Source organism: Lates calcarifer, linkage group LG2, assembly GCF_001640805.2.
Source record: "Lates calcarifer isolate ASB-BC8 linkage group LG2, TLL_Latcal_v3, whole genome shotgun sequence".
Classification (NCBI taxonomy): Eukaryota; Metazoa; Chordata; class Actinopteri; family Centropomidae; genus Lates; species Lates calcarifer.
Genome location: NC_066834.1, coordinates 8,480,982 through 8,539,103, shown reverse-complemented (window position 1 = coordinate 8,539,103; position 58,122 = coordinate 8,480,982). Strand labels below are relative to the sequence as shown.

General features: G+C 39.4%; 2 protein-coding genes across 7 annotated transcripts; one reads left to right on the top strand and one right to left on the bottom strand.

Annotated features, from left to right (window-relative positions):
* The first annotated feature begins 8,241 nt into the window (after window positions 1-8,241).
* On the top strand, window positions 8,242-50,038 carry coro2ba (coronin, actin binding protein, 2Ba). Of its 5 annotated transcripts, none has more exons than XM_018683495.2 (12): window positions 8,242-8,655; window positions 33,738-33,938; window positions 40,451-40,567; window positions 41,414-41,563; window positions 41,923-42,087; window positions 43,468-43,584; window positions 43,710-43,814; window positions 44,904-45,000; window positions 45,109-45,221; window positions 45,705-45,795; window positions 46,821-46,960; window positions 47,488-50,038. In XM_018683495.2, exons 1-12 carry the CDS (start codon window positions 8,641-8,643, stop codon window positions 47,620-47,622), a joined length of 1,446 nt encoding a protein of 481 aa, XP_018539011.1. In that variant the 5' UTR covers window positions 8,242-8,640; the 3' UTR covers window positions 47,623-50,038. The 5 variants fall into 5 exon arrangements, with proteins under 5 accessions (XP_018539011.1, XP_018539014.1, XP_050930963.1 ...); XM_018683498.2 differs by lacking the exon at window positions 8,242-8,655 and adding an exon at window positions 16,985-17,045; XM_051075006.1 differs by lacking the exon at window positions 8,242-8,655 and adding an exon at window positions 22,699-22,717.
* anp32a (acidic (leucine-rich) nuclear phosphoprotein 32 family, member A) lies at window positions 49,838-56,619 on the bottom strand. Of its 2 annotated transcripts, none has more exons than XM_051075016.1 (7): window positions 56,188-56,619; window positions 53,181-53,330; window positions 52,974-53,096; window positions 52,692-52,890; window positions 52,457-52,572; window positions 52,307-52,361; window positions 49,838-51,098 (listed from the first exon to the last, which is right to left on the bottom strand). In XM_051075016.1, the coding sequence occupies exons 1-7, from the start codon at window positions 56,239-56,241 to the stop codon at window positions 51,034-51,036; spliced, it is 762 nt and encodes a 253-aa protein (XP_050930973.1). In that variant the 5' UTR covers window positions 56,242-56,619; the 3' UTR covers window positions 49,838-51,033. The 2 variants fall into 2 exon arrangements, with proteins under 2 accessions (XP_050930973.1, XP_018539016.1); XM_018683500.2 differs by having other exon boundaries at window positions 49,838-51,101; window positions 56,188-56,615.
* Between the last annotated feature and the right edge of the window lie 1,503 nt (window positions 56,620-58,122).

Genomic DNA, 58,122 nt, shown 5'->3' with positions numbered 1-58,122 from the left:
AGGCCTTGTGGATATTGGACAACAAGAAGGCTCTCCGAACCAACTGCATTAATTTGTCAACCTAGAGCAAGCCTTACACCTTTCAACTACTGGAAATGTTTATTTTAGCCATCAGCTGACAGAATCTCAAATTCTTGAAAAAGCATGTCAAAATGAATGCATAACAAAAACGCACATAATAATGTATTTAAGGGGCACATTGCCTGGAGCAAGTTTTCGATTGTGTAATATCTTTGTGATATCCTTGAATCTTCCCTAGAGTTTTTAATATGATCCAATACCACTGTTGCACGGAAACTGCATCTAAATTGCTTTATGTCATAATGAATCAAGGCAAATGCCCAGATTGAACAACACTGTGTCACTTGTTCCATGTGGTAGACATATGCCACTGGTTACAGATGGCTGGCACTAATCAGACTTTGCGTGCATTCCAAGTTTGATTACCAGCTCAATCAAACACAATCAAGAGCAAAGTTGGAATGCAATCAATCCTTAGCAGTTAGGATTCAAGCTGTTTGTCAGATATAAACAATGCGACAATAGACCAGTCAAAGAGCACAGACAAATTTACAAAATCGGAACAAATCCCTCAGTTTTTAAAGATCACAGAGAGATTTTAATTCCTAAACCACCCAAAAGTAGTTTTTATGCTGTAAAACATTTTCAGACAATGTATTTCTCTGGACATTTTGGCCTGACTTTTTGACTCTCAAATGTGGGCAAACACAATTTAAGGGTCTTTGTTTTCACTTTTGGCAGTACAGTGGAAGGGATGCAGACCTCTGCACAAGGTTCAATAGCATTCCACTGCTTTTATGATAAGCTGTGGCCTGTTAGTGCAAAGCCTGGGAGTGAAAACTTCAGGCTGGCCAACAAGCTGTGTAAGCAATGACGGGAGCTGCTCTAATTGAAGAAAGACCGTTGGACTTAGTGCTGGAGCAGGAGCTAGCCTGTTTGTCCTTGCTGCTTTTGAGACAGGAAGACCACACAACCACATCCACACCACTTTTGTTTTTGTTATACTATCATCTCAAAGGAGGATCGACACAACTTACTCAGATGACCTTGGTTAGAAGAAAAAATCGGAATATTTGAATCTGTAAGGATGAAGATTTGCAATCGTTCAGGTCATGGTTATGGTCAGTTCTGAATGATTAGTGGGGAGATCCAGGAATTTAACCTCTGAGGGGTCATCATCAATAGCTCTGATAGATACCTCGGTCTCCTCACCAGTCAGAACTGAGGAGAACCTTCTCTTGAATAATTTGTGAGGGTATTATCTCTGAATAACCATACAAGGGACTGATTTACTTTGTCAGTCATTAACCATGGGAAATTATTAGAAACAATACTTTAGTTTTACAGTGTTATGTCTATGTTGTCTTTACTTACTAAGCTTTTGAATATTTGAATTATCTGTGACATACACCTGGCTCAGCAATCTAAGGCATAACAAAGCCAACAAAGAAATAAACAGAACTTTATCAATTGCCAGTTTGGTGCCCTTCAACTTCATCCCAAATGGAAACCAAATGAACATAAAAGGCACTTCATATTCTTTAGTGGGGACTGAGCTGACCAAAGGAATATTAAAATGTACAGTGCCTGCCAAACTGACTCACTCAATCAGTTCAGTGAATGATCCTCAGGGAATTATAAGTTTTGAATGTGTTTTCCTCTTGCTTATTGACTTTTACAAGAGCCAAATATATAGCCTTTGGCTATTGCAAAGAGAAAATTAGTGAACAAGAGTAGAGTAGCAGTATTATTTTCTGTCTAGACTAATGCCATATAATGGAAGAGCGCATATCAGACCTTGATGAAGCATATGGGGCAAAAGTTATCTCTTTCTCCTGTCGTGTCTATATTTGATGAGAAGTTGTGTGCTATGTTTCCAGTAATTTTTTCTTTATTTGAGGTCTATTGAATTGCAAAGGTCTGCTTAACTGCTACCACATGTTAAGTCTTTGTAATGCTGTCACTGCCTTAATGTGAGTGTGTTGTTTTCCAGACTCTGTGTGTGGTGAATGTGTATGAGAGAGCGGGGAAAAGAGAAAGATACGCAGTGACAAACAGAGAGAAATAAAAAAAGAATGCATATGTGTGTGTCTGGTTACTCAGTTTGGATCTTATTCCAAATGGTAGCAACACTAAAACCTAAATCACTGATATTTCTCCCTCCTTAAAACATCTTAATTTGATTATCTATTACCTTTATAAATCTAACTATATATAACTCAACAATGGTTTGATAAGGTCATTTTTTTAAAGCAGGAACAGAGGTTGTGCAATATTTCAAAAATGATAACAACATTATAACAGCATTAAGTTCAGGAGCATCTCTCCTTGACACTGACGTGAATCAGAGTCTGGTGAGGACTGAGAGGGATGGGGGTTTTTTCCATCAGAGGACTCCATAAATCTGCCCCAATGACCGGCAGGTGAAAAAATAGACCAAATGAGAGGCTCTGGGAAGGGAAATGAAGCCAGAGAAAAGACTTGGATGACTTAAAAATCAGTGGAAAATAACTTAAAGAGAAGGTGCGACTAGAATGATACTTTTGTGCACTGAGGGAATAAACTGAGGAACTGTCTACTCATGGCTGAGCTATGCATTACCTACAAAGAGAGGCACACGTGCATGAGGACTACAAAATACACAAGACTGACTGATTACACTCCCACTTGCAGCTGTACTTCCTATTTCTGTTGACCTCTATCAGCTGCGTTGCTTGCCTCCATACATTTCTTCATGGTCTCACTCGCCCCCTTCCTCCCCTCTTCTTCTTCTTCACTTTGCCCCAGATAAAGGAAGTGGTTTGTGTGCAGACTGTGGCTGGCTGGAACACTGTGCTGTGCACTGGAGAAGCCGAAATTTGAGCCCCTGTGCATTAAATGTTCCACTAGAGCAACAATTTCTGTGAGGGGAAATCATGCGGTGGGCCAGTGTTAGAGGATCCTAAGGGGGGGCTCAGTCAGGGTACAAAGGAGAGAGTAAGTGCGTAATGGGGTGAATTGCTCATTACTATAAATAAGAACCTGGCCATTCTGGAGGTCAAGTTGGTTTTGGTGTACACTATATACTGCAGATCTCAATTAAAATCTGGCCACATACCTTTACTGTATGTCAATATCTTCTTTCGCCTCCATCATTCTTATCTCTCTCTGCTGTCAGCTGGCCAGCAAAGCAGAAAAATGAAAATACAGAAATTAGTTAGAGAACATAGGAGTAATGTATGTGAAGTATGTGTGTGAATACCTCAAAACACAGAAACACAGCGCCACCTGTGGATAGGCTTCAATGCAGGACATATTTTATTGTGATTAACTTTAATTGTTTGCAAGTCTCAGTGTTTTAAAATAGCAGCTGAGGGCTTGCTGTGGAAGTTGAGTGCTGTGGATTTGTTACAATGCCCATTACTAGTTTACCAGTGGACAGATTTGTAGTCTGGGTTCAATAAAACTATAAAGACAGATCTAAGAACAGCTGAGGAGAGAATGCATTGACTCTGGATTAAAAGAATATACTGCAGCCTATGATGAATATCTCCTGACTGAAGGTTTAAGAACCTAATTTATCAAGTTATGGATATACCTGAGGCTACAGATAGTAACACTTATTTTTTGGCTTGGCTTATTGTATTTAAGGTAGGACATTTGTTGCCCTTGCAGTTAACCGAAAACATTAGCAATTGAATGTTGGCACAGTTCTGTTTCTGAGATACTGGATGGGAGGTTTCGACCCCATATGTCAGCTTCATTTCAAGTTTGAAATTGTTTGTACACTGCAGTTTTTAAGTTGCCTATGCAAGCAGCCTTTTTAGACTGCAAGATTAGTCATCCCATTGACTGTTATTATAATGTGGTTTCTGAATGGTGAGTCAGCTGGGGGGCCAAAGCACATGGGTCCCTAGGTGAACTTTCTATTTTTTCGAGTGGTTTGCACATACTTGCCAGTTTTCTATGAGAGGTGGTCAGCTTGAGTTGGCGGCACAGTGGCTGGTTACATCACATTCATCTGTTTTGTCTTTTGTAACAATCATCTACTAAGAGGATTCTTTAAATAATGCATCACAGGATAAGACAGTCTCACACTTTAGTTAGTGGGAGAATGAATCATGAGGGATTCCCCTGATCACCGCTACATCAACATAAAACATAAAACAATTAAGGGAATCCATGTATAAATATAGTAGAAAATGTGAAGCCTGCCAGCCCAGGTTTATAGAAATCTAACTGCACATCATATTGCTGCAAATTGTCTGTGCAGCAATTATGGTTTATCAGCTGTGGAGAGCTCACAAGCTGATCTATTACAAGTTACACAGTGGCTTAAGAAGTGGAAGAATAATTTCTCCAGTATTTAAAGAGAACAATAAATACGTTTTACAAGCTTGCAATAAGGAATGACGGCTGGTACAGCCCCTAGAGGAATCTATATTCTTCTCTGTGTACAAGCTATACATTCTGAAGGAGTGGATATGAACTGGCTTTCATCCAGAACAAAAAATGTGAAAACACAGTATGTCATTTTGACTTAATACATAAGTGATTTTCTTAAAAGTTACGCTTCTCTCTTCAGTGTTGACAAGTAAATGTAAGGAAGCTTCATATTACACAACATTCATGTTTAAAACCCATAACAGTTCTTGAGGATAAAGGCCTGACACCAATAAATCATCATGTAAACCGTGTCAGTAATGTTTTGACAGCCATTACACACAGACAATTATAGACTTTTATTTGTAGCCTTGTAAGCCATTATTTGTTTGGGAGGGTTTGCCAAGTCAGTCTGAGAGGTGAGTGATAATAAGAAATAATTTTCATAAATATATATGGATTGGCCAGATGATGGACAGACCACTAACTACTTCTGGTTACACCTGCACTGAACATAATTGAATTTACCTCATATCTTAAGGATTATTGAAATGAGAGATCAAATATCTGAAAGCCATTTCGGAAAAGGTCCCGGTGAGTTTGGTAGTCTAACCTCTAGACATTTGCACATTTAGGACACTTTTTTAAGTTCACGAAATATAAAGTAACAGTGCACAAAAATCTGAGGGCTCATTTTAACATTGTGACATTGGTTTTGTCATTTAATATGTAATATGTAGTTTACCAGTGCCCGTCCTAAGGTTATCAGTTTTACAGTTTAGTTGCCTTAAATAAACATGGTACTAGCTTGTGTGGGTTAGCCTGCTAGCTAGTAAGCTTAGTAAACGAAAAGAAGTTAAACACTGACAGTAAGGAAGGAAAAACATTATATTTTCCAGCTCAGCCTTGGAGTGAGCTTACCTCTGTTTTACAGACGTTTCAAGATTGTTTGAAGAGTTTTTTTTTTTTTAATCCGTCTGGAGAGAAAAAAATATCCGGGTAAGCACGATAATAAGTTTCACCCTTCACCTTCGAGCCCGTTTCCGGTCGCCATGTTGAAGAAGATCGTCGATCATCGTTTATCCATGCTTAGTTTGCAAATAAACGAAAGTTGTACAAGAGATGGTTTTCTGTAGCTGCCAAGAGGGCGGGAATCTCCTGGCATTAATAAAACAGCAGTGAATACTGTCAGACCACCTACGAGTTTTTCCAAAGGTAAATTTTTGCCTCCAGTGATTTTTTTTGGTAACATTCCTGTTGATCATTAACTACTAACATTTGACTAAAACTTTAAAATAATAGCTGCTGCACCACCACAGAGGAATTTCCTCAGAGCGGATTATATTTTTGCACTAAGTAAACTATTCTATACAAATAATGTGTGTATTGTAAATGACTTGACTCAAGCATGCTAATTAATCTTAAATGCTCACGATTCTTTAATTCATTGTCACACGTTCCTCAATATGCATTAATTGTTTCATGAAGCTTATTTTTCTTCAAAGTGTTCTGTATTGTTAGAGATTCATTACAGCAATTATAATTATAGTCTTTCATGTGATTGTTGTTCCACAATATTGGTTTTAATGAAACCAGACCATTTGAACCTGTTAGTTTACAAACCCTGTTAAAGAGAAATGATTAAGTCTTCCAAATGTTTTGCAAAACAGAAGGAAGGTTCAATTACATTGGAAATACACTGTATTATGACTTAAACAAGTTGGAGGTAATAATATGATTTCACCACAAGAGGGCAGCAAACTGCTATATATGGTGGCTTACCCCAAGTTACAAAGCTGTCAGAGGGTCAGCACAGTAAACAACAAGGAAATGAAATTCCTAATGCAAAACAGATCTTTCTATTATTCCCTGGATCAGAGAAGAATCATGGATGTAAAACATCCAGCTAAACCAGACGGCAACCACTGTTGTTTATTATTCCATTTATCAAAATGAATGTTGTTGACATCCATGTGCATTGGCTTTCACCATGAAAATTAAAAAAATGTTCTCTCCTACCACCTCCATTTTCTGTGAACAGGAGCATGTGGTGGAACATGTGCGATTTCCTCCAGGAGTTCCTCCAGGTCTGCAGGTCTCCTGTTTGCCACCCCCACCCAGTGGATGATGTCTGTTCCTCCCGCACCTTCTTATGGTGTAAACTGGAAAGATGACGTCCAACATTCGGACAACTTGCTACTTCAGTGAGTCAGTGTATGGCACAACAATTGTCATAGTAGATCATACTCATGCATGTTTTAGAAATGACTAATTTACTTAGGTTCTTTTCATTTAAATGGGATGAAATGTCAGACCTTTTGAGGATGCAATGAAAAGGCTCTCAAGAAAACGGCAATTCTAAGCCTGGTAATTCCTTTTATGTAGCATCAAAAACATTAATGGCTCATGATAATTGTTTCTTATAATGGAGTATAACCTGTGATAATACCATTAAAGATTTTATCAATTACAAAGCATGTTTAATAACGAACAGCTGGGTTCTCCAAATATACTCTCATATAGATTTTGAAGACCCTCTTCCTCCATCTACAATATGCCCACAGACACAGGAAATACTATTGTTCTAGACAGGAAATGCTGAAAGTGGGGCCTCTTAGGGACCGGGATTGAGGATTGAAGTGACCAGAGAATGACCATATGGACGAGTGCAATAAAACCACAGTAAGACAGAAAAGTAAGACATTTACAGCACACACTGACACACACACACACACACATACAGTGTCCAGTATGTACATGTAGATGCACAAAACAAAGCTAGTATTGTGGGTCGCAGCCAATAGAGAAGAATCTCACTTTGTGATGGGAAGTTAATTCATGGTAACTGAGCTGGAATCTTAGCCTGTCCCTAGCAATCCTCTGTATTGGACAATTAGTATGACAAAGATGTGTAATTCTGTGAGTGTGGGTGGTGGGTGGTGCCTTTGTGGTACTATACTTTCAAGGAAAGATAACATAAGAAAAGTACCCCAAAATGAAGATATCATACCACCTCTGATTTCTTTGAGAGATTCATTTAAGTTTAAAACTCAGAGTAGCATTTGAATTTAAGATCAGAAGTACACAACAACAGTTTTTACTAGCTGTTTAGGGTATATCTCAGGTTGAAATCACCCTTATTTTGTCATAGAAATATATATCACAGTATGGCAGATGTATGCAACAATAAATCAGGCTCATGTTCACCGCAATTAATTTTGACAAAACTTTAGTTTTAATAACAGGTTCTGTTAGTTTTTATCTCCAGTTTTATAGAAGCATTGATTTAAACAACATAACCTGGTAAAATAACAAGACAAAATGATCATATAATCACAGTTTGATTGAACTGAAGGTTGATAAACACTAATATTGGATTTTTGCTTGACTCTACTTTATGGATAGGTTAGAAGATGCATGTAGGAACTGAGTTGAATCCAAGGAGAGAAATATTGGCAGAGTGTCATGAGTACAGCTTTACAACTTGATGTGTATTCTTGTATATATATGTGCCTAGGTCTCTGTATTGTTTTGTACAAGTAAGTAGATTCAGTACTTTGACTTAACTTAGTTCAAACCTCAAAAATTTCCTTGTCTCCTCTCATTAATGCCTGTGTCACTCACACACACACAGACACACACACACACACACATTCACTTATACACACCAGATGACGTGCATTTAGCTCCGTGCCTGAGTAGCAGACTGCGACACGGCGTCCAACCCCCTCCCCTCCTCCCTCCCTCCTTCTCTCTGTTTCTGCAGTCCTCTCCCCTCCTGTCCCAGGCAGCACTGCTCCCGCCTCCTCCTGCAGCCCTGCCTGACTGCTCATCAATAAGCTGTATTAGCCCATCACTAATCATATTGCGAGAGACAGCGAGTGACAGCGAGGGAGAGAGAGTAGGGCAGCCAGACTTTGTGTGCATCATCAGTGTGTGTGTTTGCGTGTGTGCAGCTGGTGAGGGAGGGGAGGAGGGAGGGGTGTATCCTATCCTAGCGGGGAGCTTTTCCCTGTTGTAGTAACCAACCGCACGCCGACTGCCAGCCATTACTTCACTGCAGCAGCAATCACCCTCTCGGTACTTAGTGAGCCAGACACACTAACCTGTCTGTCCCCTCCTCTTTTCTCTCTCTCTCTCTCTGTGCATATATTCAGCAGAGCTGCCCTCCTCTCCTCCTCATCACTCTGCCACTCCTGCGGCATTGCTCTCTGCTTGAAGGGGGACACTGGCCTGCTCCTCATCCACTGATTCTGCATGACTGTCACAAAGGTAAGACCGCTTTGGATGGGGAACAACTTTCAGGGTGTCTTCAGTGAGGCTTGGAGTTGGACTGGAATGTGAAGGTTATTTGAGACATTATTCTCATTTGCCTGTTTTGTTTTATCCATGGAGGAGCGAGGATGAGTTTTTGAGTAGTGCTGGAGTTGCAGGCTTGAGCCAGGTTGTCAGGATGCTGTGGATTGCCTGAGGATGTGTGTCAGTGTGTGTGTTTGTGTGACTGTGCTCCCATTAGAAATGCAGTCTGGTTATGATAAAACCAATCAAATTCTGTGGTTACATTCTCTAATCTGCAGTGTTTTACAGGCATTCTGGGCATGAGGAAGTTATCATTTTATTTGTGTAGGAGCGATATAAACTTTATTCAGCCGAGACTTTTTGCTCAGAGAAGAAATTAAATGTCGAGCCTGGCATTTGAAGACTCAACTGCTTCTTTGTACTGTAATTATTTGTAAGACTCCTTTTCAAACTGTCATCAAATTGTATGTGCAGGATTGTTGAGAGATGCACTGCTAAGGTGTTTTGTTCATTTCTATCAATAATAATATGAGAGCAGACAGTCAGGTTCATACTGACTTGGTGTTTTGTTTGCTAGCAGCTGCAGAGAGTAAAGCATATCTCCCGAAGTCCCACTGTGACTGACAAATAGTGATTTATAATGCTAATTAACAGAAAGGTTGTCAATATGCAAATTCTGTCTTGACATGGATTAGTAGTTAACAAGAAAACATAACTTGACTATTTCGGATTTTTGATAATGCAGTGTGCTTCAGTTATATTGTGACATCTCCGTGATCTACTGTGGCTTAGATTATACCCCAGTGTATATTGTTTCGGTCACAGTCAGTAAATGTAAATGTTCAGAACCTGCTCTAACAGTCACACCCCTCCACTCCCCACTACAGGATGAAAAGTTCCCACAAGTCTAACTGCTAAACTTTAGGGTGAAGTCTCCTGGGAGTTGGCCAATGCGGTGCCATCTTAACAACAAGTGCGTTTATGTCCATCTGTGTTTGTGTGTGTATGTGTGAGTGTGTATTAGCAGTCTCAGCTGATCTCAGAGAAGTCAGTGAGTGTTTATGTACACCCAAGTGTGTATTGGTGGTTGCTGTCTGTGCTTAACACTGCAGCAGCCATTTGAATCCTCTTAATCAATTAACAGAGAGGGAGAGACAGACAGAGAAACAGGAAGAGACACAGAGAGAGAGGAAATTAGCACACTTACTCCCATGTAGAGAATTAACCTGGACCAAAAATAAATGACCTACTGAAGGCACAGGACAATGGCCTATTTACTCACACGTATGGGCGCACACCTGCACGGTCCACACAAAAGTTGTGTTCATACAGAATGGTGTAGTTGTATTTCTGGCCTGAAATCTCTAACACAAAACCACACACATTCACAGACGGTTGCTCTCAAAGTACAATTTCTCTGCCTGTGTGTGAGAGACACTGTGTGGGAGGTGTGTGCTGCCGTGTAGGCGGATGTTCTCCACTATGAGAACTGAAAGAGGAAAAGGTCAGGTGCTCATGTGCTGGCACTGAGCCAAAGCCTAAATCTGACTGTAGACAAGGCCAAAGGCATTGAAGAGAATTTTAATGAATATACCCATTTCCCCTGTTTTTTGTCTTTGATTGCATTTTTCACTCCTACCTGCAATTATGGAAATGAGGTGAGGAGGAAGGAGTGAAGGAAAAAAAAAGGGAAAGACAAAAAACGTGCTTTGACATCTTTGCAGAAAAAGGTATGAAAGCACATTACCCAGTGGTACCTAAAAGATGATGGGTGTGTGGGAGTAGCAGAGAGAGTGAGTGAGTCTAGGGAGCTGTTTTCATAGCTCTGCCTGCCAACAGCAGAGAAGTCACCTTGGGAGGGATGCAGGACAAGAGCCTCTATGCTGACGGGGCTAAACAGCCTTCTACCCCTCAGCACAGAGATACAGACTGACAATGTTCCAGAGAGACAGTCCCTGCAATGCCTACTTTGTATGAGACTAAGATTTGTATTGTCTGGTTTGACCTCTTAACATTACAGTACAGATTTACAAAAAATTGTAATGGGGACAAAGACATTCATGAATGTAGGATAAGCCAACTAACATGTCAACACTCATTAGTATACATACAAGCTGAGTATCAATCTGGCACTCAGTTGATCTCATCATCATCAGCACATTTGCATATTAAAAGTTTAATAGAAGATCTGTCAAATGAGACTCTAAATTAAGTTTCTGTGCTCTAAATTAGGAACTTATAAGTTACTTTTTTGCTTGCCAAACTAGTATCTGAATTATAAAACACAGTGTACAGTATATTGAATGTTGTTTGGGCTGCTGCATGCCTCACCCAGAGTTTACTTACTTAATTCACAAAGTCATGACTTTTGGAACTTTTTAAAGGTGTATCAGGACATGTAGAAAAAAAATTAAGAAAATGTGCAAATTATAAATAAAACACATCCCAATGATCAAGAAAACTTTTTAATGTTGCTGTTTCTCTCCCTCTCACCACAATAAACCTGTATTTACACATTTATCAAGATACTGTAGCTATACAAGTATTGACGTACACTGGTTGTTGTTCAACTCAAGTGAACAAGCATTATTTTCCCAAAGCATACTGATTTATATTAAAGCATTACTAGTCAGATTAATTATCACAGTGATTATGAATGTAAATCTGTGAGCATATACAGATGGTAGAAGTTGCCAGTGCTAGTTATCCTGGACAATGTAAGTCCTGAGACTTGCAGTAGCTAATGTTCTGTGAAATGCATTTGTCTCTCATTGTTGGTCATGATAGACAGACCAACAAACAGACGGAGAAACTACCACTCATCTCACAACATGCTGTCAGAGAAAATAGGTCATTGCATGTTTAAATCCATGGCCTTTGCTTTCAAACGTGGCACTACTGCGCTGAGTCCTCTGTGAGACAGGGCCATAAGCTCTTTAGCTTTTTAAGACCAACACTTTAGTCTTCTGGCAATCACTTCTTTGGGCCTGGAAGTTTATCCCATATATTGCCACCAAATATCACAGTACCTTAAATTGAAAATCATAATATGATTAGTAAAATATCTGAGGGCACTGCATCCCTACATTGGAGTTGCTAGGGAAATGGATGATGCACTGCTTCTCGTGAATCCAAATGTAAAGTACTGCATTTGTTTGCATCATAGGGAGGCAGACCAAAAACATTAAAAGACTCATGTTAGTCCACTAGCTCTCCACAACACCCCACAAATATTTATTCTGACTGAACTTATTCAGTATTTGTGTTCTGAAGGCCACATTGCAAAACCTACTGACAGTCAAGAGAAACCAGGTTTGACCTGTTCTTCCTCAAAGTTCAAACTGGTGTAATGCCATGTTTTACAACAGAAAATGACATATTGTTTACACACTGCCTTGTGTGATTTTGCTAAATTTTGAAAATATGCTTATTTAGACAATTAAATTATTTTCTCTAACTTCTAGGCTGCCATTCACTTCCATTTATTTTTGCTGAAAATCTTTTGGATACGGCACTTGAAGCTTGCTTGAGCTTCAGTAGTTAATCCATTACAAGGAGTTTTCTTGTTTTTCCATTGTGTGGAATTGCTGTTAAAAGGGCAGATGACCATTACTGTAGCTTACCTACACATTACTGATTACTGACTCTAAATCCTTCACCTGTGACATGGAAATGAGTAGAATATTGAAATGAAAATGAAAGAATCAGTTTTTCTAGAGTGAGATGCTCAGTGCTTCATACTGTACAGCATGCTGCTCTCAGTGGTGTTGAAGAAAACTGCCAACGCAGCCAGCACATCAGGGCACAGCATGAGATTATTATTACTATATCTGGACACTCTGTTCTCATCTGCTTTGCGATTGTGTGTTTGTCTGTGTGTACATGAGTGAGTATGTGGACATGGGTGGGAGGGCAGTGTGAGTTGGCAGACACATTATGTGTAGGTGGGTGGAAAACTTCCATTACTACTAAATTGGTATGGAGTACCATGAGATCTTCTGATACCAGCAAAAGGGCAATCCTGCTTATCTGCTGTCTTTTGACCTTAAACTGTGTGAATATGCGTACCTGAATCCTCAAGGTTGTTGGAACCGATCACAAAGTATCCAAGTGAAACCCTACCCTTACATAAGATAAAAGTGGGCGCAACAAACCCATACAGTACAACGACTCAGCTTTCAGTTTGTTCCATAAAAGACCACTTCAGTGTCCTCCAGCAACACAGGGGGCAACAGAGGCTCACTCTAGTATTGATTGTTGCCCTGAGTTACCTCCCTGTCACTTGTAGTTTGGCTCTCGGTCCACAGGGCTCGAGGGAGAGGCATAATGGCCACGGGGAGATTTCTCTCTGAAAGAAACTGACCTCTCCAGAAGACTGAGGTCACCTAGACCTCTGTCTGCCAAACAGCCTCCAAGCCAGACTTCAGGCAATAGAAGCACACAAGGACTAAATTCTGTTTCATATTCAAAGCAATTACTGAGCATTTATTAAACTATTCAGATGTGCCATAAAGCATAACAGCAAGTTGCTGGCATAGAAATAGTTGCACAGGACCATTTGGACCATTCTGTTGAATACCCCCTTGATTAGAAGGCTGTTATTTGCATGGCGACCCCTTAAATGGTTCAGTTGTTTTTGGTTGGATACCACAGAAAGAGCAGTGTGCCAGGTCTGGGAAGGAGGGGTGGGTGGGAAGAAGGACAGAGGGACACTGAGGGAGGAGGAGAAGAGTGACCAAGACAGGGAGGGGGAGATTGACCTTTGTAGTACCCCTTTTATTCCTTTTGACACCAGCAGAAATGCTCCCCAGCTAACACTAAAGGGAGTTCATGCGGCGATAAATGATTGTCTGTTCCCAGAGGACACACACAGTTATTTCTGTATTACTACACTTGGAAGGACCCTTTATGACTTTATTAATTTTCTGGCTTGTAACTCTAACCATAACCATCTGCACTGCAACCCTGACCTCGCCCAAATCCTATTTTAACTTTAACCCCCAAATTAAAATCTTAGCCCTCAAATAAGCTGCTGAAGATGGGAGAAGCACCCAAATGTGCTCCCACTGCAAAACTGTCATGACTGTCAATCTAAACCTCCATCATCACAAAGTACAAGAGCACACACACGAACACACACACGTACATGCATGTTTCTTCCTAGCAAAGACTTTAAGCTTCTGACGTGAATTCTGTATAATTCAAAGCAACATTCCAGCTGTGTTGAGTGTGTTTGCAATTACATATCTGCAAACACCCCAATTATGAAGGACGCCCGTGCTGCTCTGATGTCAGACACACATATGTGGTTGGAAAGACATCTGAAAGCCATTTTCGGTGTGTTTATGGTATTGCTTCTGCTGTTAACTGTAAGGCTGTTAAGGCTCTTGTAGGGTAAAATGATTCAAGATTTGTTTCAAGATATGAAGGCTTTGACAAATCTCAGCAGCTATCCCATTTCAATTTTATATTCTTTTTATAGTGATTTTATTTGTCCAGTAAAATAGAAAATAAACATTTGCTGTACAAGTGTTCTGCACACTCAAATCCAAGCACTTCCACACTCAAACTGTCTAAATTCTTTACTCGGGGCACCTCGCCCACCATAAATCTTAATTGAGTCTGATTTAGACCACTGGCCTTTTGTCAAGCTTAATGTTTACTCGCACGCTCTCTCACACACACACTGACACATTAAACCAAAAATCGCCAACTTAGCAACCCAAAACCTGCTATTTCTGGAGTAGGAAAAATACACAACAGCTTAGTGGGATTAAGAATACTAAATCCAGAATTAAGCTTTTTTGTTTCTTATATTCATTCTAAATGGAGCAGATAAAAGAATTAACACAGGGAGAGAAAGTTGTGTGTGTGTAAGACGAGGACGGGGCAGACAAAAAGTGTGAGAAAAAAGAGGAAAAAAAGAGGGAATAGTTGTAAGAAAGCCACAGAAAAGCATTCACCACAGGAAGACATTCAGATCTCATGAGCTCATTGCCTGTCAGAAAGCTTCCTTACCCTGATCACTGTGTGTGTGTGTCTGTAAAAACTGTACTTTTCAAATCTGTATGAAGAGCCTGAAGTCTGTTTCCAAGAGAGTTGGGAAACTCTTGTTTCCTCGTGTCACTGCATAAGGCATTCCTCCACTGCAAAAGTGGATTCACACGACCCAGACTCTCATATAGTGTGTGACTTTCTCACCAAAGTATTGAAGCACAACTCAAATTCATTGCGAAAAGTGTGCAGGGGAAAGCTTTGTTGTGGTTTTTGTTGGATAAAAGTGTTCATTTTTGGAGTCCCCTCTGGGAGGCTGCTGAAATAAGAGAGGAGACAGAATCATGTGAAATTATTTGTGAACATCCTCCAGTGGAAATAAAGACATGGGAGAGAGTGACCATTACCAGCATCTTCCTTTCCCCTCCAGCTGAGATTAGGTGCACATCCCATGGAATGTGTGTGTGTGTGTGCAGTCTGTAGAGTCAGGACATAGGATGTGCTTCCTGTTTATGGGCCTGGGGACAAGGCAATAAGTGCACTGAGACAGATGGAAGAAGTGTGTATGATTGTGTGTAGGAGATGGATGTGCATTTTGCATCCTGTAACATACTCATAGTCTGATATTCAACACTTTAGCTTTTATAAGCTTAGATAATCACTTAATTCCCAAGAAGCCTTAGTTTCTTTAAGAACTTTGTAGAAAATTGATTTGCATTTAAGCCAGTTTACTTCACACCATTTGCATTTTTTACATTTATCCATCGTGAATTCAAACACACCATCTACTCTCTTCTTTCCCTCTGAGCAATACTACTTTCTTGTCCTTTCATCCACTCCATTAATGTTATATCTCCAATTTGTTCTTGTCTCTTGTCTCCTCTTATGAATGTCTTTTTGGCTTTCATTCTGTCTTATACCTTAAAGCTGCAACTATCTGTTTTCTAGCTATCTAGCCATCTGTCTGCCTTTGTCTTTATCTGTGTCTTTCCCTCTCTGGTTTAGAGGGTCCTAAAATTCCTGTGGCCATGACTTATAGAGACATGAGGCTCTGTTGTCAGATAGTCCCTGGCTTTGGCACATTGAAAGTGACTGAATGGCTTGCAGCAGCTGTAAGGATGTTATTTATATCCAGCCCAGTAGAAATAAGTAATGGTTACTGAATATTCCTTTGTCATGTGGTAATTATCAAAAATTTGGGGGGAACAAGGGCCTTGTCAGACCAGTATTTACTGACAACAAAATTTATGACAGATATGTGTTAATTTTAGTGGAATTGTTTTGTGCTATACTGACTGATGTTCCTATTATTTTTCTGGCCCATTAATACCAGTGACAGAAGGCTAAATACCAGAAACACCTTTCACCCCTGCAATACAAGTCAGTGGCACCTCAAACTACATTTTTGAAAAAAAATTTTCCGTCATATAGCTGAATCACTCTCAAAAACAGGTTAAACTAAAACTGAACATTATTACTTTCATCAATGTAGGATTTATTGCTGGACAGTCGTAGTTTTAGCTAGGTGTAGCTAATGAACTTGCATCTGGGTGAATAATAATTTTGTATTCACCAAATTATTTCTGAATATGGGAACAGATTACTATCACAATTAAGATGTCAGGAGAAGCAATAAACATGACTGGTGAGTCAATCAGACCGGTTGTAAACATAAACACAGGTTAGTCAAAGTTATTTTGAAGAGAACATGAAGGGGAATGGAAAGATTATGACCTAAACTGTGTGTTGTAAACATCCACAACAGTTTACAGACAAACTTCCTCATTTTCCCAGCTGTAGTTACAGTAATTGTCCATGCACATATAGTATCAAATAAACTGGGAGCTTATCTGACAGAAATGACTTGTTCAACCACCTTTGTGATTATCTGTTTGCATTTCCTTTTCCATTGGCTTGGTGTGGTGATGTTGCCATGACCCCAGATATCAGAAATTCATAACTGATGGCTATAAGGCCAACATTATATTGAAATGGAATCATCCACAGAAAGCAATGTATTCTTCAGTAGTCACTAAGCAAGTGAAATGACTCAATAACAGGTGTTTAAAGGTGCTGTATGTAAGTTTTTGCTGCTGCTACTTAGCCACAGCCAGCATTTTTACTTACTAGTCTAGAAGAAATGTTGCGAGTTTAGCATCAAACCTTTACTTGCCAAGAGCTGGTTGCTAAGAGCTGGCTGCTAACCAGCTAGCTCCACCCTGTCCCATCTCGTAATACCACTTTGTGATAGTGTAGTGTCACTGTAGTGTCCAGTCTGTGCTCAGTCCGACATGAGAGGATGAAGAAGTAGCGCTGCTCAGAGGACATATTCTTACCTCTTGTCAACACATCAGTGGCTGTAGTTCTTGGTAAGTGAACAGCTGTTAAATGCTAACGCTGGCAATGTAGTAATTGCAAAAATGTAGAATTAGCGCCTTTAATACACTTGGCTCTTCTAGTTAAAATTGTCCTGTTTAGTGGCCAGCGTCACTGACAAAGGGATACATTCTTATTTTTCTTCTATCACTACACCTGCTCTTGTGAAGCTGCAGTGTTAAGGACATGTCACCCAAGGCAGGGTGTTGCAGTGGCACTGCAGTGAGAGTCAGGGTGGTACATTTTCTTGCTGAAACAGTAGCTGTCTGGTTGGGAGGCTTGATGAAGTGGCATGGAATCTACTTGGGAAATTTTATCCCACATCACACTCCCAAGCATGAGGCTGACAATAGCAGTGCTGCATAGTGTGTTGTGTGTTTTATTTCTGTGCTTATGCAATGTCAGCTCACATTTGAGGTATGATCTATCATCAGTCCTGACACCTAATGTTTTGTGATTTGTTTATTTTATCACACGTGGTATGGTGGTCAGATATGATGTACTGCAATGTCTTAAAGCACTGGTTCAGACATGATATACACCACATTTGAACATACAGATTATGAATTTATCCTTTACAGTGTAGGTAGAATTGTATTCTACACTGAATGAGACGGTGCTGAAGAGCTGAGTGAACATAAGTGAGCAGTGAGTGGGGAGTGGGGCAAATAGTGAGAGCACATCCATGGAGAATGATACTACCACCCACACACTCTCTGTCACACACACACATGCACATACACACACAAACACACAGACATCCGCATCAGAGTTCATTGGGGTCAAACTCAGCTCTGTATTTCGCCTATGGGCACTGATAGCAGTGTAAAAATAGGTATTAGTCTCTGTAGCACAAAATACTTCATTTTTTTTCATTTCCTTCCCTCATGTGCCTTCTCTCAAACCTCATGTCTCTGCTGTTCCCTCTCCTTCTTCATATCAAATACATTTTTAATAACTTAGCTATAGTCTGTGCTAGAGTGTGTTCAATGCTGTTAAAAATGAGATACACAAAAAATATTGAAATTAATTTTACAGGTAGTTAGTCATGGTGTTTTGTTATTCTGAGAAAACTGATGATCCCATGAGGAGATCACATGAACCATAAATACATAAGCCTCTTACAATGGCTGCCGTATAGAGTAAAGTGTCAGCTTTGAGCCACAGATAAACCCTGGTGTGTCAGCAGTTTGTTAGATGTTAGTGTGTGTGGCCAAAGCAGTCCGGTTTATAAGCGAGGCAGGTTTGAGTGCAGTTGACGTTTGGAGAGATCAGGTGCTAGGTGGCGCAGTGGAGAAGCAATTGATGAGGGAGAAAACTTGCTTCAGCGCAGAGGTCTTTCAGATTTGGGACTTGACCAATTCTGTCTAAAAGAATTATTGCTGGCAGATGTAAAGAAGCTCCTTCAGATCATAGGAGTCATTTGGCTGTCTACACCCTCCTCAGACCAACAGAAGAGTTACAAACGGTTCCAAAATGGGAGAAAATAAATGCCAAAAAAGATAAAAATGAATTTTAGAGAAAGAGTAGAGTAGTAGAGTCGTAATCTTAAAGCAGTCATTCTATATGTCACCATATTAAGTATATAATATTAAAAACTGCTTTATAATTGTCTTAAAAACCTTTGCGTAAGCAGCGACGTGACACAGCATCACTGACGTTGATTTATACTGGAATTTCACAGAACTATAATCGGATTCCTCCAGATATTTTTCATCAAAACGTCAGTACAGTAAATGTCAATTGGTCCTTATTTTTGGAGAATTTGTTATTAATTCCAGCTGTCTGGATTTCCATTGCTGTCACTATGGTAACACAGTGGGCATGCCTGGCTGTCTAAAAAGGAGCAGTCCAACAAAAGAGGCGAGAAACAAAGAGGCTTTAGAAATTATTGGACATTAGGATTCATACTACTCCAGTCTTGCCAAACATGAACTGTATGCTCTGCTATTTGTGGAATTGTTAACACCATTGTGATTTTTATTCACCATAACACTTTTAATACGTCTTTTATGGCATTAATAAAACATTTTGACAAATTGCCCATTCATGCAGAATTCTGTAAAAGATCAATTTGCACACTTGAGGCAATTTTCAGGGACTTTGGCTTGCACCTGTACATTCCTTCCTACTTTGATTAGAAAGTTACCTCAACCTGATTTAGTTTCAACTTAAAAAACAACAAGAACAAACTTTAAGCAGACAGTTTTATAATCTTGTGTTGGCTTTTCGATAGGAAAGTCTGTGCACTTTGGAATTGAGCACAAGAAAACCCATTGCTCAGGGAAATCCTGAGGACTCCGCATTGTCGTACGTAGACCTACTGTATGCATTTTTTTATTGTTTACTGGACGGAGTCACCAGCTGAGAGCCAGCTGTGTCTGCATTCCTGCCCCTTGCTTCTTCACTGTGGGTGCTGACTGCAGCTGAGGGGATTTACTCGGTCTGTGCTGACATGCCAGGTCATTTATTTATGTAGATGGCTCGTGGAGAGAGATGAAGTGGAAAGGAGGACAGTAACACATGTCAAAAACACTGAGGAAAATGGAGGGGGACGAGAAGGCACATACAGGCCTGGTCAAGGTTTATCTTGAATCGTAGTATTGGCAATAAAACATGGGTAATTAAAGTTGTCTGCAGTGTCTTCTCTTGTCTGTTGTATTGCTGTCCTCAAGACCAAAACTTGGTGAATGGCATTCACTTCAATTGTACAGCTGATCCCACTGAGAGCTGACACCCTTTTTCCTGGTGAAGAAAAGCCAAAGACTTATGATGCTCAAGAAACCCAGATATATTGTTTCTCATGAGCAGTCTGATGAAATCAGGGATGAAACACCATTGAATTCACATTTGACTGGTGCCGAGAAAGTGGACTAACTAAGGCTTGTCAGCAGTGTTCCCCCTAATTTTTCTGTAATTTTATGCGCTACATAGTTTTGCTGTGCGCGGAGAAAGCGGGAGCAGTGCACGATTGCACAGGCGTGCAGCTTAGAGGGAACATTGCTTGTCAGTGTTAATCTGTTTTTTCTGGATGTATAAGTGTACAGATGTTGATGATGTGATGATGTAACTCATCACCTGTGAAAACTTGATAAGCTTATATGGAATGTACATGTAAAGCTTGTTGCTGTTAATTTGGTTTTGCACTATGCTAACTTGTTGTAATCATGCCTCCTTTTTGTTTATAAATTGTATTTTGTCCATTTTGTGAACAGATTATATGTATAACCTTTTATGAATCTAAAGAAACCTTTAAAATCTTTGACACAAGCATGGCTAGATTTTTGAATAGATTATTGCCTACTAGGCACAAGCCCAGGGGGCCAAGGTGTCAGGGTGTTCCTGGAACAGAACCTTTATGTGAAATGACTGTTGCCATTTACCATCAATCAAACAACTTCAAAGAGATGCTAATTTGCCACAAAGGTGAACACAAAGAGACATGGATCAAGTAAAAAGAGATGAGAAACAACCACAAAAAGATGCAAAATTAGTATTAAAAAAGACGGGGAGGCTAAATTATCTTTATCGACACCTAAAACAGCTACTTGGAACATCTTCCACTCATTTCAGTCTGGTTTTCCTGCAATTACACTTTTCAGCTGTGTGTCCCATTAGTCAGCCATAACCATAGAGCTAAGGTCAGAGGTGTTATACAAACTGCTCTCTGTATTCATCCTGCCAGTCACATAAGATAAGGGCCGTAGCCTGGCAGTGCGGCTGACAGTGAGGAATAGGAGTTGTGAACTCCTGTGCTCAGGGTAGTAAAGGCTAAAAGACATTATTCCACCGTGTCAGGAGGGGAAAAAAAGCAGTTGTGGTTTTGAATGGAAAGGTGCTGAGGGTAGCAGCATGTGGAATTAAAGAAGTTCCTCGTGTCATGGAACGATTGGATTTGAAGCTTTAATGTAAATTTTTATTTGAAGTCTGCAAATATTTCTGACTGCACTCACACCTTATTTCTCTGCTACATTTGCTGGGTTAAGTTAGCATCCCTTGATTAGTAAATTTATACTACCGTAACACTTTGAATGATCCAGACTATAGATGAACTATAGACTACAGAGGAGTCAGTATTTGGAAATTTACCTACATTGCATAGCATACAGAAAACCACTGCAAACTGATTTTCTTGAATATCACAGGAAAACACACTCAGTTGCCAGTTCAGTAATTTATAGACAAAATAATATAAACACCTGTCAGTATAAGACAATATAATTCAACAGCACCACAGCCTGCAGCTTCCAAAATGACTGTGCAGATGAATCAATACCTCTCTAAAACACATTTTTAAAATAATTTATTGTAGGACTGTTGTACTAGATTCTGGAAACTGAGTATACTCTTGTATTAAAGGGCAACCAGACTAGTTGTTGGGGCATTAAAAATGAAGCATACAGATCAGGGTTGACTCGAAAAATGTATTATCATTGATTTGATCTGTTTGACAAGATTACAGTTTAATCCATCCAAAACACTGTAACACACAGAAAAAAAACTGGGATACACAGTAACAAGGACGATGTGGATAACACAGTAAGCCTAAGTATGACTCGTGAAGAGAGCCGATCAGGAGGGAGTAGATGGTGCCAATAAAGAATCCCTTATGGAATAATATCCAGAATTAAATGTGTCTCCATAGAGGGTGGTGAAATTAGGTCTGTGTTTTACAACTGGATTTTAAACTGGGACACACAGGCCTGCTGTACTGTAGAAATCCAATTGACAGGCTGGCAATAAACAGATCAATGCAACAGACCGGAAAGAGGTGCATGCGTTACCATATGATAGATATCCAACATACTGCTAGCTGGACAAACACTGTCCTGCCATATGAGTGGTATTTTCTTATATAAGCTTTAAAGCTTATAGCTTCTTCAGCAATGGAAATATTATAATAAACATAGAGGCACGTGTATGTAGACTGACAGCGGCATTAATATTGTAGTCCTTTTCCCTGGGTGAGCTCATCAACAGAGTGGCTTCTCTGAAATAGGTCAAATTCACAACACATTAACCTTCACCCACATATGGGAATACTGTCATTCCAAATGTGGCTTAACAAGCTCTCACATGGATGCAAAGATTATTACTGCTGCCTGTTTCTCTCTGTCTCTCTCCCTCTCTTTGCATTTTCAACAGAAAGAGGAGGAAGACAATAGTCTAGAGACCCTGCAGAAATAATCCCAGACATGCAGGAGTGCATATGAATCCTTAGAGAGTAGTTTTAACCATCACTGTACATGTCTGGGAGTGTGTGTCTGAAACCCTGGGCTAAAGACGTAAAGAGAACACTATCTCTCTCCTCATTTCACCTGTCTGATTTCAAATAATACAGTCGTTATCTCCACTCATTGCAAACCCCGTCTATATCATGACTGTGGAAACAACTTTAGGCCATTACTGCAGTTGTTGTTGTTCAACCTGCTTTTTTCAGTAGAAAAACCCATCAGGAGTCTTTCCTCGCAACCTCTGCCCTGAATAAACAGGAACATCTGGACTTTCCCTGCCCCCACTTTAAAGCTGGCAAAGGTGCCAGAATTGCTGCAATCTGTTTGTCTCTCACAGATTAAACCCTCTTTGTATGCTGCCTATGATAATAAACGGGGATATGCCCATCTTTCATTTCTGTTGAAGAGCCAACAGAGAAAGCTCTATCTTGGTATGCGCTTTTTAATTTTACTACATTTTTATAGTTTTTTTTTCTATTGCTACTCATTGATTCAGTTTCTCTTCCAGCATCAGCAAACCACAACTTACCTTCTCCAAAAGATAAACTGATTTATGATAGTGCTGCAAGTACAACACTATGTTGTTTTTTCATAGACTGAACATTTCTTTAAATCGTTACATAGAGCCTGTGGTTACTCAATGGATTACAGAGAACTGACCTGGTGCACTAATATTATTTTGATGTGTATGAGGTTCCTGTGCAAGGACATTAGTTATCTAGTTGTTCAGGGTAACTGTGTCAGACAAATTGTTTTATAATAATTTTCAGTACTGGTATCCGGCATCTGCACATAACATCACCTCTGTGTGAGATATCTCAAAAAACATCTGGACAGGAGAGTCATGGTCGAGGTTAAGGTGCCCACCCTGAGCCTAGTTCTGCTCAAGATTTCTGCCTCTTAAAAAGAAGTTTTCCCTTGCCACTGTTGCCAGGTGTTTGCACATGGTGGGAATTGTTGGGTCTCTACAGTGTATACCTATTGTATATGGAAAGAGCCCTAAGATAACTTCTCTTATGATTTGGCACTATATAAAATAAATTGACTTGACTTGACTTGACAGTGAGATAATGGTTTCCTCAGGCTTCTGATGATTCCCTCACACCTTGTGTAGCACCATTGTTAGGCCAAATTGTCCTGTGACCCGTATTTCTTATTTATAAGAAAAATAAAAATATAGAAAGCAGAGAGAGAAATTTACTGATTTGTGCTCCCCAGATGATGAATCCTTTCAAGACTGGAAACTTAATTAAGTTTTCTTCAGCACCACTTTTATCCCTAAAATGTCAATATTGGATGTCATAATCCAGGTAACTGCTGTAACATTTGCCGGGTTCATTTATGGTTACAAAGAGATAAACCCCCAGAGCAAACTTCATGTCCACCTTTGGGTGCAATTTGTTATTTAAAATTCATTGTATGTACAAACTTGCTTGACCAGCAAAATTATCTTATTTCTTAATAATCAAAGTACTATGTCAAATATTAAAAGTATTGCTTTCTTTATGTAAATGTATCTTTTGGCACCAACATGTTGAAGTTTTGATTTACTTTCTATTGGAAATTAGAATATTAGATATGTCTAGATATGATTCTGTTCCTTCTTGGATTAATTATCATATTTTTGTATGTCTTTCTAAGCATATCACATAAATGATTGGAAGATCAGTATTCTAGCAGCACAAATCCAAGGTTCAGACGGTCACTGTCTGGAATGGAGAAGTCCTTGGCCAGGCAGATGGTCTGGCACTTGGCTTGGCCCTGTTCCCTGTCTAGGTTTGCTTTTTCACGCTCTCAATCCCTCCAATCCTGCGAAGAGAGAGTGAGAGATAGAGGTAGTGAGAATATATAAGAGAGGGAGAAAACAGCAAGCAAGACAGACAGTGATAGATAGAGAAGGTAGAGATACTGCAAAGGGTGTTCGGCCCATCTGGTTGCTGACATAGTTGAGCAGGATTGCTTGGCATAATGAGTATCTGCAGTTCTGAACTTCAAAGCTTTGTGCCTTGTCCAGTTTGGATGAACAAGTAGCTTTTTACCAGACTTGTGAAAAACTGAGCAATAAATACCTTGTGTGAGAAAAGATCAGATTGTTTAAAAATATTAGGGTTGACTTAGTGTTTGATTCAGTAAATGGATGGATTGATGGTTTTTATGGAGAAGAGAAACTAGTGGCTGGCCATGACTTTTCAATCTTCCTATGCTGCAAGTCCTGGATTGAGTTTCTCTTTAAAATGTGTTTGCTGTAGAACTATTGGAATTTTAGACCTTTTCACAACAGACAATTCACTTGTCAAAGTAATAAAGCATGGTAAGGTGTTAAGTGTCCTAATAGGCCATGACAGTACCGGAAACCTCCTTTCCACCAAAGCAGTTTGGAACCAGTGCCTATCTTGAACCAGTTCTTTGCATTTTGACATCCAAAGAACTGTCTCTTGGCCATGAAATCTGTCAAGAGGGGCACCAACACTTTGCTGGTCCAGAACCAAGAACCTCTTACATCATGGGTTCAGGGGGGCCAACAAGTCCAACTAAAACTTGACCACCATTTATTAAAAAAAAAAAAAAACTTCCTTACCTAAGACTAAAGTGTTAGCATGCATGCTGGCAGTCTGGGTTAAATGACTAATGATCCAACTTCCTGCAAGTCGACATGCTCCATCAGCAGTCACCTTGAAGTTTTGAAATGCAGTATCTTAACAGATCTGAAATAATAACTGACTGACTGATTAATCATTCCACAGAGCAATTTCTGTGGTCTTACCTTCAGTGATGGATTTCAATAATCTGATGAAAGTGCTCCTTCATCTCCTGCATTTTGGGCTCACTGCCATTTGGCTTTATCAATTTGAACCATCGCCAGAGGAATATCATTTCAGAGCTGATGAGATTTGTGTGCTTTGTGCCATAAATCAAATGTCTTTAGTATTGCTTCTGTAAAATTTTGTAAGCTTTCTCCTGAACACAGTTTCTATTATCTTTACGCTTTGTTCAAACAGATGTCCACCATGTAAATAATAGACATTGAAGTTGACCCTTTAAACTGAAACATCAAATGACTACAGCAACTTTTATTACTGCATTAATGTTAAACTTTCTATTATATTGAAAAAACAACCCCATACATAATAATATTATTTATCTACAGGTATGAGGATGCAGAACATGACAGTTCACTGGTATTGCAAGTAATTAATCTAAGAGCATTGGTGTCAGGATATTGCTCATAAAATGATGATGCTTAACTGCTTCTTGGACATAGACATTTTAATCATTTGATGCTACAATTGAGAAAAATCAATATTTAGCTCCACACAGTTTTGGCTCAGTATACCTGAGTATGTGTGTGTGCTAAAGAATACGCAGGTGGTTTGACAGAGGGGGAGTTAATCTCTGTCGGGTAAATGCCTCCTCTGCTCCTCCTCCTCTGTCTGCTTTTTTCTTTGTTTCTTTAAATATTTCATCATTCTTTGTCGGTCTGCCTCTGCCCTTTCTTCCTCTCTTTTCTCTTCTTATCTTGCCATTTCTTTCAACCTTGAGTCCAACATTGTCTCGTTTAGACAGTGTCCACCTCCCTTTATCTGTATCTGTCTTTTTTCACTATGCCTCACATTTCCTCTATGGTTTCTCAGTCTTTCCGCTGGACTCTTCTTTTACCTTGAGTCTACAACCCCCCTCTGTCATTCGGGGTGTGGGGCCCAGACCACATCATTATGCTCCAAAAAGCATGTGGCAGAAACTCCTGGGGGAAAAGCAAAAGAAAGCACAGGGGAGATTATTAATTCAGACCTTTCTTCAGGTTTTTGGACGACTGACCTTATAAGTTGAAAAGGAATAAATGTGTCTCTTGTGTTTGAATGTGAAATATTTTATTTCCAAGAGAAGAATGGAGAACTAGTATTTCTGAGCATATCAGAATGTCTAGGAAATACTGCAGCATATAGTAATTATATTACCTGGATGACAACACTGCTGTCAACACACTCCTTTTACGTTAGATGGATTCCGGGACACCCACTCCTCCATGTTCTTATGCTCTGATAAGTGCCCTTCAGCTGGGTTTCTGTGTTTCCTGTCCTTGAGAAGTGTGCTCTTTGCACCATTACCACTGCTTAATGGGGCTGGCTTAAGGCCTAAGAGCTGCCATTAGCTGAGCTTCTACATCTCCCGTCATTATCACCAAGTAATACCCTCTCAGCATGAACACACACTCTAAAACTCTGGCAGCACTGGCTGCTGTTTCACCAAGCTTCTGTCTGTAGTATCTGTACAGAGTACTCCTCAATATAACTTTTCCACTTTGTTCACTGTTGTTGCTAAGATATTATCAAAGCTTGATTCAGTGAGCTTCATGGTCTTGTCACTGTATGTGAAGGTCACAGGTATTCTGTAGTTTTGTCCACTAGGGGCACTGTTGAGCGATGATTTGATGAGTGCTGAGTGCTTAGTTGTATCATGTCACATGAGCTTCAACAATATTTTCACAACCTGCCCTGCTTCCCTTTGTTATTCTTCTCCATTGCGCTAGCTATTACACGTAGAGACAGTGGCTGGTACAGTCTATATGACAAGACTACAGTTGTGCTTTGACCTAAGTGCTAACATCAGCATGCTAGCATTGCTATTGTGAGCTCGTAAACATGCTGATGTTTAGCACGTGTAATGTATCTTTGTTGATGTAGATGTTGATATATTTCACTAAAGAAATGAAAACATCGACCTTGAATGTCTGTAGCAAATTTCCTGGCAATCTATCCGATAGTTTTCACAATATTTCACTCTGAGCCACAAATGTCAAAGTCAGGAGGACGCCAAAGTCAGTGGGATTCTTCCTCTGAGAACCAAGAATGTATGAATGACTGCCTGACAGGCCAACATAATGTACATAGTCCTGAGGTCACAAATGTTACTTAGCGCAGCTTCAAGCTCATAACAACAAATATATCACCTCAAAATGACTGTACCTACAGTTGATGGCATTTTTTTCTTGATTATTTGAAACCCATCATGTGGGCTTATATACACTTTAAATACTTTGTATTGCAGTTGTATACTATCGTTTTGCTCCATCTCCCAACTCCAGTCCTTGAGCGATGGCTGGTTGAAGGGCTGACATGGAAAGTAGGAGGTTTTTGCCCTTTCACCCAACCCTACTGTTCACTTTAATGTGATGTGTCAGAGTTTAGTCTTTTTGACAAGCTTGTGTGTGTGTGTGTGTGTGTGTGTATTTTTAATTGTTTGAGAAACTCCAGAAATAATACAATAGACATTAATGGGTGAGATAATGGGGGCTGAATGTGTTCCAACAGCTCCTGTGACCTCTCTTTTCAGCTGATTGAAATTAATGCAGGCTCAAATAAAAGATTACCTTTCCAACATTCCTGAGCAGGCCATCTGGAAAATCCGACAAAAAGCCAGATGGACTGATTCACTTTGGGCTGCCTGAGCAGGTGTGTTAAATCTATTCCGTTCTGTTTTATTTTATTCCATTTGCCACTTGCTCACAGCTGCTATTGCCTGCAGTGTTGGTCGTGTCTTTCATTTACTTTTTTGTTTATGTGATGCTTTGAGCAAACATTGCATGCATGTTCTGTCTGCATCAGACATCATGTTATAGTTTGTGCAATAAGATTTGGTGTGTAGGTGTGCTTACAGTCTACTGCCATGGAAACTTGCAAGTGCACCTTGTAATGAGGTGTAAACTTCTCCTTTATTGACTGCTCATATTTTTGTTATGACACACAACAGTTGCCAGTCATTGTTGCCGACTGTAGGCTTGAACTTGATTTGCTTAATGGCTTACATATACAGGGCCAAAGTCATGATGTCTGTTCCAGTCACTTCTGAAACTCAGTGCAGTCTCTCATTCAGTATTCATCAGCCTTTCTGAACAAACAATGTGAGTTCCTAGGGTTTATTTTTTCTAAATCAGAGTGCTGTAGTGGAAAGTTTTTGACTTTAACAAAGTTGAACAACAAATACTTTTTGAGAGCAGAAGCAAGTACAGGTCCAGCCCCATAAAGATTTACAAGCATGGCAGCATGGGTCACAGAAACTTCACTCAGTTTCATCCTTAATATTATAAAATTTGGAATCTCTGGTGTCTAAAACATCTCTCTGCCCTGCAGTTATTGCAGACATCAGACACATCTGAGCTAACCCTAGGAGCCCCTCAACTTCCTCATGGACTTACCTCTTTTGTATAGACAGTGAAAAGGGGGGCTGATGGGAAATGGTGTTTTGTAAAAGGCTTTTAAAAACCAAAAATATTTTCCTGACCCTTACCCAAACATACGGAGTGAACCATACAAAATACTGCTGAGAAAGACTGCTCTGAAGCAGATTTTTTTTGTAATTGGAGATATTACAAATGTCAAGTTAAATATCCTAATATTGACTCTTTGTAATACACATATTTCATTTTAGGTTGTAAGCTATCTCAACAGAGCTCTATATCTTAAAATCTTCTGTTAAAAATATGCAGTTTTTATTTTTTAGATTTTCTTTTATGAGAGAAGACTACACTGTTGTTAATACTTTGCTCTAATAATCAACAACTTCACAGCACACAAAAGCCTTTTATACCCACAGTTGTCCCATCAGACATTGCTATAGCAGTGTAGAAAATATTTCAGCACTTCTCAGCCAAGCTGTGACACTTCCTGTGTGAGTCAGAAATAGAGCGCCCACTTCACGCTGAGAGACATTTTTGCTAAAGGAACCAATAGGATATCTCTCGTTTTTGTGATAGTTACTCCGTGCTGAGATGGGAAGTCATGATAAATGATTGTACAGTGTCACTGCCAAGGAAGAGGAGGAAAAGACAGAACATGACACGGAGGCTTGACAGGGCTTCACTATGTCTGAGTGACAAGACATGCAGTCGTCCTGTGGATTTGCCTTTTGTGTCTATTGAATGTGAGCCCAGATGGTCCTACTTCCTTACTTGGCACAAACACTGAGGAAATCTTGATTGGAATAGTTTTACCCATTGATTTGATTTGGTGATGATTGAATGGCCCTTTATGGTTCATAATGAGTCTGTGTGTTGCTGTTGACTGTGTACAGTCCAGGAAGAGAGTGGACGTTTGACTGCAGCTGGGATGAAGTGAACAGTCAAGTGATGGTTCTGTTCTTATGAAAATGACTGTTAGAAAGTGGTTTTAGTTTGAATGCTAGTTTTATATTTTGAAAAAATGCTTCTTTTAGGAAATTGGGAAGAGGGTTAAAATCTCAAACACAGAGGAATAAGGAGAAAGATTGAGTGTGCACCAAGCAGCATCGGGTGTCTTGAGGCAAGATGTGAAAAAACAACTCAATAAACACACTGCTCTCTGGAGTGGTCTGCCTTGCAGCCATGAACACTAAAGTAAATGTGCATTAGTGCAAACAGACACCACATGGTCAGACATGGACACAGGCATAGAAACTGATAAACATGTATAACACAGACAAAAGACAAGTACACTACACATGCACACACACACACACAAATATCCTTCACAGTTAACCTGCAGGGCTCCACCTACATTTCAAACACCCAGACAATCATCAGGGGAAGCAATTTTCACCATAACACCTGCCTCAGTATACTGATCTGACCAGGGGCTGTCTCAAAAACTGTTTATAAGAGACTTTCAGGTTCGTCAGTGAAGAACATTGTCATTCACAGAATTATCTCCAGCTCCATTAAATCTTTAAATATGCATTGCAAAAGATGTTTTTAGGAATTACAAGTTATCTAACATTACTTTGTCAGTGGATAAAGCAATCACATATTCCTGGCAAGGAGGCTTATAACCAGGATTGAAATCAAAGCCATGTTTTATTGTATGTCTAAGTATTTATTATTAGATGTCAATCTTTTCTCTCACACTTAGCAAGAGTGAGAGTGTTGAGAATTCTTTTTTCCATTAATTATTTTTATGTGCCATAAATGGAAAGTGACTCAAAGACAAGATATTGAGTTTCTGAATATAGCTACATTACATTAGCTGTTTGAAATGCAGATGCTGAAGAGACAATGCTGATCCATCCATTACCTATACCACTTATCCTTTGAGAGGGGGGTAGGCGAGAGGTGGGATACACCTTGGTCAGGTCACCTGTCTATCACAGGGCTGACATACAGGGACAAGTAACCTCTGAAATGATATGAAAAAAAATATATGGAAATGCTATCATCTTGCCTTTTGCACTATTGCATTTGCTAACAAGGTCCACGATTTCAGATGTTCCCTCTGGGTTCCACTTGTCTTTTCAAAAATTAGGCAGGTTTCTTACCAGTGGAGTGAAAGACTAAAAAATGATTAGAGGGATTGGACTTAAAAAGTAGAGGTAAGAGATTTAAAAGAGTGAAAAAGGATGAAGAGAGTGAATGACTGCTGGTGGTGCTGGTAATCAGCCAGAAGGGCCTTCTGATTCTAAACAAGCAGCGGGTGGGAAAGGAAGGAGGATGAATGGCTGCTAATCTAACACTTCTACTCTGCTGGGCTGAAGCTTGAACTGTGGTAAAGACAGAAAGAAACAGAGAGACAGAGGCCTGACTGAGTGGCGGATGGGAGAGAGGGGGGGGGGGGGGCGCTGTGGTGTTAGCCCTACAGCTATCAGTACTAGTAGGAGGAGAAGAGGGTGGGAAGAGTGAGTTTAAAGGGGAGGGGGGGGGGTAAAAAACATGAGAGAGAAGGAGGTAGAGCGCACACATGTCGCCTGCTTGGATTTGAAGGGGAAGGAAGGAAGAGCGTAGACAGGAGGGTGGATGTTTGCAAACTGAGAGGGCTACAGGAAAACTCTGACTGTAGTGTCACTGTCAGGGCATTGGTAAGGTAAGATGACATTTTCAATATGGTTGTTATGAGGACGTTAGAGTGCTGTTCAGATTTTACATGAATCCAACTTGGCATAAAAACATTTTAATGGTGAAACTGTCTGCAAAGTAATGAAGGCCTCACACTGTGTAACCTAGAGAGAGTCATGCTCACAGCACCCAAGTCTTGTGATCTGTGTTGGGAGATACAAAGTCATTTCATCTCTCAGTTGCTGTATTTCTGCGTGTGTGCATGCCGCTTCTCACAGACTGTGTGTTTGTGTGTTGTTATGCTGCAAACACTCGTGAGATAAGAAAGACACAAACACACATAGACAGACATCCTCTCTGTGCCATACGCCAGTGGCCAATGAATGAGCATCCTTGTAAAGAGAGCTCAAAGCAGATGAGTCTTCTTTTTCCCTCTCCTCTAACCGTCCCTCAGGCTGCTCTCTGCCGCTCTTCTGTTCTACATTAATTCTTTAACAAGCTGCCATTATACCACTCATACAGACATGGCTTCAGAGTAGAAGATCTGGATCTGAATGTGATGAGTGAGAGACTTATAGACGCTTCATATGACCAGCTCACAGTAGAATCACATATTTGAATCTATTTTATGAATGCCTGCATACATTTCATTCCAGTGGTGCATCATTTTCCTTTTCTTTTCAAATTTGTTTTATTTTGATTTGGAGAAAAAAACTTTCAAATCTATTATTAATATGATGTATTTTATAAACTCATCATATACTTTATCAAACTTAATACTGCCAATATTTTTCTCTGAAATGCGGTGGAATAGAAGTAGCTGAGAATGAAAATACTCAGCTACACAGCTATCTCAAAATTGTGAATAAGGATAATATTTGAGTAAATGTGCTGAGTTACTTTCCATTACATGAGATGTTGAAACCACACAATGTTTGGCATTTTTGCTTGATAAATGTCAATATACAATATACAACATGAAATGAACTAATAATTTCAGAACCATACGTAAAATTAAAAAAAAAAACCTACACCCACACACACACACAAAAAAAAACTGTTTTGGCACTGTTTTCTTAATCTGCTGTAACAGCAGTGGCACTGTAACACTGCAGCAGGGTCACTGCAGCTTCCACTTCCATTAGGTGCTGAAGTGAGGGTAAAGTGATCACCCACACTTGCCATTTTTCCAGTCTGGCTTGAGACTGAAAGAGACAGGGAAAGACAATGGCAGCGGCATGGTCGGGGGATGTTTCTATTTGCATGCATACACCACTCCCACCAGTTCCCCTCCTTATCCGGGGAACAATGCTGAATAGAGGATTGCCTGATGTCATCCGGCATTGCTGCTACTGATCTGACAAGAATCATAAATCCTCTCCCGCCACTTCCTTTCGTGAACTAATAAAGTCTCCATCAGTCGTGTCACTGAAATTGTGCTCATGAACAGATCAAGGCTTTAGAAAATTTCTCAAAGTGTGGCCATATTCATTAGTGAGAAATTCCCACAGCTTCTATCCTTGTGAGACAAAGGTCATTTGACATCCACTTCCTGTGGCTGAGTCAACTCTTCAGTCCTTACACGGAGCAAATTTATGCCAAAAATGAGGAGCTCCATCAGTGCATTCTTGTGGTGAAGTGACGAACAAAAGAATCATCTTGAGTCAAACATAACCTCTTCTCTTTTGTTGTGTGTAGTGGCTGCAAACAATGGATGCTTTTCTGTTGTATAAGATCCTTCTGAACTAAAAGAGTGACAAACAACAGGACACACTGTAATGTGCTCTGCTCGTCAGAGATTAAGCCTTTTGGTTTACACAATCGTCTTTTTTGTGATCACGTAATTTGGAAGAAATGTCCCTACTGTTGCTTTTCCTTCTTGACACTTTAATCACTGGCTCTAAAGCTACATGAAATAATGTCAGAACAGTTTTCACCCTGTTTTCACCCTCACTCCCATGACCAATTTGGATGATTTCACACAGCTGCATGTGTGACTTTTATCATGTCGGCACAGATGGGACAGCCCACCCTACAACTGTGGGTTTGGTAAATGGGAATGTGACATTAGACTTCACTGATTCTTTCTTTACAATCATTGTTATACGTATGTCATGTCTAATGCCTACTAGTGCTACTAGAAACAAGATCATTTTTCCTTGCAATGTAATTTATGTTTATTAAGCTTGGCTATTTCATCCTGGTGTGTTCCTATAGTCTGCCTACACACAATGATACTTCGTTCATTTATACACACTCACAGATGGTGCAGGTGCAAAAGCAGATGTATCATCTACAGCACAGCTACAAATTAATCACAATCTACAAGACAAAAGTATTTAAAGCCAAATGTAATTTATATATTTTGGTTCATAAAAATATATGCTCATGCCACTGCTTCAGGCTGCCCTGAAGAAGTACCACTGCTCAGAGGGTGTATTGTAACCTCTTGTACTGTAAATGCAACAATGGCTGAAGCTCTTGGCAAGTAACCATCACATCATCATAGTTGTTTGGGAAATGATGGTCATTTTCCACTATTTTAGACATTTTATTTATTAATTGTTTATCAAAAGGAAGTGTTGACAGTGCTTCAGAGAATACAGTGGACATTTATAAATGTTCATCCTTGACAATTTCTTCTTTCTTCTCAGATGTCATGGCGTCCGACCTACCGAAGCTCCAAGTTTCGAAATGTCTACGGGAAAGTAGCCAACCGGGAGCACTGCTTCGATGGTGTTCCCATCACCAAGAACGTCCATGACAACCACTTCTGTGCCGTCAACTCCAAGTTCCTCGCAGTTGTCACTGAGAGCGCCGGTGGGGGCTCCTTCATTGTTATACCTGTATCTCAGGTAACTGGCACTGTTCTTGTACTTTTGATTTGCTGTTTGAATTTGAATGCACATAATGTTCAGTTGATAATCATACCATGAATGATTTGTTGAGTCAAAGCATTTATTTTAGGTTGTAATTGTGTAATACAGTGCACATGCTTTTAAGGTTTAGACTTTACATTTTTTCTGTTGCTTTATAAATTACTGTGGTTTCAGCTACTTCGCAGCCTAGTAAAATCTGAAGTTAGAGCGCTGTTTCCACATAAATGAAGCACAGACCCTACCTGCTACTGCAAAGCATGCCAGCCTTAAATCCTCGAGCCAGAATCTAAAGGCAAAGTTGCAGCAGAGTTGTATTGCCAATAAGAGCACATAAAGGCATAGTGGTATTTCCCTTAAAAACAACAAGAGAGCACTGTTGTGTTGGAAAGTGTGAAATTCTTTGGAAAGTGTTTCTTCTCACTGACAGTTCTTTTCACATACAAATACATTCAGATTTACTACCTTTGCTGGATTATTCATACAGCACTTCAGATTTTGGTACTTGATTTATGGAAGATAAGCCTCAAAGTTGCAGATTTTAGATGTATTATACAGATAGCAAAGTGATAAATTGTCTGTGGAAAGTGGAAAATAATTTTTCCAAGAGCTGTATTTAACTGAAAACTTGTTTGCTCACATTTGATTTGTGGTGGTAATACTGGGTTTTATGTGGAGAGTGTAGTAGAGTCTGAATTTTGTGCCTCTAATGAACTTGGGTTGCTCTTGTAGACAGCAAGACAAATGTCTCCTATTGGAAGCTCATTATTGTTGCATTCTTTCATCTATCCCTATATTAACAACAATGTAGTGCAAATATTGGAGCTATTCTTCCAAACTCCTGTGATGTACTTTGCATCTTACTCCACTTTGTAGATGACATTGTAGGCCTGAGAAACCATTAAGTGCTTTGCCTCTTTAAGAGAGACTCTGCCAAGGTACTTGAAAAGCTCCTGGCTGCCAAGCAGGGTCGAGTCAAGCTGTTATCAGGCAGAAGAAGTATTCAGTAAGCTGAGCTGTTCTGCTGTCTGAAGCAGGGAGACCTCAGCTACATTTTACTTTGTATCATCATGAGCTCTGGTGGAAAAAGACAGACTCATGCCCGTCTGTGTGTTAATATGTGTGTGTATGTGTGTCTGTGTGGGCCCTGCAATTTAGGCAATTAGACAGTTGGTGTGAAGTGCTACAGTGATGTCAGCCTTTTTTTATTTTCCTCAGATCCAAAGTTGCAAACTGTCCACTGTTGCCACGCCCTATCATTTTATACACTGAACAACACAGTACACAATAAGAGCCTAGGTTACCACTTAATATAACCTTAATTTAAGAAAGAGACTTTTTTATTTTGTCTACCTACACTGTTTAACTGAGATATGCCTTTTAAAACTGGTGAGACTTCAGGCAGTTACTATGCAGCCCTCTTTGTTTATGAAATTCACTTTGCTTTGAGCTTTTGAATTTGAAGGAGAGTAGCACAGCATTGCATAATGAAAGGAACATTTCCTGGCACAGTGTCCAGTTATAAGTGGTTGCTTGCACAGACAGAAAGAGAAGGTCTTCAGATGTGACTGCTAGGTGGCTTATTTGTAACTCAGTAGTTCAGTATCATTTAATTGTACAGGATTTACTGAGAAAGAAATTAGTAGGTGATGCTGTATGCGTCAGTGACAGGTGTACTGAGGAAGTTTTTTTTTTCTTCAGTCAAAACAGTGAATATAAAAGCTAATATTAGTAGTAGTTTTATTTCTCACTATCTGCTGGAAAATCTTTAAGTGCTTTTCACCTCTGTTAATGACATATTTTGATTATAGGGTAAAAAATACTATTACTACTACTATTACTATACAATGTACAATACTATTGTACGTTATCATCTACAGTGACTAATAATGTTTGAACTGAAACTGATATTTTACTGTGGTATTTTTCATCCTGTGTAATGACTCTTAAGCATTTCCTGGGGTTTCTGCTGAGTTGACAAGTTCAGAAATGGCATTTATCATATTCAACAGCACCAGTGACAGCTTCTGTGGGATGGCGGCTACTGTTTCATGCAGTATCCTCTGGTCAAAACAACAAATCAGCAAACTTAAGTAAGTTGCAGAAGAGACTTTACACATGGATGAAGACTAAAAACATATAGTTTATTTGATCTCCTCTCTCTTATTAACCTGCTGAATCAATGACTTAGGTTAATCATAATGAGGAATGGTATGCAGAGTGATTGCACCAGTCACGCTTTAACCAAAATCAATAGCCACCTGCTCTGTTTAGTAGATCATCAGTAACTATCTGTGATGTGCCGTGTATATGAGATCACTCAGAATAGGTAGAAAAAAATAATCTCTTTTCAGTTTTCCATTCTTTGTTGAAGGTACTCTTACACGTGTGAATTTTCAAAATGAGCTCCTCCTGCTCTATTTAATAAACAAACTAATCTCTGGTGAGTATGGCTAATGGCAAGGTGCGAGCATGGCAGACTTGTTACGATGACAGCCGGCGAGACAGCCATATGGTTAGCCCCAGACAATGCCAGCAGCAAGTGGAAGGACTACCGCTGGCAACCACCTGGCACACAGACCAGCCCAGAAAATGACACATAAGGTCACAAACACCTCCTCGTCACCTCAGACAAAGACATAGAGTGCAGTGGGTGTGTCACATTTAGCTAACATTGGTAGCATTCTAGCTGCGTAACATACAGAGCATATGTATAGTGGTTCACATATCTTTTAATAAAATATCAGGCTGACCTCCTCATTTATTTGTCACCATGCATCTCTGTTTGGTCCTTGTCTTGATAATGACCCATGCGCATATTCCATGAGACTGGATGGAGAAAAACAAAATTAGCAGCTCTCCCACAGCTGTGGTAGCACCTCTATCCATCCATAAAGAAATGCATTTTGTTGCATTGATGTACTCTGTATACTCGGTTTATTATTCTGAATTACAAAACAAAACTGTGGAAAGGAGGCCTGTATTATATGTATTATATGTGTTATATGACATTTTTATAGATTCCTATTCTAATGTCATCAAGAGTAAATTATAGTGTACATGTTTTATTGGCATTAAGGTTATTTCTAATACATGGTAGACTGCTCATATTCACAAACAAGAATGTTGCTTTGCTGCAGTTTTATGACCATTAAGTCAAATTATCACTGCGAGGTCCCTATAAACAAAGTCTTACTGTACAGAAAAACAAATGCACCAGTGATCCAGTGACAGTGACCAAAACCACCTGACTGTCCAAACACTGCAGGCAGAACAGACATGCATAAAAAGCATCAGGAGCATGCATTAGATCAGCAGCATGAGATAAACCACAGCAGCAGAAAATTCAATTGATTAAACCTACTGAGCATGACTCAGCATGTTCTTTTTAGTTCATTGAGGAGTGGCTGGGCCATATGGGAGAATATACCACAGAATATTCTGCCATAAAGCCTCAGCTAAGATTTATAGTCTGTTGAATTAGCATGCAGCAGCACTAATGTGTTGCTGCAGCAAACATCGGGTCTTTAGAGAAGAAACTGACAATGACAGCGGTGTAGCAATGACAAAATTACATTCACTAAAATAAGGTTACTTGTTCAGTTCCTCCTGTTCTGTAATTCGACACATCCACAGTCAGAGGAGTCATATTACACATCCAAAACATTAATCTTCTGAATTTCTGCTGCTCAGATATGTTGTAGCAATACTGTAATCACAGAGCAGCAGAGGTAAGCCACATTAGTAAAGATTTATTGAGTATTACAGATCAATAAGAGTTGGTAGCAACCACAGCGTGGTGCCTCTGGCGTAGTGGAGTTACTGCAGAGCTCTACTGTGCCACAGTCTCAGGAAATGAACTGCAGAAAGTAGAAAGACAATGAGGCCTAATGTTGGTCTGTGTTGTTTTCCTGCCAGTCATTCAGATAAACGTTTGCTGATGATGGACAGTGATGGAGGCTACTTTTATTATTTTGTGATAGAGAGCTAGCGGTGGAGGCTCTAAAATATGTGAAATCCAAGCTGGAAAGAGTCTTTGTTTTACTCTTTTCATGCTCCATTATGATTTCTGATTTCCTCATGGCCCTCCCTGAACCCTGTGGTTCCCAACAGACATCATTTCTGTGCAGGTAATTAGTTCCATCTAAATAAGGAGTCCCTTAGATCCAGTGTTATTAGTGTTTTAAGGCCGTGCTAAAACCTCCCAGTCACTGTAACACTTTTAGAAAGAGCTAATTATCAAAACTTGTGTTAGCCTGACTTGTCATTTAATATGATATTATGTTTATTCTGTTTATGGATCATTGTGTGTTGCCTCATCCCACTGTGTCCTTGTTTTCTCTTCTCTCATATTGACTGAATTGATGTCTCACTTCACTGTTGTCAAGTTTTGGCAGACACTGATTTCTTCTGGTTTTGGCACATGTTCCTTATCTCGTTAGCAAATCCTCCAGCATCTTTGGCAGTGTGTTAACTTGAGACTTGGGCGGACTTCATGCTTTTTATTTGGTTAACTACAATAGTGACATTAAGGAAATATTTATTGATCTGTTTCCTCTTTGTATATATCTGTCCACATTCAGTACATGGCAGCTATTATATATGTTGCTGAGATTATATTGATATGAATTTGTGTCCTCTTAGTGTTGGCTATCTACAGTAGGTTTCAGTACCAAGCTAATATTGATCAATATGGGTAAATACCAGCTGATAAGTAGTTCTACTACTCATATACATTTACAGAATTCTTTTAACCACAAGCCTCACTGGGGCTGCATGATTGTGTTTCACCACTCTGCCTCCAGCTGTTATAAAATGAAATGTGTTGCTTTTAGTTTTGGAGGAGTGCAAGGGGGCAGTTTGAAAATCTGTGTATATTTCTCTCTGTGTTTGAGAGTTTAGGTTCAGAGGTGTTGCAAATACACTTAACTGCAAATAGCAAACAATTTATTATTCAAAGGAAGGATTGTTAAGGCTTGATAATGCATCTAAAGTAAATCTTCAGGGTTCAGTGAGGACATACACTCACAGGATTTCACTAAGGCATGACTGGACACTCGTAAACAAATCTCTGAGGAAGAAAAAAAGAGGTCAGTGGATTGAAGTGACATCAAACATTAATGACATCATGACAGACATTATAAAGGTTTCTGTCATCTGTTGTTATGAGCCACTGCCCCTCTGTGGACTCCATGGGTTATTACAATAACAGTTAAGTGCCTCAGACGTCCTTGTGCAATAAGCAGGTCTGTTTTGTTTTGTTCAGGATTTATTGAGTAATGTGATTTAACTTGGATCATATTTTTCTTTTACATCAACATAAGCCAAGAGTGGTTTTGTTTTACTGTCAGTAATAATCTAAATAGATGAATAACTACTTGCTTGCCTCTAGAAGCAAATATAATTTAATAAATTCTTATAATTTTCAGTATTTTAGTGATAAGTATTGTTTTGTGTAGTTGCGTAGGCTGGGCACAACATGCATGTATCTATTCTATTTTACTCAATTCTTTTCTCACTAGCATTAATTTAGAATCTCTTATTGATGATGAAGCACAGAGAACAAGCTCAGCACAACCAAAATGCACTAATGCAACCAAAACACTGCATCCATATTTCATGATCAACACTGACAACATTTGTCTTCCAACAAAAAAACGTTGTCACAGAACACCCTGTCGTAAAAAAAACCTAACAACAGGTAGCACTGCAGTATTTACCATGATTGTCCCTTAAGTAGCTTTTATTGAATTCTCTTTATTTTTATTGGCATAAAACAAGGCTCCATTAAAACAGAAAGAACATCACACCTTATGTTTACTTCAAATCACCTTGGAAAGAATTTCTTTGTTGCCTGATCCATCCCTGGCAATCATCAGTAGATATGTCCAGACATCCAGCTTTCATCTGATCATGTGGCTTGTGGTCATAGGAAAGAAAGAGAAGAACTCCTCTGTGGATTTGAGGAATGGTCAGGTGGAGGGGAAAGTGACGCCATCCTGAAATTGGCTGTAAATTTCTCTGTGACTGCAAGAGAACATTGAAACATCACATTGTCCCATTCAATAACAAAATGATTCAGCCTCTTTCACAGAGGTCACTAAGGAATGAAAATAGGTGCTCAGTGCTGTATGTCAGAAATAGGAGTTATGTTTTTATTTCCTTTTTAAATGTAAATGTAGTATAATGTAAGCCCATTGCTCTGTAATTTACAGTAATTTTGTGTCAATGTTAGATTAAGAACAGAAATTGAATATGTGCAGAAATGGACGCATGCATAGAGTTTTGGTGGTGGTGGAGTTTGAGTCTTTGGATGCATTTTGTGTCAAAGCAATGAGAAGTACTCCACGGTTTAGTCTATGCTGCTGTGCTGTAATGTGAGCTAGAGATTGCAATAATATATTCTGATTTCAATTTCTTTCACCTACATGCCTTGTATCCCAAAACAGAAAAATAAAATATAAAATGTTGTACTTCTGTTGCTGTTTCAGTCTGGCCGCCTGGACTCTCATCACCCGAAAGTGTGTGGCCACCAAGGCAATGTACTGGACATCAAGTGGAATCCCTTCTTTGAAAACATCATTGCATCCTGCTCTGAGGACACTTCGGCAAGTGACTCACAGTCTTTTAGTTTTGATGTCTGTTTTTATCATACAGGTTCGCCTGACGATAATTACACAGGGTGAGGTATGATTTGATGACTTTGAAGATACTGTATTTGTGAAATCACAAGCTTGTTAGATGCTGAGGTTGACAGCCACTGGCCCAGAAGGCAAAGAGGTCATCGGTTCGTTACGGCCAGAGGGTCACTGATTCACAGTATTTGTACAGGACACAAGCTTGTGATTCGATTTTGGCTGGCAGCTGCTCTGCTCAATGTTGCTGTTGTGGGCCAGTGGCCTGAAAATGGCAAATGACAGATGTTAAATGCCTTTGAGCAAGGCATGAATCTGCTAGCTGTTAAGTAACTGACTATATAAATGACATCAGACACAACATCAAATCTCAATCACTATCACTTTTAATCTCACATGTTACATGACCAATACTAAGACCCCTGTTGGCCTTTTTTCCAGTAGATGCACCTGTTACATTATTCTACTGAGCACAGTAAAGCCATGGTAGCACCGTATCCTGTATAGTACTTTCACTTGTTGAAGGATTATCTCCTCTGGTCTAACACAGAGCCTCCAACCATAGCTGTAATCCACTGTAATCCTAATGCAATGGGTTGCATTGATAGCATGTGGTATTTTTGATCAGAGAGATCTCTAGCTGTGTCATACTGATTGTGTTTTGCAGTTCATATTAATGAGTTTTGAAAAATATGCAACGGCCCCTGAAATAATATAATTCTTAATCTGTTTTATAGATATGTGTGTTTTTGCGTGCATGCTTTATGACGGTGTGCTCTGAGTTTATTTATACTGGCCGTGTGTTTGTGAACGTGGCAGGTGCGAGTATGGGAGATCCCAGAGGGTGGTCTGAGGCGCAATATGACGGAGGCGGTGCTGGAGCTGTACGGTCACAGCAGACGGGTGGGTCTGATCGAGTGGCATCCCACCAGCAGCGGTATCCTCTTCAGTGCCGGCTATGACTATAAGGTACCACATCAGTAACATAACAAGCTTGAATCAGCACAGTATATATATATATATATACATACAAATTGTTTACATCATTTAATGTTCAGAGATGGAAACTAGCTTTCTAGCTTCTTTAATGTAAGTGTGACTTGGTACCAAAACTATATTTAGAACTATAAGGCTCCTTTGCAACCATGAGACATTCTTCTTATTTCACCTTGTGTATCAGCAGAGATTACTGTTTGATGTGTCGGTAGCAGCACAAATAAACAAAGTCAAATTTCATTCACAACCCCACAACATAATCACACCATTTATTCAAGCACCACAGCCATCTCACAGCTCCACCCAAAAACAATCTTTCCTGACTGTGTCAGATCCTGATCTGGAACCTGGAGATCGGCGAGCCAGTGAAAATGATCGACTGTCACACTGACGTCATCCTCAGCATGTCCTTCAACACAGACGGCAGCCTGTTGGCTACCAGCTGCAAAGACAAGAAGCTGCGAGTCATCGAGCCACGTTCTGGGAGAGTCCTCCAGGTCAGAGGGAGGGGACGAATGTTTTTATTTGAGTGTGCATGAACATTGTAGGAACAACTGTGAGTTTAAAATATCCTTTCTACTGTGTGATGTGACAAATGTACTATTCCACTTTTAATAGCCGCGTTGACAGTATTAAATTTGAATAATTGGAATGTATTCCATTTCTACTGAAACTCTCATTCACCACAGGAATTTAACATGATAGTGTCCATATATGAATGGTTGGCAAGTAAAGTAAAAAATATGTGGACACCCCATTCCTGTAGCTCTGGACTGTATTTCATTGATAAGGCCAGACCCCTAAGTTCCAGTTAAAGAAAATATTAATCTTATTCCTAATGCCACAGTTTACAGTGATATTTTAAACTCCAAATGTGGTTTGTTGAGGACCCATTTTGTTACAACATAATGCCCCACTGTGCAAAGCAGGGTCCATAAACAAATGGTTTTCTAAGTTTGGTGAGGAAGAACTAACAGAGCCCTGACCTTCACCCCTCCAACACCTTTGGGACAAATTGAATGTTCAAACATCAGTGGCTGACCTCACTAATGGTCTTGTGACTGAATGGGAGCAAATTTCTGCAGTTCCAAAAGAGTGGAGTCTTTATAGAAGCAGATTAATGGCCATTGTTTTGAGATACAGTCACATATTGTGTAATGTTAGGGTGTTTTCATGTATACAGCTTTGCCAAATCGTAAATTTTGTACAGACTTTGGTTCTTGCTCCATAGAGGACAATAGGTAGACACGCCATTAATTTTTCCCACTAATTCAATTCGTAAAACCAGTATTTTGATTGCATTAATTTCTCAACTTCTAAGATTTGTAGTCATACTAAGTAAAACAAAAACTCTGCACAGTCTGCACCACTCATCTCCCTCTACATGTTTGACCTTGGCGATCTCGCTGCTTGATCACAATGAAATGGTTTTTGATTGGACCCATGTGCTGCTCCCCTGCTGCACCAAGTGGAGGTGATCAAGACAAGGCAACGGGAGCAGGAAAAGAAAGAGAGACAAATCATAAAAATGTCCTGTTCTTGAAATACAGATTTACATTCAAAGATTCCAACAGGGCTGTATTTTTGACCAAGCAAGAAGTACATGAGACAGCCATATTTATGCTTGTATGCAGCACTCCTGTTGGTGGTCATACCTAACTTCGTGCACTGAATTTATGAGGGAGTAGGTTATCATAAGGATGTATCTGAAATTTTTCAGTGGACTCTCAGTGGCTCGCTGTAAGTTGTTGTGTCTTTACTCTCCACTGTCATTAGAATATGCTGAATAAATGCTCTTTACATGTTAGAGAATTAGCTTTTCCTAGCAGGTGTATAAAATTAAAGCTTCACTCTATCTTTGTGTACTGCTCCACCAGCAAGCCAGTTGTAAGAACCACCGTGTAAACCGAGTGGTGTTCCTGGGCAACATGAAGCGGCTGCTCACCACAGGGGTGTCTCGCTGGAACACCCGGCAGATCGCTCTCTGGGATCAGGTCAGACAACAACTCCATATGGCTCGTGTCTCTAATGCCAGAGTGGGTGGAGTGAGAGTGTGTGTGTGTCTGTGTGTCTGTGTGTCTGTGTGTTTAATTCCCTGTGTGTGTGTTGCTCTTCCCAGGAGGATTTGTCCATGCCAATTGTGGAGGAGGACATAGACGGCCTCTCGGGACTGTTGTTTCCCTTCTATGATGCTGACACACACATGTTGTACCTGGCAGGAAAGGTTAGAGCTGTCCCTTAATGCATCACAACACTGACTTTACTGTAATATTTCTCAGATTTACTGTTGGGTACAACATATGATAAGTAATATAGGCTCTATTGATCTTAGTGGTCATTTGTCTAGGTAACAGTGTTCAGACATTCAGTATAAAACAGCTGTGGCAACAAGATATAAGCCAAGTTATAAAAGCATACATTAATAAATAATTAACTACTATAAAATTGCAAAAAAAGAGATAATTTTGCATCCTGGTAACATATACATATTTGGACCACACATGAGTTGTAACTAAGTATAAGTTTTTTTTACATAACTAAGAGGGAAATTAACCTCTAGACAAAGTCAATCAACCAGAGTGGAAAGGAAGGATTAGCTGACTCCATTAGCTTATATAGCTCAGCCAGACCAGGTGAGCTGAATCTCCCTGACGACCAGACTCTGCCCACTAGGCTCCTGCAGGGAGAGGCCTTCTTATACGGGGCCATCACATTAGTAACTGGAACAGACAGGTTACAGTCAAAACATCAGACATATCTAATAACGTTTATATATTATTCTCCTATATTTTACACAGGGCCAACTTGGTCAGATGCTTATTATTGTTTTGTGTTTTCTATGACAGATACCTGATCTAGCACAGGGAATTAAATTGCTCTGTATGTAATAATGTACTCTGAAAGTGAGAACAGTTTAGCAGTTTACAGGACATCATTCAGTTTATGATAAAAAATAAAGACATCAAATATTTCACACTGCTGTCTGCTTTAAGATGCAAAGTCACACCTTCCCCTTATATTACTGCATTGAGAGGTGTAAATGAAAAAATACTTAACGTTTATTTTTGTCTTTTGAATTGTTTAGGTGTCATTGCTGTAAAAGAGATGGAGCTTTACATCTTTGTCTACAATACATTTTCAGTGAAAAAGTTACTTAAAATTATGTAAAATTCTTGGTAAAATGTTAGAAGAAGCAACAATAAAAAACAATACAGTTTTCCTTTGGGAATAGAAGCAAAACAAGAACAAATGAGAAAATGTTATGCTGTTACTTAGGTTGTAATATAATAGCTGTATTCTGGTGCCTTGGCAGGGGGACGGCAACATCCGCTACTTTGAGATTACCACAGAGAAGCCGTACATCCAGTACTTAATGGAGTTCCGGTCCCCAGCCCCACAGAAAGGACTAGGTAAGTCATTTGTTGATCAGCAATATGCAATCTCACCTACTGAGAGCAGAGGGAGAGATCCTAACTATAAATTTCATTTCGTCAAAACGGTTCTGTTCTTGTCTGCAGGTGTGATGCCAAAGCATGGGCTGGACGTGGCAGCCTGCGAGGTGTTCCGCTTCTACAAGCTCGTCACCCTGAAGGGTTTGATTGAGCCCATTTCAATGATTGTGCCAAGAAGGGTGAGAGAGAAATAATGGAATTAACTGATTCTACTCTGTTCTCTCATTATTAATCATATCTGAAATGTTTTACATTTACCAGGCAACAATTGACCGGTATTGTTGTACATGATGAACAGAAATGAGTGAGTGAATAATTTTAGCTAATTAAGAGCTCAGAGCAAACAAGGACATGACTAATTAGTCTGAATGCAAAGGGTAATAATGACGAGATGAAAATGTTTTCATTTATTGCTTTGACTTGAGAACAAACATGTTGTTCATTGGTAGCTGAATAGAAACAAGAGGCCGAAAAGTGATGACAGAGTCCTTGGTGTAGATAAAGAGTCTTTTCAAACCCCTGCAGAGATGTTAGATTCAATGCTTTAAGACAAATAAATCTTGTGTTAGACACCATAATATGACCTTTTTTCCCCCAGACTTTTAGATAATCAGTTATACCAAATGTAATCATGAATGTGTGTGGTGTTTCCTGGTTTGCAGTCAGACACATACCAGGAGGACATCTACCCCATGACAGCAGGGACAGAACCTGCGTTGTCCGCCAGCGAATGGCTGAGCGGCATTGATAGAGGTAAACAACACTTTAGACAGGCACTGGATTGGCTAATGCTCCTTTAGTGGTTTATGAAAAGAAGACACTTTTTGGTAGATGTAAACCATGCAAAGATCTCAATCAAGTGCCAGAATATCATCACATTTACGCATGACAGATATTTACCTTCACCTTCAGTTACTGTCTTTATTTTGTTTTGTTCGTCATTGCCAACTTCTCAGACACTGCCACCGAACATATGGCTTGTATTGTCACCAACATGGCGCTAACTCCCACAGATACTTGAACTGAGCTCTGATTTGCAATTCATGTTTTTTTTTTTTTTAAATTACAACATCAGACAATTGAACATTAAATCCAGGAGGCAGTCCATTTTGTTTCCTCATCACCTCCTCATGGTCTGTCTGCTCTCAACATCATCCCATAAAAAAGACCTATATCAAACTGTTTTCCAGTGGATAACAAATATAATGCAACACAAAACAACATAAAGCAATGAAAAACAAAGACAAAAAATGGGCATAAGATAAAATGCCACATAAATACATATTTATTTTCTTATGCTTCTCTCTTCAGATATTAATTTAGACCAAAATGCATTGAACTTCTGTTGATCCACAAATCCACTGTGCGCTTTTTATATTTGAGTTAAAATCTCTCTCCCAGATTTTTCTTAAGTACAGTTAGTGTACAGAGTGTTTGCCGTAACGCAAATTAAAGCTATTTCGTTTTCTTTTTCTCTTAAAGTAACCCCTTAAGTATCTAATTAAACTGCCTTTTAATTGTTCTCTGATGTTACCTCTGTGGAAATAACTTAATGCTTACCAAACTAGAAACTGGCATTTAATGAGGAAAAACTGTAGATTCTAGTATGTACGCCAGATTGTAGATGCTAAAAAGCTGTCACTATTATAGGACTTGGACACAAGTCCAACATGGAGCAATAATAGATTCCCTGTGGTCATCTGTGAAGGACATAAGCCTCTGTGTGCACTGTGTTGGTTTTCACGTTTAGGAGTGTTTTTGCTCCTTTGTGCAAACAGACCCGGTTTTGATGTCCCTGAAGGACGGTTACCACCGGCCAAACCAGTTAGTGTTCAAGGCCCCAGTGAAGGAAAAGAAGAGCGTGGTAGTGAATGGGATTGACCTGTTGGAGAATGTACCACCAAGGACAGAGAATGAGGTACGTGAAGAAAATAAAGCTGTGAATAAAACTGGTACTCTACTTTGCTCTTCCTCTGTTGTAAACGTACCAAATAAAAATATTGGAACACAGCTGCATGGGCTCTTAAGGAGTCTGAATACTACAAATAATAATGCTGTGAATAATGGCCAGTAGTAAATCGAATGATGAAATTATGGCTCTGATATACTATATATATATATATATTTTTAAAAAGCTAGTTAGTGGACATTGAACCAAGATTGTTTTGTCAAGAGCGACAATGGAAACAGGAGCTGCCAAAACCTCATGTGTTATATGTGTTAAATATTGTCTGTTAAATATTTTGTATATAATAGTTATATTTTGGTGTGATATGAAGCAAAAAGTTACTAAATTGACCTTTATCTGAGACTGTTTCGTCAAATTGATAGACTGTTTATTTCTCTTTTTTTTCTAGCTTTTCATGCTCATGTGAAAGTATATTTGTTACATGCCTATTCTCGCATGTGTTTGTGTCTTCTCTTTTTTTACATTTTCTCTCGAAGCTCCTGCGGATGTTCTTCCGGCAGCAGGATGAGCTCCGGCGGCTGAAGGAGGAGCTGACCACCAAGGACGTGCGAATACGCCAACTGGAGCTTGAGCTAAACAACCTGAAGAATGTTAGCCCCAACAACGTCTGACCTCTGAGCCTCCTGGACTGGCAAAGCTTCCTTTGCCCCACCCACCCCACCCTCTCAATTCTGACCTCCGATGAGCTTCTGAGCCCTGCCGCTCCACTTTTTTGATATATCACATTATATCATAACTTTAATTCCTGCTGCCCTGCATAGTGCACATAATAATATGATAACGGTTGGATAATGTCTTAGCTGGCGCAATTACTGGAATATTGTAATGACATATATGATAAATAATAGAGGCGAGGCAGTGTTCATGGATCGCCACCTGTACATGAAATCAATCACAGGGAAAGTTTGAAATCCAGTTGATTTTGGTATTATCTGTTTTTACAAATTAATTTTCTTGATCTAGCATACTCCCAAATGTTTTCAGCCAGACTGCCTGGGTGTTTGTCTCACTATGCCTTTCTGTTGAGGCAAAACTGGAGGATTTAAAGACACAGAGTCACTGGCTCCTATTTTTTCTTCCCCAAGGCCTTAGACCCTGCTGCAGACACAGTTCGCAGCTAGCTGCAGCATCATCTCAAAATGGCTGATGTGAAGTGGTTGTGCACCCAACAGACTAGAAGAGCGTTTGGAGACACGGATCATGTTTTTCCACAGAGCTGCTTATCCCGTTCATTCCTTTCTCACCTACAAAATGTCGGCTGTAAATTTACTTCACCACACTGACAAACATAGTTACCCAAACACAGTCTTTTCCCATGGAGTGGATAGCACATTCACTTTAAGTATGTTCATTCTTTATTTAAATAGTGGGAAAGCAGCTGGGGAGACATGGATCCAGAGGTGGTGGACTTACTTAAATATAGTCTCATGGGAAGTTTTGCAGGCTGTTTTTGGTTTTTAGGGCTAATCTTCAGGATGGGCGATAATGTATATTTGCTTCTATTTATTTGTCACATTTTACCTTTTTAGCTAATAACGTGTATTTGTTAATCCCATTGTTTTTGTATGATGTGGCTGCGCAAGTAATGATTGTGACGCTTGATAGATTTTGCTGAATGTCTCCGGTTGAAGATTTGTGTGAAACTGTACCTCAAATGGTATTAGTTCGGCTCCAACTCTATACGTTGAGATGAGGTCTGAAAATATATTCTTGCCTATTCCTAACAGTACAAAAAAACTATAATAATAACCATCCATTTAATCCAAGTATATTACTATTACTGAGACGCGTTTACGGTAGATGTGTAATTTTTCTCTAGAGACTCCAGGTCATTTGCCTCTCCTTCTCCACTTGTACCATCAACAGACTTAGGCTAGATTCTGTTTAAATGCCTGTGTTTTACCATCATTTTGTTCCTACAGTCTTAAATGTAAGGTAAGTGGGCACTGGATTAACATCTGATTGGCTCTAATATGTCAGCCAGGTTCAAGCAGTTCCCTAAAAGATTCTGTTAAACGTGGCGTGTCTCTTAATTCAAACCTAATCACATTCAGCCCTTGTGTTATTACTGATTCTGCTCTTGGTGGAAAGGGAAAAGGATGGATCCGCTGCACGCATAACAAGACTGGAATTTGTACCCTGAGTAAGTAAAAAGTAGGTTAAGGACTGGAGGTCACAAGTCTTTGATCACATCACAGCAGGTGAATAAAGGGTCGAAAGCTTTTTAGCTTCAGTTAGAACAATCAGAAAAAACATGAACCCTTTAAATGTAGACTTGAACCACTAATGGTAAATGTATGTTTCTTCCAGGAAAATGAAAAAGGCTACAGTGAAAGTAAGACAAGGGGAGAGGATCTACCAGAGATTAATGAGTAAAAGACAGGTGAAGTTGCAGCTGGAGCTCTGTTGTCAGGGCCTCTCGTGGGTGTAGAATCAACCATTTGACTGCTCGTTTTTGATAAAGTAAGATAACAAGGCAGAAAGGCTTTTATGCTTTTAAAATGACTGGAACTTACTTTGTACATTTGCTGAATGGCATTTTGACTTTGACAGACTAGTGTTACCATGGCTCTACCTCCAAATTTGTTTGGCACTGAACATAATGAATTTTTGTGGGAAACAAGTAAACCCCAGCTTATATTTGTTCAGTTTGGTCTTTGCTGGTACTATAGGTTTGCATCTACTTCGGAGCTCACAGTATCACATCTCAGTCTGCTGAAAAATGTATCCTGAACTGGCTTTCCTTGTCAATACCTGATGACTTAAAACTGGAATTCTGTATACACTTTTCTGTGTTGTTGTACAAGGACCACAAATCTCAAAACATATATAAAAGGGATTTATTGAAGTGAATGGGAGGGAAAAAAGAAACAGAATTTGACTGATGACAGTGGATTTAACATAGAGTGAAAAATCACTGAGGTAGGCCAATTTGACCATTGCGTATACTGGTGAAAACAAAGTCCAAATAACTGACCGTTTTCCAGAGTTTACACTTTGAAACAATAAATTTTCAATGCACATAAACTGCAGTTGTAACCTCCATTTATATCAATTACTGCTCTACACTACCACCACAAATTCAGACATTGCCACCTGTGTGTCACAGAAAAGAACATGGGAAAAAAGCAATGATGAGTTCTGATGTTGGACATTTCTCTTTATGGAAAGCTTATGCATACAAAGTTATCTTCAAATTCAAGAAATTTCACACTGCGTATTTTTAGATAAAGCAGCATACATATTTAATATCTTATTACAATTCATAGTTTCACCTCAGTTGTCTGTTCAATGTCTGCCGTCATCAAAGAGAATACAAAAAAATAGATTTGGTCATTATTTACAAGAACACGTAATTTCCGAACTATCAAAGCTGAGGGTTTAAGGAGGAGGAGCAGCTTTGACAAGGGCAGACATTTTTTTGCTATGATTTTAAAAATATGCCCTGTGAGGGGTCACACACTGTGCATGTTGAGACAGAAGTTTCACACCAGGACAGCAGAGAGTATTGGCATACTGGTGACACTACAAACACATAACTTACATTAAAAAAAAAAAACAAAAAACAAAAATAAGTTTAAGACAAGGAGAGGACAGCCATACATGAAATCCAGTAGTTGACTTTAAAATGTATTAGACATGCACTCTTTTTTTTTGTTTAATTTTGTTTTTTCTTTTGAAGGGGGGGGTCTTAAAATACGTAAGTCATCAGAAACTGGTCTTACACAAACAGTGAGAAAACAAAAACATTTCTTAAAAAGGTTTATCTTTGCTATTATTTGATATTACAAAATTGGTGTCCACAAAGCAGTCAAAAGTGGACAGTAAAGACTGAACACGGGAGCATCAAAGGTACATAAATTTAACTTATTTCTCCATACAACCCCATCTACCTGACTGGCCAATAACAAAAACCACTCCTACTGCAATATGAAACTGGGGAAAAAAATACATGGGGTTGTTGGGAAGTGACTGGGAGATACAAGTTTATAACAGTTCACAACTTAGCTTCACAAGGACTCTCAATCGTCTTCATCCTCCTCCCCTTCTTCATCCAGTTCCCTTTTTCTCTTCTGACCTCGCTCTTCTTCTAGAAAATAAAGTCACGTTTAAGAGATACAAACACTACAATCAAGAAAGTAAACATTACCTGTCAAACTATTCTGTCATATTTGCGTCATGACCACTAATGCTGGCTCGAGATTACAACGCTTTGTGATGGACAATAAAGACTTTCTGCATCAGGTAAATGCCAACTCCATACTATGCATTCAAACACTCTAAGCAAGTTAAGATATGTGAAAAAAGACAAAATTAAGTTGTGTCAAAAACAAAAGAGAAAAATGAATTCCTGAGTGCTGAAGGACTCTCTACTACTGCAATGCAATGCGCTGAGGAAAAAATTTACAGCTAACAACAGCTCCAGGAATGCTATTGAATTTTTGGAAAAATATTTTGCTGCCTCTTTGTTAAGTTTAATTGGCATCATCAGTCTTTAGTGACAATTGCCTTTGCAGGGTGCTTGCATCTTATCATTTCCTGTTCCAAGTGTGGTAGTTGAGTCAACCCTTGTTAAACCTAAACCTCAAGTCCAGGTCACTTGTTGTTTGCAGTCGAGTTCCTACTGTTCGAGTCCTGTACGAATCACCAAAGAAGAGTCCATGTCAACTCTTAGTCAACCTGAGTCATTTACTGAGTCTTCAAGGTTGAGTCCTGAAAATCAGGATTTGATTCAGACTCTAGCACTACACCACTGCCTGTTACTATAAAACAGTTAAAGGTTTCCTTGTTTTGCTTGTATCATGCACAAGCAGGATGAGGCAAATATACATACAATTTTCATTCCATCATGTGCGATCAAATACATGTTTTTTTCCCAATTAAAAAAAGAAAATTCTTCTTGACAAGGATTTAATGTGATAAGATACAAAGTCCTGTCAGTGGTTTCATGCCATTCTGCTGTTGCAATCCAGCAGCTGGTGGTGGTAACGTGAAAAAGCATGGCAGTACACCAAGAAAAGCAGTGAACTAGCTGGCAAACATTGATGAAATTGTACTATTTAAAATAGGGAGGGAAATGAATTCAGAAGGCCTCAATGATATACACAATGCATTCTGGGAACACTGAATGTAGAAGGTATAACTTTGTTAACAAGAAAACTCCACAGTGCACCTTTAAGTACAATGATTTACGCTAACTGCAAAAAAGTGTACCATGAAGTATTAGGTTGTATACACTTAGCATGTAGTATGGAATTGGGAGATAGCATCTGAGTTAGCCGCTATTTTACTCACCCTCATCATCCTCATCATCAACCTCTCTGTCATTCAAATCTTCCTCTTCTTCCTCCTTTTTAAGAAGACAAAGCAAAGTTAGTGTTGTTATTTCAGACTGAACATTTTTAAAAGTTGCAGAATGCACATCTCATTTACTCTTATTCCCACCTCTCCACTGAGGTCGTCCTCTTCCTCTTCTTCATTCTCCTCTTCATCCTCCTCTCCCTCTTCCTCCTCTTCATCTCCTGGTGCTGCATCTTCATCATAATCCTCCTCATCTACATCTGGGTGAGACAGGTCGGTGGTTAATTATCAGCCAAATGTTCAAATGCCCACAAATAGCAACTTAAAGAAACACTACAGCTGTCCACATGAAGCACTTTGGCTGCAGCCTCAAACTTACCATCTTCATCTTCCTCGTCATCGTCCAAGCCCTCCGCGTAAACCTCAGCATCGGAATCTGGTGCCTCTTTGTCATCTTTGTCATACCCATCCAGGTACGTGAGCTGGGGTAGTAGTTTGAATACGTTGTCTCTGTATTCATTCAGGTTCGTCACTTCACAGTTAAACAGATCTAGACTTTTCAGGGTCCCCAATTCTTTCTGTCAAAAGAACAAATCAAGTTTTATGAATAATACTGGATGCATCGTATACTGTACCCATAAGTACTTTGGGTCTTGCTTACCAATGGTTCTATTGTGCTGAGGTCTTTAATCTTGTTGCCACTGAGGTTGAGATGTGTGAGGTTGGGGCACTTCTCTGCCAGAACTTCCAACCCTCCTGAGATCCTGTTATCGCTGAGTTCAAGCTGTTGATCAAATCAATCAATCAGAAATATGCAATACCTTAAAGCCCAAAGTCATGGACACATGTTACGTAGATAAACACCCACCTTTTTGAGTTTATTTAGCTTTGGCAAGTGGGCAACTGTCGTCAGTCCAACGTTGATTGTGCTTAGAAATTCCAGCTCCTCAAATTCATCTGTTAGACCCTCGATCTTGCCTTCGTTTGAGCGACAGTTGTCTAGCACAAGTTCTTTGACCTGTAGAACAAACAAATACGACTCCTCAGCATTTGTCAAATTGGAGTAGTCAAATGAAAAATCGTTCAAAATATGTAGAAGGTCAAATACAGATTACTCAGCATATGATAAACGTGTGTGCCTTTTTTCTGTGTGGATAGAACCTAAAATTTAAGTTTATGCTATTTCAATGTTTAGAAACTTTTGATAAGTTGTTTTATTTGTGAGGAAAACACTTAAGAGTTTTGATGAATTATAGGTTTTATTCCATCTAAGGCTGAATGTGACTACTTAATGTAAGACACTTTGGACAAAAGTGTCTGTGAAATAAATACACTGTAAAAAAAAAATTATAGTATTTGGCACACTAAACTGATTTTGTGTCAGTGTTTTTTTGGAAAGCTATTGCTCCATTCAAGTACTTTTTCCTTTTTAAGAGTTAAATAAAAGGTTTGTTTGAGGGGCTAACACAGGATGATTTACACTGATTCAACCTTTAAACTACAGTGGTTCATAGTATGTTTACTCAATTATTGATTGTTAGGGCTAATTATTATTATTAAAAAACTCTCTGATTGTCAGGTGTCAACAACAACAACAAAGTGAGGAACAAGTGGGTGTCACTTCATGCAGTTGTCCGCATGAGTTTAGGCAAATTACATATTTTGTTAATTTTATAATTGAGAAGTGTAAATACATACAAACCCTGCAGCAAGCATACAAAAATGAGCCTTTCTTCAAAGGTTAACGTGCTGTTACTTTTTATTTCACAGACTTAAAAATAGAAAACAAATTAAATAGTAATTGTGGAAAGGTTTGGGGGCTCCTGCTAAGTCAGTACTTAGTAACCCCCCTTTGGACTGTGAGGGCCTCTCAGAAGCCTCAGCTTGTGTTTCTTGAAGTAGTTCATGGTGGATTTTGAGGTCTGCTGGCTGCAGGACATTTCGAGCCTGACGTTAACATATTCAAATATCTTTTTTGGTCAAAAAACCCAAAAGTGTTAATCAATTGCAATTGATTTATCAATTGCCATCCATTTTCTGTCAGTCAACTAATCATCTCACCACCCCAACATTGGTTGGTCTCTGGGTGCCTGAGGACGTAAGGAAATAATGAAACTAAACTATACCATAGGCTAAAGTGGTGGTGTTAACACGAGCCTTACAACAAATTTTTGCAGAGGGGATCCATAGGACATTAATCCAGCCATGTTTTTACACATGCCAAGTTGATTAAATTAAAAGTATCAGTAACATTTGAATTTTCAATGTGTGTTTGTCTCACTTTGACTTTATAAACCATCAAATTATTATTTTATTTTATTTTTTTAAAAGGTGCCTAACATTTGCATGCAGCTGTACACATGTATAGGCCTACTCTAGTACATGAGGGTTGAATTTAGGCTCAGCGCATTGATATTTAAATAGTCTGATATGCGGTCACAAGTGTGCTGTTATCGGATATTTTACCGCGGCCTTGAACGTGACTCAGCCAATCAGCACCGAGGAGCGGGACTATAAAAAATAACTGTACATCAATAATCTGTAAAGACTGCACACATTTCAACGCTCTAGGTATCGCGATGCACTGAGTGTCCTCCCGTTGCGTAAATGTCACATTTGGCTACTTTTTCCTGTATAAACAGACACAGTGCGGCGGGCTGAAGGGGTTTATTTTTACTGGTTACCGAGTTAAAGTGTAATAAGAGATGAGCGCGAGCGGCGCAGATGCACATTAGTCAAAACAAGTCGGAGCCAAACAGACCTACGAGTCGTGCACAGGGTCATTTGTGAGTAGGAGGGGCAGCTAAAGCCGATTAGATAGCTGCCAGGCAAACGTTTCATTGTTGCTTGTGCTAAACAGTTGCCGATCGGATTGATGGCGTGTATAGGCTTCTGTTAATAAGAAGGTATGATGAATCGTTCGTCATTTGTGTCGAATGAACGGGTTGTTCGGTGTATTTCGGTTTGCCTTTGTTTCTCGGTAAAATGGCGGCTTGTCCTAGTTCTGGGAAAACTAGAGCAACAACGCGGCTCGACAATTTGTTTCCATTAAGGGCAGGATATCTCTCCCACTCTCGCTTAAGTCGAGAGACGACAGACAGAAAGTGCAGATGAAACGAACTGAATGAACACCCCGCACAGTTTGATAACGGTGTTTTGTGTTTTGTGTCTCCCGTTGTCGCCCTGCCTGGTGGCTGGTAACGGTCCGTGCTAACGCCGCTTTCTTTCGGCCATCTGTGCGCACTGTGGCTCCGGCTGTGGGGCTGCAGGCGGTGTAAGCTCGTCTTGAACGCACTTCCTGCAGAAATAAACGACTTCAGCTGGACAGCCCGAGTAACTGTGGGTCCAGGGTGCAGTTGTAAGGCGATAAATCGAGGCTGTGATCTTTATGCATCATTGATAATTTCATGACTTTGAGTATCCGCATCCTTAACGCGCCAAGTGCACGGCTTAAAATGTTTCTGTAAATACCATTCCCAGCCAAAGCATGCAGATAGCACATCAAACAACGAGTAGATAACAACAACGAGGGGTTTAAACGAAAAAGGGGCGCGTTCGTAGATCAAAAGTTACAAATATGGCTTCTCATACTGCTTGCCTTGTTTATACCGCTGGCATAAAAAAGCTGTGCTGCATTCTCTAAACTGCACATCCAAAACGTGAGCTCAGAGCCGCACAAAAGTTCACCCAACGTACCTGCAGCACCTGCCGATTGTAAACACGATCGCAAAGCAACAATGTGACCCGACGTCTCCATCATCTTTTAACTTGGGAGAAACTTTGTATCCCCGCACCAAGACATCACACGAAAAAAAGATTCTCCATTAGCTGAGTGTGAAACATTTAAAACCAAGCGAGATGCGAGGCCAACTTACGTCTGACGGAGTGCGGTTCCGCAACTCTAGGTGAATTCTTTTCTTCATGTCCATCCTTGATCGGTGCACCCGTGATATGATAACACACTTTTAATAATTACTGCAAATGCAACTACCACCTCCAGAACAGACTGCTGTTGTTCATTCAAACTTGATCCGCTCGGTGGGCGGGAGCACGGCTCAGGATTGTCGTCACCGCCGACCAATCGCAGGAGCCAAATAAAGAGGGAACGGATTTACAGACGCACGAGCCAATGAAGCCGCCCTTGTAAAACTGGGTGGGGTTTTGTTGTTGAAGTTTGGTTGTTTGTTAAGTTAAGTTTACATGGATAATATTATACTTAACAATACTATACAATATCTTACGCTGAACACATGCCATTGGTAGAGGATGCCACATGTTTGTCTGTGCATAAATGTCGCCATTAAAGTCCCACCTCACTTGAAACCTTATTTATCTGGTCATGTACAGTTCTTGACTTTTGTTTATTTTAATTCTGTCATAATATAATATTATGCACATAATAGATTTATCTTAATATTCCACTGAAGAAGAAAAATTAAAAAGGAAAGGAAAACCAAAACAATCATAAATACAGTCCCACATGGGACACTGACATGTAGGGGGAAACTGAATGGGGTGAATAAACAACAATAAATAGTTTATAACACAAACAAGTTATTGTGACACAGGAAAATGCAAAATTCCAATTTGCTTTGCCTTTTTTGTTTGTTTCTGGAAAACTGCTGATAACTGCCATAGTATTTAATATTACAGTACAGGAACTTAAAATTAATTACAGTTAGGCCTTTATAGCTGTTATAGATGGTATGATAAGGGGGACAGATAACAATAAAACCACAGTTTTGTGTGTGAAATTCTGTGATTTTCCTAAATTATGGATGATAACAAATTATGCATTTTAAATTATTTGAATAATAAAGAGGATATAGAGTTTCTCAAGCTTTTATGTTTTACACAATTGAATACTTGTACAAATAAGAAACTGATGCAGTGATCAGTCGTATGAGCAGTCAGACCTCCAGTCATACAGTAAGGTATAGACTCTGAATATTCCTCTTTCCAGTGTTGGCGGGTAAGAGAGCTCGGTCTGAGGCTGCATAGGGTGTATCCACAAGGGGGAAGCAAAGCCTTTTAGTCTGAAGCCAGTCAGTAGGGTTGTTTAAATTTGCATTTTCAGTTGAACTCATATTACAAGTTTTCAAAAAAATTACAAAAATAAAGAATGATGGGGAGGAGCTGTAATCACATTCCAGCCACAATCCACTTGGTGATCTTGGCTAATGAAGCCACAAGTGTTGTCATAATAAATTAAAACATATTGTGAAGTGCAGATGATGAAATATATTAAGTGGATTATTTGTCTGCCAAATAGAAAATACATGCCAGTGGTTGTCAAGACGGAGCACTGTCTCTATCTGCGTCACTGTCCATGTGATTCTGTTAGAGTGGGAAATAATGTGCATATTCATGATAAGGAGACATGCTCAGCTGCCAGTAATGGTTTGTTATTTAATTACTGCCATTTTTCACCAGTCTGTCCTACACATTAAGGCTACAACTAACAACTATTTCTATTATTGGTCAATACTGATTATTATTCTTAATTAATTGTATTGTCAAATGTTTTTTTAAAAAAGTGTAAAAGCCACCATAATTACCCAAGGTAGCATCTTTAAATGCTTGTTTGACCAACCAACACAAAAATCCAAATTAATTCAGTTTATTGTTATATTAGGCAAAGATTTAAGAAGCTTTAACCAGCAAATGTTTTGACATTTTTGCTTGAAAAATGACTGAAACAGTTAAACAGTTATAAAAATGGTTGCTGATTAACTTTCTTTCAATTGATGAATTGATTAATCGACAAATTGTCGCAGCTCTACTATACATTAACACTCTGTTCTGCTCAA

Coding starts and splice junctions, on each gene's coding strand:
- anp32a (XM_018683500.2), bottom strand. CDS start 56,241: ATGGACATGAAGAAAAGAATTCACCTAGAGTTGCGGAACCGCACTCCG. Junction 53,331..56,187: donor GGAACCGCACTCCGTCAGAC/GTAAGTTGGCCT, acceptor TTTGTTCTACAG/GTCAAAGAACTTGTGCTAGA. Junction 53,097..53,180: donor AGCTAAATAAACTCAAAAAG/GTGGGTGTTTAT, acceptor TTTGATCAACAG/CTTGAACTCAGCGATAACAG.
- coro2ba (XM_018683495.2), top strand. Junction 33,939..40,450: donor TTGTTATACCTGTATCTCAG/GTAACTGGCACT, acceptor TTGCTGTTTCAG/TCTGGCCGCCTGGACTCTCA. Junction 45,222..45,704: donor CAATGATTGTGCCAAGAAGG/GTGAGAGAGAAA, acceptor CCTGGTTTGCAG/TCAGACACATACCAGGAGGA.